At 32.3% G+C, this 60,693-nt stretch overlaps 2 protein-coding genes, 4 long non-coding RNA genes and 1 pseudogene across 7 annotated transcripts in view; all 7 read right to left on the bottom strand.

Annotated features, from left to right (window-relative positions):
- Positions 1 to 6,061: 6,061 nt before the first annotated feature.
- Positions 6,062 to 11,666, bottom strand: LOC101211458 (annotated as a pseudogene).
- Positions 7,507 to 9,542, bottom strand: LOC105435539. Its single transcript, XR_969593.2, has 2 exons — positions 8,305 to 9,542; positions 7,507 to 8,227 (listed from the first exon to the last, which is right to left on the bottom strand). It is a non-coding gene; the product is annotated as an uncharacterized LOC105435539 (long non-coding RNA).
- Positions 11,667 to 23,851: 12,185 nt separating the features above from the next.
- On the bottom strand, positions 23,852 to 27,203 carry LOC101210470 (probable protein ABIL5). 2 transcript variants are annotated; one of them, XM_011657156.2, is made up of 9 exons: positions 27,061 to 27,203; positions 26,523 to 26,728; positions 25,808 to 25,890; positions 25,149 to 25,296; positions 24,964 to 25,063; positions 24,832 to 24,868; positions 24,536 to 24,738; positions 24,282 to 24,352; positions 23,852 to 24,198 (listed from the first exon to the last, which is right to left on the bottom strand). In XM_011657156.2, the coding sequence occupies exons 2-9, from the start codon at positions 26,601 to 26,603 to the stop codon at positions 24,172 to 24,174; spliced, it is 750 nt and encodes a 249-aa protein (XP_011655458.1). In that variant the 5' UTR covers positions 26,604 to 26,728; positions 27,061 to 27,203; the 3' UTR covers positions 23,852 to 24,171. The 2 variants fall into 2 exon arrangements, with proteins under 2 accessions (XP_011655458.1, XP_004150382.1); XM_004150334.3 differs by having other exon boundaries at positions 23,871 to 24,179.
- On the bottom strand, positions 26,857 to 31,334 carry LOC101210714 (proteinaceous RNase P 1, chloroplastic/mitochondrial). The gene is made up of 7 exons (XM_004150335.3): positions 29,574 to 31,334; positions 29,403 to 29,492; positions 29,128 to 29,309; positions 28,858 to 28,978; positions 28,606 to 28,674; positions 28,293 to 28,428; positions 26,857 to 27,473 (listed from the first exon to the last, which is right to left on the bottom strand). The coding sequence occupies exons 1-7, from the start codon at positions 31,269 to 31,271 to the stop codon at positions 27,247 to 27,249; spliced, it is 2,523 nt and encodes an 840-aa protein (XP_004150383.2). The 5' UTR covers positions 31,272 to 31,334; the 3' UTR covers positions 26,857 to 27,246.
- A 5,950-nt stretch (positions 31,335 to 37,284) lies between these two features.
- Positions 37,285 to 40,031, bottom strand: LOC116402707. Its single transcript, XR_004215243.1, has 2 exons — positions 39,235 to 40,031; positions 37,285 to 38,641 (listed from the first exon to the last, which is right to left on the bottom strand). It is a non-coding gene; the product is annotated as an uncharacterized LOC116402707 (long non-coding RNA).
- An 8,870-nt stretch (positions 40,032 to 48,901) lies between these two features.
- On the bottom strand, positions 48,902 to 50,235 carry LOC105435536. The gene is made up of 3 exons (XR_969590.2): positions 49,816 to 50,235; positions 49,518 to 49,603; positions 48,902 to 49,367 (listed from the first exon to the last, which is right to left on the bottom strand). It is a non-coding gene; the product is annotated as an uncharacterized LOC105435536 (long non-coding RNA).
- Positions 50,236 to 59,317: 9,082 nt separating this feature from the next.
- Positions 59,318 to 60,693, bottom strand: part of LOC116402011 — a 1,982-nt gene continuing 606 nt past the window's right edge. Inside the window, exons 2-3 of the long non-coding RNA XR_004214371.1 lie at positions 60,200 to 60,533; positions 59,318 to 59,589 (exon numbers count right to left, since the gene is read on the bottom strand). This is a non-coding gene — a long non-coding RNA (uncharacterized LOC116402011). The remainder of the gene's footprint in view (positions 59,590 to 60,199; positions 60,534 to 60,693) is intronic.

The raw sequence follows: 60,693 nt of genomic DNA, 5'->3' as shown, positions 1-60,693 counted from the left end.
GGAGGAGTGGCGCGTGAAGAAGAAGTGAGATCACGTGGCACATGAATTTGAAATCTCGTGAGGAAAATGAATATATATATATATATATATATATATATATATATATATATATAAGAGAGAGAGAGAGTAAGAATGGGTCTAAGATTTGTCTTTTGGGTAAAGATTGTGAAACATTGGTGATGGTTCTCACGTTGTGTGTGCTAGTGGTTGCCCCACTTCCATGCGGTGACCTTCCCATCTCTTTCTATTATTTTCCCATTCCCTCACACTCAAATCTCCCCCATTCAATTCCTCCCCATCTCTCCCCTTCTTTTCATTTCTCATTTCTTACCATTCTCATCATCATTTTTATGGTCACAATTCATGTGACTTTCTTCTTTCGGTTACCTTCCCCCAATTTCATTTTTTTCTAATTATTTATTATATCAATCTTTTTCCAATTTTAAATCAAATAAAATTATTTGTCACATCATCAAATATAAAAATAACACACACACACACACACATATTTCCATATATCATTCCAAATATTAAAATGGAGATTACAGTAATAGTATAGTTGTAATAACGTTAACAATAGAATTTATGTATGATGAATATATGAGTACAATGATAGAGATGATTTTGAATGTAGCCTTAAATGGACACATTCATTTAATTTGTTTGAGAATGATGGGGTGAAATTGGAATTAGACAAAGTGGCGTGGTACATGTTTGGTAAATTGGTAACCCTTGGGGCCACACATCTTTGTTTCCATAATTTCACAATTAGTCCCCGACCTCCTTATTTTTCACTCAAACCCTCAATCTCTTTTCTATTTCTTTTCCAATATCAACCTTTATTTCTAACATTTTTCCTCCTTTACATTTCTCTCATTTATTTCAAATTTTGGACTCTTACTCATCAAATATAATTTGTACCCTCCCAAACAAAGATCTCTTCATCTAGATTTTTGTCAATTTTTTCTCTTTTTTTTTTTGTTGAGACTTTCAAATTTTTATAATATTTATCTGTAAAAAAATGGAAACCAAAAAGTTGAGTATTATTTCTCTATTTATTGGACCAAGTATAAGGTCTTCTTATATATAGAGAAAGGCAAACAACAAATAAGAAAAAAAATATTGACATAAATAAAAAATAATAATATTACAAGAGAAGGAAATTCAACATTCTCCCTCAACAACCTGGTTTGTAAATATCATCCTTACCAAATTCCAATTTGCCAAGACATTTATCCAACTGTCTTTTCGAAAAACCTTTAAATACAATATTTGTTGTTTTGTTTTGTCCGTACAAAGATACCATATGCATATTAAATAAATATTTCATTTTTTAGATTTATGCACGTAGATGGGTGAATGAATCTCGAAAAAAAAATTTGAAGTCCAAATATGAGCATTTTTTCTTTCAATTGAACATATCAAATTAATCAAACTATGAATTTAGTATATAAGTTTGATTTAAATTTGAATTAAGGATTGGAATATGACTGAACCTTAGTCAATTGATTTGAGGATAAAAATTTTAATTTATTTTTTAAAAAATATAAATTTTGGAACATAACCAAAATTTTAATTTGAAATAATGATAATGTTTCTACCATTTCTTAATTTGTCTCGAGGATGCACAAGAATTTGGAATGACCAATTTTAATTGGAGAGAAAAAAGAGGTCATCAATCTTGAGATAAAATTGGATTTATGGCTCTGATTTAAATTTAAGATAAAAAGGAGGTCATACATGCAACTTAATTTGACTTAAATTTTGAACTCAAAATTTAATTTTAAAATTGGAAATATATATATATTTTTAAAAATGTTGAAATATTTAAATATTTTAAATATCTTAAAAAATTAAATTTGAGATTTATCCCAAAAATAAAATAATTTAAAATAAGATAAGATAATTGGATTATCTTTTCTTTATTTATATATATAAAAAAAATCATTTCTATTCGTTCTAGAAATTGGGTTTGTTTTAAACAAAATGATTAAATTATCATTCCTAATCTTTTTAGGAATTGGATTTGTTGGTTTTATAAATAGACTCACATCATGATTATTTATTCCTTATCCAACAACAGAAAGGTATGAAAAACTTTTCTTCTCCCTTTCCCTCTTCCTCTTTTTTTGTTTTTTTATTTTTTTATTTTTTGTGTTTTTGTATTTTTTTGTATTTTTGTTTTTGTTTTTGTTTTTTGTATTTTTGTTTTTGTTTTTTTTTTTGTATTTTTGTTTTTGTTTTTTTACGGGAGCTAAAGGTAAAAACATTTTCATATTTCTTCTTCTTCTTTTTTTTTTTTTACAATCGTTTGCATGGATAATTTTGCCCTCAGTGATCCAACTTCTATTAGGGGACGATAAGACTTTTGTCGTCACATCCACCTCTGTAGTAGGAGCGATCGGGTTTCTTCGCCATCAACGATCCAACTTCTTCTAGTGGACGATCAAACTTTTGCCGTCAGATCCACCTCCCTAATAGAAGCAATCGGGCTTCTTTGTCGTCAACAATCCTACTTCTTTTAGGGGACGATCAGGCTTTTTCCATCAGATCCACCTCTTTAGTAGGAGCGATCAGACTTTTTTGCCATTAGCGATCCAACTTTTTTTAGGGGACGATTGGGCTTTTGCTGTCAGATCCACCTGCCTGGTAGGAGCAATCAATCTTCTTCGCCGTTAGTGATCCAACTTCTTCTAGGAACGATCGAGCTTTCTCGTTGTCAATGATCCAACTTCTTCTAGGGACGATCAGACTTTTGCCTTCAGATTCACCTCCCTAGTAGGAGCGATCGAGCTTCTTTGCCATCAGCGATCCAACTTCTTCTTGGGGATGATCGAACTTTGCCGTCAAATCCACCTCCCTAGTAGGATTGATCGGGCTTCTTCGCCGTTAGCGATCCAACTTCTTCTAGAGGACAATCGAGATTATGCGTAAGATCTACCTCCCTAGTAGGAGCGATCGGGCTTCTTCGTCGTCAGTGATCCAACTTCTTCTATGCTGATAGCATGACATGTAGTGACTTCTAATACTTCCTTTGGATGATTATCAAGGAAGCTTATTGGAGGAATTATGTCAAAGTTATCAACCGTAGAGGTCGAAAGTGATAGAACTAAGTCATGCACAGCGGAAAAAGAATCGAATTTCTACCCTAATTGCCACAATTAACATGTAACCATAAACTAATCAAATTAGGGTTTTAAGAAGTATTACCTTTGAAGCTTTCAAAAGGTTTGATGTCTTCTTACCAATTCTACCCGAGACCACCACTAGTACTCAACTGCTATCCTCTGGACAAAGAACCGGGTTGTGGGACCCAATTTTGGTGTAGAAAATAATGGAGATAAAATGAGATTGGAAGCTTTCTTTTTTCTTTTGTTGAGATTATGAAAATGATAAAAGAGGCAAAAGTCCTTCAACATTTGAAAACACCTCTATTTATAGCCTAATTGCATGCAAAAATGCATGCAATTCAATTGCCAAATCTCAACACCTAATATTCCACTAACAATTAGTGGAACTTAGTGGGCTAGGTGTCTATATCTCATATAGCCACATATCCCACTAAGAGTTAGTGGGATTATCCAACAAAATGTTGGATTTTCCCACTAACTTAGTCCAAGGGTAAAATGGTCATTAGATTTTTCTAGTCAAAAGTCAAACTTTGACTTTTCTAAGTCAAAAGTCAATATTTTGACTTTTTACCATTTTGTCCGTCTTGACTAATTCCAACCTCCCGAGCATGAATCCGCATTCATTTTTCCAAAATTCAAATCACATTTGAATATAAGGCCGGTCAAAGTTTGACTTTTCAAAGTCAAAAGTCAACATTTTGACTTTTTACTATTTTTGACCAATTCCGAGCTTCTTAGTATGAATCCGCATTCATACTTATAGTATGTAAAACATAAAGCTCTATTTCTAATTAGAAGACCGACGATTATATCACTGTATATGTCGGTTTTCCTTTCTTCTCCCTATTCGAACAATTCGACTTATTTCATCACACTGTTCTAAGTTTAATCCATATGAGCTAGCAGAGGAACCTAATGGACCTATAGATCATGGGCTCCAACGATTCAAGATTAACTAGCTAAACTCTTTTAAACCGAGTTAATCAACATTCGTTAACTAACGGGTCATTCCACTAAAGTCCCGTAGTTGCACTCCCCTCACTATAGATATATTTGTGTCCATTTGATAAAACCATAATCAATAAGTTAATCCTTCACAGGTTGCTCGTAACCTTGGCTGGGTCAAAATACCGTTTTACCCCCAAGATTACATCTTGCTCCTTAAGTCCCACTAATCCACTATTGAACAATTGGTTTAAGGTTCAACCTATAAACTTAATCCCTCTCGGGCCAATGAGAGGGTGGGGCCCCTTGTTCAAGACTTGGATTCGAGCAACCTATCTACTAACCCTAAAGCGGGTAGGAGTGAATTCCATCTTGTACCCTATGTTCCCAGCTATCCACCCGATCTTACCCCTGAAATGGGAGGCTTATTGGGCCAACGCTGATGAGCTGCCCTCACCTATGCAGATCTAAGGATAATCTCGTGTGAACAGGAGTTCATAGTTAACTCAGGATTAAGACTAAGTTACCTAGGTCATCAATAATTGAGATAGTCAGTTTTAAACAGTAAACGGTGTTATAACGTAAAAATGACTAATTCATGGTTCAGTCTTATGTAAACATTTTACATAGGATGCCCCCACTTTCATGTCTCTACATGAACGATTAGGATCACATCGTTTGTACTACAAAGTGGGCCGCATCCATAGTCTCTCAAAATAAGGCGCCCAACCTTTATTTCATATACTATAGACTATTTAGGCTATATACTCGAACTTGATCCACGTTTATGTTTACACATAAAGTTCAAGTTTATTCAAAAAATAGCCTTGGAACTTTGATTTATTGGATTTAAGATTATAATATTTAATTTCTCAATAACAACTTTATTGAATAGAATATGATTTACAAACTACGAGTTTTAGGACAAAAAATTCCAACAGAAAGAAGACCTCGTCTTTTCCTTTGATAGGCTTAGGCATCCACATCTTCTTGTTTCTTTTCTCCTTTTTATGAGAGATGCTTCATTTTCCATGCTTTTGACGGAAGTGCGAATTCGTTTGAATGAAATTTGGTTGTCTCCCTTTTTTATGAGTCACAACTATCCATCCTTCGCAATCATCTTCAACAGACTTTTCTTTGTATTGAGAGTCTATTGTCACGATCTTTAGTTTGAATCGAACAAGTATAGGTTCGAAAGTCCCAAACTGAATCAAGTTTTTCCTTTGATCATAAGGAAGCATTGATGGTGGAATACTTGAAGTACTCTCAATTGCAATATGATTCGTCTGAGCTACTTCATCGATATCCAGCTCGATCTTCTTTTCACGACCAACTTTAGAATAAGCTCCTTCAAAATGAAACATTTTCCAATAGGATGACTAATGACCTGATGATACTTGTAATAGTTAGGATCATCTACTTTTTCTACTTGTTCTAGTCGTTTGCATTCTAGCAGCTGAATAAGTTGTTTGTCTAGCAGTTGCTCTAACATGTTTGCAACATTAGAGTTGGAAAATGTAACTTTTTTCTATCTTTCTTTAAGAGTTGGACAATGCTTCTCTTCGTCATCATGTTTTCTTTCAATTTTTATCTCTTTTCTTTTGGAAAAAGATTTCAATGGAGACTTATGAACAAACATGGACTCATTAATGACACTATTTGTGATCTTTCTAATGTCGTTGATTTCATTCTTCCCCTTTTTTACTTCAGAGATTAAGGGCCCGCTTGGTAACGTTTCTGTTTCCTGTTTTCTGTTTCTTGTTTCCTGTTTCTTGTTCCATGTTTCTGCTTTTTCTAGATCAAGAAACAGGAACGTGTTTGATAATTGTTTCTTGAAAAAAAAACATAAATAAATGTGTTTGGTAACGGTTTTTTTTTTTTTAATTTCTTGTTTACTCATCTTCAAGTTTTATTTTTATTTTATTCACATGTAATTCAATTAAACATTAAATAAAAATATAAGTCATGCATTAAACATAAAAAAGAAAATTATAAAAAGTTTGTGTCATTTAATATAAAAGAAGTTCTAGTACACAAATAAAACGAATAACATGAACATAAAATTGCATCTATCCTTCAAATGTTGTCCAAATTTGATTGGCAATACCATCTCTCACTCTGGCAATTTCTCATAGATGATGTCGACTCACATCTAATTCAATTATATCGCTCTGCAAATTTTCTGACAAATTGTCTATATGTTCAACGATCATTGATTCATTGCTAAAGTCATTGAATAGATCATCATGACGATCATGCAATCTAATATAATTGTGAATTGTGCAACATGCTATCGGTATATATTTTTGTGTCTTGACCGGGTATGGAGACATTTGCTTAAGAATAGGAAATTGAGCCTTCAGCACACCAAAACAACGTTCAATGGTATTTCACAGTGACGAATGTCATAGTTAAACACTTCTTCTTTACCTCGAGGGCGATGTCTCTCATTTCTCTAAAATCTCGTAAATAATATCTTTGACCACGAAATGGTGCTAAAAATCTTGGCATATTTGAATATCTTGAATCGACAAGATAGTATTGCCCTGCATATAATAAAATAAATAAATAATCATCATAAAGTCATCCATTTCATTTAAAGTTTTAAAAAGACATAATTATTTACCTCTCTTAGGCATAGGAAATTTATTCTCAGGATTGTTTATACATTTAATAAGTATGCGAGAATCATTGATCGATCCTTCCAACCAGACATGACATACGTGAATAACATATCAAATGAACATACCCACATTATATTCCATGTTGTGTTAGTTTTTCTTCTACGAAATGGTATTTGCTCATTTTGGGGAATACTTGTCGGAACGTGAGTGCCATCAATAGCACCAATACAATCCTAAAGCACAATCATAGACACAAATATATTTTGAATTAGTATGAACTCCATGCAAGAGAGGATAATATTTCAAAAAAATTACACATTACCTTAAAGAAAGGGTAATATTTTGAATTTGATATAATCTCCATTGGTATAGTGTACATATTGGTTGGACTAATAATTTCTAGTCCAAGCTTGCAAACCTTTCTCAAAACCCGATTAAAAGCTAGAGAAATAGTATGACCTGGATGTTGAAATCTTTCTGCTGTTATACGATTGCTTTCATTATATGATATGATCAATAAGAATATAGTTACTTTCTCTTGAACAGTGAGATACCTAGATGCTTTCAAATTTATCTTGGATTTTAAATATTCACAAAACCTTACGAATGTAACTCCTTTCATCCTAAAACAATCAAAACATCTACTATCGTTTTCATTTAACAACTCGATCACATAATCATGTTCTCTTAGTGCAGAGGTTCTACATGGTTGTTTAGAAGAATGTATCTTGTGCAAGCTCATGTGTAATAAAGTAAAAATGATGCATATATCATCATCGTCGTCAGAATCAAAATCCTCAAAATGATTGACTTTAATCACATCCATTTCTATTCACAAGTATATCTCTAAATCAAAGACAAAAAACGTACAAATTCATTTCATCCCAAAAACAACGTAGCCATGTTAAAAAAAATAATTCATAATCATGAGAAAATTAAAAAAGTAAATAACACATAAGGTACAAACATACACAATCCATCCCTAAGGCTAAACATCCCTAAGGTCAGTCTAGAGACTATTTATGAAATCTCTCCTCCTTGAATCGGGCATTCGCAAAAATATTTTTCTCCAAGCAAAATCATCGTGCAAGAGTTTCAATATTTTAGAATAAGCCTCTCCATCAACATCTTCCATTGTATTTAAAACGTTCAAACATTTCATCAACTCATGAGATCATCTTTCCTAGTTGATGTGTGGCTCTCATCAACTTGACTAGATGTACAACCAATAGATTTTTTCTCAAGGATGTCATTTTTTCTTTTGGCGTTCTCTGCATATACATTTATGAATGTTGAAAAGAAACTGTCGAATTCGTCTTTCCTAGTTCTTCGAACTCTTTTTCTGCCTTTTCATTTATCATTCTCTTCAACATCATTTTCACTTTCATTTTCATTTTCAGAATCTAAAATAAGTCTTGTTGATGGACAAGCATTTACACCTGTTGCAGTAGTATCTCCAAAAATCCTCATAAGCTTTTCATAATGTGGGCAACCACTTTTTCTAAACTTTTTAGCTCTCTTATTCACCTAAGAAAACGAAAACTGTTTAGATCAAATATCCACCTATAGATGATTCATAATGAAAAAAAAATCAAGTATTATACCTTAAAAAGCTCGTTTCATTGCTCCTCTTCAAGATTGATGGAGCCTAATAATGGATCTCAACCATTTCCTGTCATATCACTCAATATCTTTTTGAAGTCTTTGCAAATTTGTCTCAGTTTATTGAACTTTTTTTCAATTGATCGTAAGAATAATTATATCCCATACTAGTATTCGGTTGGCTTCTTATATAATTCCAACTAGTCTTTGTAAATGTTGTAGTTGGTCGATTGCCTTTTGCAACCTCTTCATCCATTAAGTCTACAAACATAGTTTCACTCTTTTCTGACCATGGTCCCTCACTTCTTAATCCATCAACCTCAGCAACCTCATCGACACAATCACGTTGTGCAGATGATTTTTGTGTCATCTCGATGTAATAGTAAAACTTGATCAGATGTGTATGAATTAGTTTTGAAATCATTAAATAAAACTAATTTAAGAACCATACTCCAAGATCTAGGAACACAAGTCTTTCAAGAAAACAAAAAGGATACTTTAGCATATGAGATTTTGGATGAGAGCTATATATGATGGTGATTATATTAAAGCCTTAATTATACATATATGTTAAGAAAAATAAAGATCATATAATTAGTAATGAATATGGGTGGAAGAAAGCATTGGGTTTCCACAAGGGTCTATATTTCTGTTGGTTTTACTGAATCAACTTATAATATCCTCTGTTGATGTTTAGAAGTAAATTAAGATCGGCACAAAGGAACAAAGTATATCCAAGATCAAATCAAGGAGAATTTCAGGTTGAAGTTTCAATAGCCATGATTAAAGTATTTTGCAAAATGAGATGTACTTCTAATAACAATTTCTCGTATATGCATACAGTACACAATGCAACTTCACAAAGTGAACAACATCAATTCCTGCTTAATTTATAAATCACAAAAACGGAGCTCCCCCCCCCCCCCCCCCCCAATGCTTTCTTCCACCCATATCCCTTACTAATTATATGATATTCATTCTTCTTAGGATTTTTTTTAAAAATAATGTAAAATTTGAAACATATTTCAAAAATAGGGTAGTTGCAAAACTATTTTCAAAAATAGGTGTTTTGAGGTGAAGTCGTGGACGGGGTACACGACTTCCATGCAGTGGCCCCCACATACTCTATTTTTTCCTTATTTTTATATTTATACTACACTGGGCCCCACATTTTTTAATTTTCTCATTATTTATATACGTGGGTCCCACACACTTCATTTTTTCTCATTATTTATATATACATACTCACATATAATATAATATATATATTATACATTCAAATTCTAAAAATATCTTTCTTTATTAAATTAATTTATTTTTTTATTTTTTTCTTTATATATATTTAAATATCACAATCTTCAATCTTCAATTTTTCTTATTAAATTCATTTTTCTAATTTAATTTAATTCTTTCTTAATCAAAATTATACATATATTTTTTTTCCAATTTTCAATTTTTTGAAAAAAAATCTCATATATTAACAAAACATGTTATTAAAAATATATTAAACAAATTAAAAGAGTAATAATAATAATTGAGATAAGTTAAAATTACTAAAAAAAATAATAATAATAACACTTGAAGCCACACACATTGATAATTGAATAAAAAGAAATTCATGTTTATGGTAAAAGGAAAAAAACAAGAATTAGTTCGATTACAAATTAAATTTAAAAACTTAATGGATAATTTTGAATTGCAAATTTATTGTTATTATTATTTTTAGAGTACGTTTCAACTTCTTTCAATTACTATTATTATTTTTATTTGTTTAATGTATTTTTTAATAACATATTTGGTTAATATATGTGTTTTTTTTAAACAGAAAATTAGAAAAAGATATATATAATTTTGGTTAAGAAATAATTAAATTAAATTAGAAAAGATGAATTAATAAGAAAATTTGAAGATTGAGATATTAAATAAATAAATAAATATATATATATATAAATTATTATTATTATTACTCTTTTAATTTGTTTAATATATTTTTAATAACATGTTTTGTTAATATATGAGATTTTTTTTAAAAAAATTGAAAATTGGAAAAAAATATATGTATAATTTTGATTAAGAAAGAATTAAATTAAATTAGAAAAATGAATTTAATAAGAAAAATTGAAGATTGAAGATTGTGATATTTAAATATATATAAAGAAAAAAATAAAAAAATAAATTAATTTAATAAAGAAAGATATTTTTAGAATTTGAATGTATAATATATATATTATATTATATGTGAGTATGTATATATAAATAATGAGAAAAAATGAAGTGTGTGGGACCCACGTATATATGTATATTATATTAATCTAAAATAAATATAATATATATATTATATTAATCTAAAATAAACCCTAAACCCTTAAGCAATAGCAATTAGAAGATGCGAGAGAGTGAAATTTAGAGAAATAGAGGAATGGGAAAGCATGGAAAAATAGGTAAGGGAAAAAAATGGTGAAATTTGGAGAAAAGAAAGAAATGCAAGAGAGAGGTAGGAAAAGAGGCGATGATATAGAGATCAGAGATGATGAGGTGGCAGAAGCAGATCTGAAAGTGAAATTGAAATTCATCCCTCAATTGAAAAACAATACAAACAAGAGAACAAACGGAAAAACATCTAGAAAAGCTATGAAAGTGAAATTCATCCTCAGATAAAGGCAAGATTTACAAATCTAATTAAACCCCTCATAAAAAAATCAACATTGGAAAAAGAAAATGAAACGATACATGAGGAAAAAGCAAAAAAAAAAAAAAAGGAACGAGTCTCTTATCTTAGAGGAAGCTTTGAAAGCTCAACGAATACGAAAAATGGAGATTCGAAAGGTAAGAAAGTGAAAAACGAGAAGATCTACGAATTTTGTGGGACTTTGATTTTTGCAATATTAATTTATTTTAGATTAACAATAATATTATTAGTTTGTTGATTTGTTCCACACCCAATTAAAAGAAAGATAGAGAAGACTACAAACAGAAGATCAAAGATTTACCCATAAATTTTCACTATAATTTACCCAAAACTCTAAATTTAAGGGAGGAAGAGAATGGCAGCAAACAGATCAATAAAAAAAATAGAACAAACACATACCTTTAAGAAAAGTGAGGAGAGCTGAAGAAAGGAGTCGTCGGAGAGGAACGCTTTGGCCGAAGAAAAGCGAAGAGGACCAAAAAGCCGCTAGAGAGGCACACCCTTGTCGAAAAACGATGGACAAAAATGAAGAGAAAAGAAGAGGAATTAAAAGAAACTGAGGAGGAGAAACGTATGGGAAAAATCGTGAAGAAGAATGAAGTGAGGAAGAGAGAAGTCGAATAAATGAGAATGAAAATAGAAACATAAGAAAAAATTGGGAATGAAATGGGAGAAACTAGTTTTATTGGTTCCCACTAATTCTTAAGGAAAAAAGAAACGTTTCTAATAATTTTGGGAATGACAAACAAGAAACGTTACCAAACACATTCGTTTCTTACAAAACTAGAAACAGAAACGGGAAACAGAAAACAAGAACGTTACCAAACGGGCCCTAAGAAATCTTTAGTTCCCTTATTAGCAATGCCCAACTCTATGCCGTGGGCCCGAGTTGATAGTTCTTCAAATGTACGGGGTTTTATTCCTTGTAAAATATAGAGAAGTTCCCGTACATGCCTTGGGTGCACATCTCCACTGCAGACAGTTATGTGAACTTGTCTTTGCAATCCAAGGTTAGAGCTCTCCATCGATTTATGTAGTCAATGATTAGCTCTCCCTTTCACTGTCTTGTGTTTGTAAGCTTCATCATGCTTATAGTGTGTCTGGTGCTGTGCTGTAGAAGCGGTTAAGGAATTCCTTTTTCCCGTTGACAACTGTTAATGACTTCTGGCTCCAGATCATTATACCACTCAAAAGCATTTCCTTTCAAGCTTCGAATGAATTGCTTGACTAGTTGGTCTCCTCTTGATCCTATGTTCTCACATGTTTCAACAAAATGAGCAATGTTTTGCTTTGGATTGCCCTTTCCGTCGAATTGTTGGAACTTTGGAGGTTGATACCCAACAAGCTTTAGCATGTCATTGATCCTCTCAGTATATGACTTAGAGTACATAAAAGAAGTCTAAGAAGGGCCTCCATACTGAGTTTTGATAGAGTTTGTGATCATATCTTGTAATTATTGATTTGAGAGAGAAGCCACAGAAGTTGATTGTTGTTGTGGTTCATTTTCTTGCACCACGTTTTTCCCTTTGTCATCAGCTTTAACGACAAAAGTTTGACTCGATTCATCAGTTTTACGAGAGTATGCATCTGCTCTTTTAAAGCTGCGATTTTGTGGTCTCGTTCATCAACAAGCTTCATCAGGAGATTAATTTTTCTCTCCATCTCCACCACGACAGCCTTGACCGTTACATCAGCCATCATGACAAACATCACATCACATCAGGGTGTGCTTCTTTCTTTGACCTGCTAGATATAGAGGATTTTCCTTAATTACACTTCTAGTTTTAGAAGATTCCATAAAATTGTTTAAGGATGCTCTGCGCAAGGGCAAAAACCTTGATCTTACTCTTTGATGATCCTTTTAGAACGACTACGGGTGATAGGTCTCGTGTAGGTGTTGTTGCCAATAGAAGATTTAGATGCAACTTTCTTTGATGCCATTTGTTTGCTTGTAGATTTAGATGACGAGAGAGAGATGAGAGGTAGAGATTGTCCCATCGAGTGTGCCAATTTGTTCGCATGAGATTTCTGAAGAAATTTGCTTCGTGGGGTTGAACTTGAGTTGGTGTTGTATTTATGTTGATTTGATGCGATGTGGTTCGATCTCTAGAATTTGGTCCTCTGATTTTCACTCGATTAAATGCTTATGCTTGATTTGGAGGAAGCGGAGCACGTGATGTTCAAAAGAGCTTCAATGTCAGCTTCAATGTTCGAGGATGTTCGACTTTGGGAGTTAGGGAGTCTTCTAGCTTTTGGGAGAGTTCTCTTTAGACATTCTGGAGTCAAAAATTTTCAACCCTTACAAATGAGGAGAACTCCTCTATTTATAGAGTTCTCTAGTGGGCTTTATGTGCTTCAACCTGGTTGGTTCATGGACTAGACCCATGGGCTAAACCACATGGATTTGGGTCATATTTAGCATTTGAGCTCAATTAAGCTTATTTTTGGGCTCAATTGAACTTAACCTAAATAAATAGTATTTGAACCAAAATAATTAATTTGATTCAACGGTTGTGATGAAAAGATGTGCCATTATCAGAACTGACCAATTTATGTTTTCAATTTTAATTTGGGACACATATCAATTATTTTAATTAGTCCCAAATTTAATTATTTGTACTTTTCATCATTAATTTAGCAAATGATGTGGAAATTTGTAATAAGTCTAAAGATTTTCTATTCAACAACTATTTTGAAAAAAAGGGTCAGATTAAAGGGAGTTGTGATTTTTCAGATTGTGTTTTTTTGTTCAACAATGTTTAGTTGACAGTGGGCTTGAGTTTGAATATGATGAAATCGAAAAACCCCAAGAACGTGATTAGAAATCGAAAATCACAATATGACGCATGACGAAACAATGGAAGAAGGGTACCTCGAGAGCATTTATTCATCAAAAAATCCTAGACCCATAAAAAACATTCTAAACCCATCAAGATTGCATATCAAGAAAGAAAATTTCTTGATGTGCACCGTTTATCAAGAAAACCTAGATAACGTGAGGGACATTTCCAATCAACTAATATATTATTCTTGATATTTATTATCCATCGAGAAATAGTTTTCTTGATTTCCCGACGTTTGTAGAACATCAACAAAACTAAGAAAACTTTGCGCATCAAAGAAATCAAGAATCTTCATTTTTTAAAAAACACTTTTTCATATTTCTTCAACAAAATAAGGGGACTTTTCTTTTGGTACATAACCGTCAAGATAAATATTGTATCAAGAAAAATATTTTTCATGATGGTTCTTTGTCATGTTCATCAATAAATCAAAATTTACATGCATCAAGAAAAGCCAAATTTGTAGTAGTGAATGATTTAACTTTACCTTTTGAACTTGTTTTAGAACTAAATAATTGTTATTTTGTATCTGCTCTGAGCAGAAACATTATTTATATTTCATGTTTGAATTTGAATGGTTTTAGGTTTGTTATTGAGAATAATAAGCTTTCTATATTTGGAGGAGATATTTCTTATGACAATGGTTGTTTAATGAATGGTCTTTATATTTTGAATATTGAATTATCTCTTACAAGTTTGTATATAATATTAATACCAATAAATTTAAATTAAATTATTTGAATCTGACCTATTTCTTGCATTGTCATTTAGAGCATATAAATGAGAAACACATTTCTAGGCTACATAAGAATGAACTTTTGGACTCTCTTGATTTTGGATCATTTGAATTGTGTGAATCTTTTTTGGTAGGAAAAATGACAAAGGGTCCATTTCCTTGAAAGGGTGAAAGGGCAATTGAGTTGTTAAGTCCAATACATAGTGATGTATGTAGACCGATGTGCTCACCTGCTAGAGGAGGTTATTAATACTTTTTCACATTTATTGATGTTTTCAGTAGATATGGTTATGTTTACTCAATAAAATATAAATATGAAACTTTTGAATTATTCAAAACTTTCTAGAACGAAGTACAAAATCAACTTTGCAAGAATATTAAAACACTTTGATTCAATCGAGGAGGTGAGTATTTAAGTCAAGATTTCACTAGCTATTTTAGAGAATGTGGGATTATCTCACAATTAACTCCACCGAGTACGATGTAGTGGAACAGTGTATCTGAAAGGAGAGGAATTGAACTTTAATAGATATGGTTCGATCTATGATGAGTCAAGTGGGCCTTCAACTGTTCTTTTAGGGTTATGCATTAGAGATTGTAGCGTTCATACTGAACTGGACTCTGAAAAAATTGATTCAAAAGGCACCATACGAGCTATGGACTCGAAGATGTTCCAGATTGTCTTTCTGAAGATTTGAGGTTGTGAAGCTTATGTGAAATGGCAAATTTGTGATAAGCTAGCACCAAAATCTAACAAGTGTGTATTTGTGGGATATCCTAAGGAGACTAAAGGATATTACTTTTATCTCCCTTTTGAAAATAAGTGTTTGTTGCACCAAATGGCGCTTTCTTGAGAAGAGAAGTTATTTCAAAGAGAACTAGTGGGAGTCAAGTTCAACTTGCAGAAATTTAAGATTCACAAATAAACCCTGATCCGAGTGAGATTCTTGAAGAAGTTCAATCAATATCACAACCGAATGTCGTGAATGAACTGGAGCCAGAATCGATACCAGAATCGAAAAAACAAGAGATTCAAAGATCTACTAGATCTTGTCATGAACATCAGAGATTTAGATTTCTCGTGACAGCTAATAATGACATAATGATTAATCCACATCATAATAAGAGGCCATGGTGAGTTCAGATTTCGAAAGGTGGCTTAAAGCCATGAAGTTTGAAATATAATCCATGTATGATAATCAAGTATGATCCTTGATTGATGCGTCCAGGGTATAAAAACCAAATTCAGATGCAAATGGGTTTTCAAAAAGAAAACTGACATGGATGGAAATGTGCACACTTATAAAGCATGTTTGGTTGCGAAAGGTTTCTAACAAACTCATGGTGTGGACTATAAAGAGACTCTTACTCCAGTCGCAATGTTTAAGTCTATTATAATTCTTTTTTCCATTGTTGCATACTATAATTATGAAATATGACAAATCGATGTAAAAAAAACATCTCTTAACGAAAATCTCATGGATGATGTGTACATCTGAGGGTTTTGTGGATCCAAAGAATGCTAATAAAGTGTGCAAACTTTAAAGATCTATTTATGGATTGAAACAAGCTTCAAGGAGCTGGAATCTTCATTTTAATAAAACAGTCAAAGAGTTTAGGGTTTAAAAAATGAAGATGAGCTTTCTGTTTATAGGAAAATCAGTGGAAGCGCAATCATTTTCCTCGTGCGTTACGTCAATGATATATTACTCATTGAAAACGATATGTCTACCTTGTCACACCCTGCCCCAAACACCTTCTTGCTCATCCTAAGACTTGGCGTGATGTCAGTTGAAGTCGTTTGCCTTCCGAATAACCTCAACTAATACATGACATGAAAACGTGAAACAGTTAACCATTTTGAAAGAAGAGAATTTTTATTAAAGTGTGGTGAGTGGTTTTCTTCTTAAATGTTCTATGGTTTCGCTTTACTATTTTGAAAGATGATTTCAAATGAGAAAGTGTTTCAAAAAGATGCTTTGAAAGTGTTTCAAATGAGAGTGTTAAGTCTTGATTTGATTATTACGATTTTGATCCTATGAAACGGTTTTCAAACCATTAGTTGTTTTTTATAATGCTAACTTTTATGTGCATATAAAGAGTCAAGGTTGCCATGGGGTGTTCGTACCACATGGTGATAAGAAGTTGACTTATGCGTTGAAATGAGCGTATAAAGCTTAGCAGCCTGAGCAACAAAGAAGAATCTATATGTTCTTGGATGTTGTTGATACAGTAGTCAAACGCAAGGTAATGAGACTAAGCGTAAAGAACTTCGGATCCTTGGCGAAAGGAATGAATATTAACTAATATGTGTTTATGTGAAATTGTTATGTTATGAATATGTTAAGCACAAAGAAAGATTTATGCGAGATGAAATTATTTGATGTTATTTATGTGAAATGATGTTTATGAAAAGATATTGCCAAAAGAATTTCATAAAACCTCAATCTTTTAGACATTCTTTCAAAAATTCATCTTCCAAGATCAGGCGTTTAGGCCAAGTAGAGAAGGTTGAAGGAGTTGCGACGAGATGACTTCAAATGTTTTGGAAATAAAGCATTGGTTGCTTGGTTAACGTGTTGTAATTATGTATCAAACGTCTGTTATTAATAAACGTTTTGGTAGGTATTTATTATACTTGTCGTTTAGGTTGACAACTCTTGCGCTTTAAGTTTTGTTGATAGTATAAAAGGAGTTGAGAATAATATTTTGCGATAAGAAAATTTCAAAGTTGTAACAAACTCACATCCTATTCCTACTACTTCGATATTTTCGTTGGTAGTACGGTTTGGGGTGTGACACGAGATGACTTGAGACGTTAGCAAGCATAAGTTGGGCGACCGAGGCTACGTGAGGAAAGCTTGATTCCAAGAAGGCATGTGGCTATATAGGTTAATAGGCAAGAAAGATAGTACTCGTGAAAGGCTATAGAGGTTAGTTCGACGTCTTTACAAGGCCTAGGTGTTTTGGGCAAGCTACGGGCAAACTTATGACAATTGATTTAAGGTTAATCCAAGTGTCTTAAGAAAACTATAGAGTATTACTCAAATTAATTTGGGAATATTAAAATACCAGTACATTGGCAAAATTTTAAAATCTAAATTCTAAATAAATTCTAAGCATGCTTTTAAAGATAAGATACGAGAACTTAATTTCGATGACGTCTCAAAATCTACAACTTAATCTCGAAATTGGGACACCACCCGTCGGAGACCTTCGTATCCTCTAGAATGAGATTGGTTTGTAGGAACCAATTGGAATGGAAAATGTTTAGAGATATTTGAGATAAACTCTTTTTGGAGAGAGAAAAAAACCTTGTTTTTTTTTTCCAATGAATTTCGTTAAAAAAACTGTTTTCTTCTAGATATATATAACTCTCTTTCCTTATTGGAATAGGAAAAGAAGGAGGAGAGAATCATTAGATTATATTATCAAATCTACTAATTAATTAATCAATTAGTTAAGAATTAATTAAATCATATTTAATTAATATTCCATTCAAATCTTATTTGAATAAATATCTCTTCAATATTTTATAGATTTATATTAATATATTTAATTAATATTTCATTCAAATCTTATTTGAATGAATATGTTTGCAATATTATCTTATAAAATTAATTAAATAAAACTAAATTATTAATTAATTCTCCAATTAATTAATAGTTAAATTAAATATCTTATATTTAACTTAAATTAAATTTAAATAATAATCAAATATAAGTTTCTCTCGTAACCAATAATTTTAATATGAATCCAATTCACATTAAATTAGTATTTGAACTTATTCAAATATTTTATCTCTCATAAATAATTTTGAATCATATCCAAAATTAAATTTATATAATAAAGTTTCGTAAACTTTATATTATAATGTATCACTATACATTAAACTAATTCCCAAAGTAATTTTGAATATTTCAAATTACAACCAATATAAATAATTCTCATTACCCCTTTAGATATATCTATGTGTCCACGGATATACACCAATAGCAGTAAGTTAGTCATTCACGAGTGTTCGTAACACCAACTTGTCAATTTACCGTTTTACCCCTAGGTTACCTCTAATCCTTAAACACCAGTGCTCCTCCAATGAACAACTTGTTTATGGTCCTATCAATAAACAGAAATCTCCTTCGTGTCATAAAGAGGGTAGGGTCCTTTGTTCAAGACATGGAGACACCATTTAAGGGAACACTCATCCACTTACCTTAAAGTATGGAAGGAGTGAATTTCATCTTGTGTAATTATGTTCTCAGCTTCCCACTTGGTCTTGTCCTTAAAATGATAAGCTTATTGAGTCGGCAATCTGGCCACTCTCACCCTTATAAATAAAAGGACAATCTCTCGTGAACAGGAGCTCATAACACACTCAAGATTAAGACTAAGTTATCTAGGTCATCCTAGTGAAATAGAAACCTAACTAGTTAACGGAGTTACATCTAGTGGTTACTATTTTGCGGTCCAGTCTTATGCAAACTCATTGCATAGGATACCCTCACTCGCATGTCAATTACACGAACACATTGGATCATTGCGTTTGTATCAAATACAAAGTGAGTCATATTCATAGTGTTACTAGGATAAGGTACCCAGTCTTATCCCTATACTATAGACCCTTTAAGCTGATCTTGAACATTGATCATTGTATGTCTCTACATACTGTTCAAGACTCATTAAACAGCTTGGGATGTTAGTTTATTGAATTTGAGTTATTAAAACAAAACTAATAATATAATCAATAACAATTATTACAATAATAACACTTTATTAATAGCGACCAATGAATTATATTTACATTCTACGAGTTTTAGGACATAAATTCCAATAGCAATGGAAGGTCTTCACTAGGAAGATGTGATGCGGCGAACAATTAGGCGATTTGAGCTTACTTAAGTAAGAAGTAGTGACGTGGCCCTCGCGTTAGTAAGTCGGCGATTGATATGACCTTGCTGCCCAATCCAAATTCTAGATAAGAATGGGCAGAGACAATGGGTAATATGGGATTGGACTAATTCTCACCTCAATAGAGGTAATCATTCCAGCATTGGAAACTTCACCAAAAAGTCTATAAATAGATGGATTCATATTCTTTTGAGGCTGTTTTTACCTTGAGCTTACTTAATAAAAGTTAGAGAAAACCTCCAAGGTCTCTCGAAGATTCTAATCAAGCATGAACTCGACCAAAAGGTGCAAACAAGCTCGTGGGTAGCAACTCAGTATTGTGACTATGAGTGGTTATTCTTATAAAATGTTTTCCACAATAAAAAGAAATTCTAAAATGTGTTTGAATCCTTACAATATTTCTATTAAAACTATGAAAGACATGATTTCTCAAGCTTTTCAAATCGTAAAATATGTATGAACTAGAGATGAATTGGACTTTCATATGAACTAGAATGAAACGATAAGATGATGTATAGTTAAGAAATGCACAAGATTTGATGTAAACTTGTAGTGATGAATTGGGATGATCTTTTGTATCCTATACGATGAGAGTGTCCTATTCATGCTGTGTGATCTTGAATAAGATTTCTTATCCTTGTTTTGTGATATGGGATAAGATGATTTGTTCTTGCTATATGTTCTAGAATAGAATGTCTTATTCATGTCTGCGATCTTGAATATAATATCTCATACTTGTTGTGTGATCTGGTATGAGATACCCTTTGCTCGCTATGTGATTTGACACAAAAAGACGCATAATGCATAATGGAATTGATGGAATTTGCTAAATGCATTGAGATTACTCTGCATAGCTGCAAATTAGCAAAAAAAAAGTGTGGTAAACGCTTGAGCTGAAGAAATGGTACAAAGATGTAAATTCTGAAACAATCTTTATTAACTCATCTATGTTGTCTGTCAAAGTTTTTTAAGAATCTATCATGTATGTAAAGGATTTCTCTCTTAGGTACATTTTATTAGAAAGGTCTTTAGTAGAATACATGCTTTCTAATTTCTTCTAGACTTTATATGTTGTATCTTCTTCTATTACTTGTCTTATAACACTGTCACTTAAATTTAGGATTAGTGTACCATAGACATTTAACTCCATATCTTCTCTTTGTGATGTTGTGAGTGTTGCTAGAAGTTCTTAAGGATCTAAAAGAGCTTTATGTGTCTTTTGCTAACCAAGCAAAGCCTTGATTTTTGCCTTCCAAAGAGAAAAATCTCACTTTCCATCAAACATCTCAATTTCTACTCTTGCATTGACATTCTCATATTAGTTTCTGTTGTTTAATCCTCCAAGATTCAATTTCTTTAAAAAAATCAAGATTTGCTCTAAAACTAATTTTTTAGGCTTTTTAATCGGGTGCTTGCAAAAATAGCAAAAAAAAAATTATGATAATAGGGCCCATGTCACTACATTTTCTAAATTGCAAAAATAGCAAATTTAAAAGCTGATAACCCTCTGATAGCTCTCTTATAGTTATTCAAGTCATTTGATATCACTAATTACTTGTCATATTTGCCATATTTTTCATATTTGCAATATGCAAAAGAGAGGTGTCATTGGCTGTGTTTTCTAAATGTTTTTGTCATCTGATGCAATTTTCCCTTTTAATTGTAGGCATAAGTTAAATGGAGGACATCTGTAAGAAAAGCTAGGTGGAGAAGAAGCCATGTTTTTTGTTGGTGCCAATAAATATGGCACAAGATCAATTCTCTTATTCCTTTTTTACCTACACTTCACAAAAGAAATCATAAAAACGAAAAGAAAGGAAAAATAGAAATTCCTTTTCTTTCTCTCTTTGATTTATTCCTTTGTTCTACAAACGTGACATTTGTTGATGGTGATTTTATTTTATGAGTAGGAACAACATGCATGAATCGAAGATGAAGGAGAAAAAGGTGAACACAAGATATATGTGGTTTGGCCAAATGATGCCAACAATCATGGTAAGGATCACTTTCTTGAAGAAATTTTTAGATGAGTACAACTTTTTTTTTTCTGCATTAAAGAGTACGAATATTCTGTTATTTTGTTATACATCTTTATATTCACGTGTTTACATGAAAAAAAAATGAATAATAGAAAATAATTTTTTATATTGGAATTCATAAATTGTTACAAAATTCCTTTAGTGAGTTTTTTCTTTCTCTAAAATTTTCCCTAATTCACTCAAAAATATATACCATTTAGGTTTATAATAACTAAAAAAGCAAGGATCTTTTGCAAAAAAATAGCAAAAAAATCTATGATAATAGAGCATATGTCACAAGATTTTTTTAAAAGTGATGATCCCCTGCTAGCCTGATGAATACCGTTTGATAGCCCTCTAATAGCTCTTTGATAGTTCTATGATTATCGTCTGATAGTCATCTGATATCACTCATTTTGTCATATTTGCAATATGCAAAAAATTGGTGCCATGAGCTGTTTTTTTCTAAATGTTTTTGTCATTTGATGCAATTTTCCAAAAAATAATATTAAAAATAAATGATAAATTAAAGAAAATTATTGTAAATGAAAAATGCTGAAAATATTTACAAAATATAGCTATCAATGTCTATTAGCACCTAACATATAATAAACTTTTGCTTTATTTTGTTATATTTGAAAATTTCCTTAAATAGAAATACAAACAAAATTGTAAAAAAAAATGTTAGGGAGTAATGTTAATCCATAAAGAAAATTAGGAAAATTGTAGTGGGTAGCCATTTAAGAATATGTTATAACAAATATAGCACTTTGTTTTAAAATTTTGTAAATAATAAAAAAATTCTCATTTTTTAAAAGACTATGTATCTTAAATTTGTTATTGAATCAAATTCATCCTTCAATAACTTATTTATTTTTTCCTTTTTAATGTCCTCGTCATCCTTTCTTTCCTTTTTCACTTTTTAAGGTCCTAATCATTATCTCTTAGAAAAAAAAAATTGTTTCTTCAATAACGTACACATTTCTTCTCCCATTTTTAAGACCTTAATCATCATTTCTTATACGAAAAACACGATTTGTGCTTCCTATCTTAATCTTGATTTTAGGATATCAATGACACATTACTTTCAATATGAAATATAACTGTTGATCACATTAATTTAACTTCTTTTGTAATTTTGCTCTACTTTATTCGATGTGTATTTTGAGTTAAATCTGATTTTAGATGACTTTGTTTTATTTATTTTTACATTGGTTTTGTTTTTATTTTACTTTATATTAGTTTTGTATATCAATGTTGGGATATACTTAAATTATATGTATTAGTTGGTTGATATATTTACTATGTGACTTTTTTTTTATTTTTTCAAATTTTATGCAGTTTATTGATTAAATAAGTATATGAACAATAAAACTCAATATATCATTACAAAGTACATCAACAATATAAAATTAAATTATGTAGCATATTAGTAAATTGAATCATTATGAGGTATATCAATCAAGTTTACAAGTGTATATATAATAGTGTATCGTGTGTATAAGTAGGACTTCAAGAATATCAATTGTATTTAATCAATCGTGTGTATCAGAAGTATACTAAGTGTATTTGCAGTACATACGGTGTATCAAACATATCAAGTATATCAAACGTATCAAATTTGTTGAGTGTACGAATAAAGCATAACAAGTTTATTAGCATGACATCAAGTGTATTAAACTTAATTACGAAACATTTAAGTGTATCAAGACCGAAAGGGTATCAAGTGTAACAAGGAGTAGTAAGTGTATAAAGGTATTTCAGGTGTATCAAAGAATATCATAGTTCATCAATTGTATCAAGATCCAAAGGTTATCAGGTATATCAAAGAAGGATCGTATCAAAGGATATTAAGTATATATCATGTATATCAATTGTGTATTAGAACAATGACATTTGTGACATTTTACATCTCGTATATGTGAACTGAGTTTTGTTTTTACCATTTTTGTCATTTTTGCAAACAATAAATGAACATGCTATTGACTTAACTATTATAACTTATTTTATTAAATAATTCAGAAAAAATATTTAGCCAATAACAAAAATATTATATTTGAGGAATATATAATGTTTTTAGTACATAAATTTATTAAATTAATCTAAAGCAATTTTATAAAATAATTATATAGAATGGTACTTCATAAAAAAAATATTCAATATTTTGAATATACATGTGCGGTACAAATATTATCAAGTAAAAAATTGAATAACGAAATTAAGAAACTTATAAATGGTAGTGTTATAAGTTCAATTTTAAAAATCGCATGAATAAAAAATAGTTATAAGGTAAAAGTGTAACTTAGTGTTCAAACTTGCTTGATCTCACGCTAATACTTTAGTCAACACACGTTAAGATCAAATTAAAACTATATTAAAAAAAATGCATTGACGCTAATTATTACGATGTATTAACCACCAATTCACTCAAAATCTTAAGCTAGTAGACGAAAGCAAATTTAATTATAAATCACTAACACTCTCACACGATACCATATTAAACCACCAATTCACTCAAAAGCTTCAACCAATGAACGAACATAAATTTAAATATATATCACTCACATAATGCATTCTCAAATCTTATGTTTTGTTAAGCTATTTATTTAGTTAGCTTTAGAATAGAAAATATATCACTTCCAAGTTTTGATTTTTTATGGCTTCCACGCTTCTGATCAGAAACCTGCAAATGCAAATGCAAACTTAAACAATAAACACAGCATTCAGAGGGAAATTTCCAAAACCTTTGAAACAGATTCATGAAAGATAACCATAGGATATGTACCTGAAAATAAAATGTAGAACTTGGACCTTTTGATCGTAATAAGAACCCATGATCACCAGCTGCTAATATTGCTAAAATAAAGCAAAGAAGAAGGATATCATTGAAAAATCACATTCTTTTAGTCCAGAAAGTTCTTGACTGTTAAGTTTTTAGTAAAAATCTCATCTTGAAAACACCAAAGATATGAAACTTGATCGAGTGAATGAATTATCATACTCATTTATAGCCAGGTTGTAATTGAACTTAATCTTTACCTTTTTGAAGTGTTCCTAATGTTTTTTCCTTGTCATCTTTCTTTGAAGTGAATCTAGAACTCAAGTTTTTGGAAGGAGATAGATTGTACGAGTAGAATTTGTACAACAGAACTGGCATTGGCTTCTTTGTAAAAATGTCTGGCTTGCAGTTACTAACAGTGTTTGCAAACCGAAGGTCTTTCGTGTCCCTCCACTGGTTGATACTGTAATCATGCCATCAGACACAAATATTATTGTATGTATATACATGAGGATAATCGAGAGGAAGAAAAGAGCTAACGAAAATGAAGGTCCACCTCGAACTTCGAGTTAATTGCTCCATATTTTTGCCAACTGGTACGGCAGAATCATGGAAAGAAATTATTGACATGTTATTGTTAAATGAGATGAAAAACGAGATGAGTGTATGAGAAAGAGTAATTGCTCACCGGGAGAGACATAGCGGGGATGATACCTGGGCAGGATTTCACTCCAACGTAGTCGGGATAGTTCAAGCTTTTGAGCATATTGTTTACAGGAGAGAAGTCTCTGCCAAAAACCGAAGGTTTTTAATGAAACATGCCATAGGATACATCTGAATGAATGTTGTAGTTATGAATCAGTGGGTACATACTTGGTTTAAGCAGTTTAACCGAAGCTCGACCTCATTGAAGGCATTAGTTTGAGAAATACATCTCTCTAAATTGGAAGTGACGTTTCCAAGATGATCAACCACAGTTACCATGGCCCTGCATACGTACTCTTTGGTGTTTTCCACCACTCTGCAGTTGAAAACTGGTATCATTTTGGCTCGTGGCATGTCAAAGGAGGGTTTATCGAGCAGTAAAATTCTTTTGAATGTTTAAAGGTACTTTTACATAAAATACTTACGTTAGACTACAATTTAAAGAATAACTCAGATATTTTATACTTTTATCCGGTATTTTAGTACTTTGAATGCTTCATTTACAATTTCTCAAAATAGACACTTTCTTTCAGCATAAACCTTCTCTCACTAACTTTTCTTTGCCTACACTTTCTCCTATAACATCTATCTTAACACGTACTTTCTTTTGCCATGCCTATCTTTGTGCAGTCTCTTCCCTTTCCTACCCACTTTCTTTTGCTAATCTTCCACAGTGCATACACTTTCTCTTACTAATAAGTAATATCTTTCAATGTACAGTAGCTGTTCTTATTTCACTAATTTTTCAATTCTATAACATTTGTAAACTAAAGTTTCATCATGGTAAATTTGCCTCAATGCAGAATAAAAAATAGAACAAAACTCACTCATTCTTCTCTTTAGTTTTCAAGAACGTTGTTTCACAGTAGTCTGCCGCTTGATGAAGCTGGGAACGCAACCCCTTTAGTTCCTGAAACCCAAATGATTAAAAAGGAAAAATTCATGCACAATGTTTGAGTTACCATTATGAAAAGAATATATAAATATTTCTCTTACCAATTACCTAACAATGGTGTGATGCCAATCAAATAGTTACATATATCAATTTATATTGTAGAGCCGCTCTGATAACTATTCTAATTAATATGATGCATAAACAGCTTTTAAGTTCTGCATATTTGAAAATATCATCTCCACTACATAGTTGAGAATACTTCAGTTGGGTTTTGCATCATATAACCATTCCTTCCATTTTCTTGTGCAGAGTGTTTGATTTATGCCAATGAGAGAGACCCCAGAAAATCTGCAGAGAGTTTGAATCTGTTCCAGAAAAAGAAACCCAGATAGTTCATTCATTTTATAGCCATTCCTTTCTTCTTTTCTGCAGAAAGTTTGAATTTGTTCCCCAAAGAAAAAACCCAGAAAAGTGCAACCATATTATACCACTCCTAGTTTATTTCTTCTTTTTTTCTGTCGGCAGAGATTTTGAATTAGATCAAAAATGGAAAAGCCTGGAGGAGCGCACAACATATTTACTTAGACAAATGCAATTTTGTTTTCCAGAAAAGAGATGAGATTAAAGAGGGAATAAGCAATGTATACCAGGAGGCCATTCTGGAAGCGAGTAGCTTCCTCTGCCTCCGCTTCTGCATTCAAACCACCAGAAGAAATAGAGCTCAACATTCTCCTCACCACGCCTAAACGGATAGAAAAGATCAAATGGTTGCAAAAGTTCTCCGGTCTTTCGTAAACAAGAGGAAGTGAAAGTGCCTTTTGACACTAATCGGAGAAAGAGAATGACTGTAGGCCTGTGATTCATATATACAAATCAAGCTTGGAATGGTGATATAAAAAGCAACAGATAAAGTTCGAAAACGATTGAAGGGAGAGAATCTGACAATTCTGTGAAAAAAATCATAATCAAAGAAATAGATAATGACAGAAATAGCTTCATCCCGTGACTTCTATTTGTATTTTATTGTTGATTGACACCGACCTTTTCTTTTTCCTTTTTGAAGATTGTAAATAACCGTTCAAAACTTATTTACACGAATATCAATGAAAGGTACAATTTTTACCATTTCAAGAAGCTACTCTATGAATTGGTTTCGTTGCTGAATGCCAAAATTTTGGAACTTACATTCTCGTGACCACTTATCTGATGATCAACTCTTTTTCCCTTTCTTTTCACTACTCAAATGATAGGTTAGGTGAAGAATATCTGAGTACAGTTACAGTTACAGCAATGAGATCGCAAATGGAAAAGGAAAATTTGGTATGTTGGCCAACCGTGGAAGATCTCTCCTTTTTTTTCTTTTTTTCTTTTTCATATTTGAAAGTCTATGGTGCAGCCACCAAGCTTCTCTGCGGCCTCCATTTCTTTTAGTAAGTTGCATTTGTCCGAGAACACAGCTGCGGAAAGTATTTGTTTGAGACTTTTGTAATTATCCTGTGAAGAATTTTTCGTGAGGACTTGGGTTGAGGGTTGTTTCTTGATATCAACGTCAGCTCGAGTTCCCAAATTTCCTTTGTTGAGAAGAAGAGATTGCGGTTCTGTTCAATGATGCTCGGCAGATCAGATTACACAGAAAAATAGCTGAGTTTTGAAACAAAGGTATATACATAATTCAGAAATAATGGTCTGTCACAAACCAAGAAGTGTCACTATAAAGTTAGTCCATATCATAGGCCTAATGGGTGAATATTTTGGAACATGAATGTTATTTTTTTAAAGGTATTGTATACGACTAGGGGATTTGAATCTAGAACCTCTTGTCTTCAGGTACAAACAGAGGTGAGTTAAGCTGTGCTCCAATTGTCAATATTACATCCAATTTAAATACATTACACACCAAACACAAGAAGTGTCACTAATCATGTATATGTCTAGATTAGTTGAGCTATGCTTGAATAATTCCAATTAATCACGTGTGACTACTGCTTTGATTCCACAGTACTTGATCAGGAAACTTGTAAGTTAATTCAATATTTAAGTACAGGCCTATTATGATTTAAAACCATGACTTGAAGACAACACAAAGTAACAAATTCAGCCTCAAAAGAGGATTGCGTGGGATAGTAACCAGTTAATGACATATTTGGGTGATTTTGAGATGGTTAAAATAATCTCTCATTTGTAAAACCACTCAAAAAACGTTTTTAATAATCTGAAATCAATTTTAATAGTTAAAAATGTGATTAACAATGTAAAATTAAACATTTAAGTTGATTTTGAGTGCTTAAATGTGTGTTTCATAGTGATTTTAAACACGCTAAAACAGATTTTAAGCATTTCAAAAATCACTCTCAAATATGTCGAAAATGTATTAATTCCGGTGAGAGGAACTACTGGGTGATTGAATTATTAAGTACCTTTAACTTTGCGTGGAGGCTCTTGCCTCGCCATTTGAGATTGTAAATTCCCTCTTGTAATACACAACCATTTTCTATCTTCTTCATAACTATGCTCTGATGCAAGGGGCACATGCCAATGCCCATTCTCCGATTCCTGTTAACAAATTATGCCATGAACCGTATTATTAAATAATTAATTCTTGAGCTTGTGACAAAAGATATGCAATATGAGAACAAGCCATCACATTTCTTCTGTTCCCACTTCCTAGTTACAAAGAACATTTTTGTATGTTTGCAATTATGATTATGACTTATTGTAATAAGTTTGGACCTGAATTACAACGGAACATGGTGGAGGCATGTGAAATACTGGACCAGTGGCAGAGAAACTAAAGTGCACCTGTCAATAAGAAACCACGAACACATCTGTATTAGTGATCATTTAAAACAATTTGTGCCAATGATTTAGATAACACAAGACAATTCTGGATCACATTTACAGAATGGAAAGCATTAGACAGGAAAAATAAAGTTTGAAAAGCCTATTTACTACGAGAGTTCTCTTTGGAGACGCTTTACTCACTTGATGCCTTTCTTTCCATCTAGGGAAGAAATCATTTCCAAGTAGTTGGAACGTGTGATCTCTCATTTCATCATTCGTCACAATTAAGCACTTGAATTTGATTGCTGCATACAACCAGTACCTGAAAAATAAGTTAGATAAAAAATGCTTCACAGACACATCAATGAAAGAAAAATTTTCTCACGTTATCCATCAAACTTTAATGTTAATGTATCGTGTATTGTTGTAGTTTTTACAGGTAGATGTCATAGTTGAGGAATTATTTCTCACCAATCATCATTTGATCCTGTAGGCGTTGCATATAGAGCATCGGCATTTTTCCACTTCTCAATCAATGTTTTATTTACTGGTTCTTCCATCTTACGTCCAGTGATTCGCCTGTTATGCAATATAATCAGTGGCCACTTCTTTGAAGGAAGCTTCTGTCGTATCCCGTTGGCAATTAAATTGACCTAAAGCAGTGACTAGTAATAAGACTCCACAAGAACAAAAAGAAAAGGAAAAACTGTTCAAATGATTAGTATCATTGTGCGCTAATAACTTACTTTAGATGGTGCGAATTTTCTTTGGCTAAATAGGCCTACATTAGCAGCATCAATCACTGCTTCAAATGGTCCATAGTATTCAAGCCATTTCTGCAGGAAAAAAAAATTGCTTCAATATAACTTTTAGAACGTCCAGATTATGAATAACAATACACAAAGAACTACTCATACTTGAAATTTCTGAAAACTTGAATTCTTCTCTCTTTGCGTGACTATAGCTGCTACAGATTCAGCAAAATTCTCAGTTTCAATAGGATCAAGATCAATTGTTGCCAATTTTTCCCCACAGGATTTACACAAGCCATCCTTTCCAACATTTGTAGATGATACACTCCATTTTCCCCTTCCCAACCATCCCAATCCATGCCAACCTCCACCACCATTTCCTATTGCTTTCTTTATTATTTTTCTATCCAATTTTACTTTTCCCACTCTTGCAGCATCTTTGCTCTTGAACCAGGTAATAATAAGATCGGCTGTGGAGGGCAAGACTTGTCTTACACTTGTTCTTAGTTTGTGCAATAAATAATAAACCTTCTCAGCATTAGAAGCGTTAATACTTACTCTTAAGAGTGCTGCCAACTCAGGCTCTTCTGGATAGACACCATGCTCCAACATATGCTTCTCAACTGAAAATGCTTTCTCTAATTTCCCGTTTTTGCAGAAAGTAGAAAGGGCAGGGCCATAAGAGCGCAATCTAGGATTAAGTCCTAATGGCTTCATCTGCTTCACCATATCAAATGCCTTATCACCATCACCCATCGACATTGCCATTCTGGCCACAGATGTCAAGGTTGCTTCATTCATTGGGATATTTTCTGCGCACATCTTCTCATATATCTCGAATCCCGTCTCAAGAGCATATTTTTTAAAATCTTCGTCTACTAAAATATTAGAATGGCTTTTCTCATCCAAAATCCAAGCTTTCGGCACCATAGATCCATTGGTATGAAATATGTTCTCCTTATTGTCCATCATGCCATCCGAGTTACTTCTATCATTTTCAGTACTCAATTCTGTTCTTCCATAATTTCCACCCTTCGAAACATAGCTAGTCTTGGTGGAATGTTGTTCATCCAGTATAATGGGATTTTCATAAGAACCCACCTTAGACAAAGTTAAGGAAATCGAAGTTTGATTACCATAACCACTCTTAGCGGGTTGAATAACACCTAAAGCTGCTGAGGAACAAAGATACAGAATGACAGCATAATGATATTGCTCCAGGTTAATTCCTTCCTTTTGAGCCCATTCATACAATTTAATTGCCCCGATGAAATCCCCTGTCTTCGAGCACATATCCAAGTTTGCTCTAAATGGGGTTTCGTTATTCCCTTTTAACAATTTCCCCTTCTCCTCTACAACCTGATTTCCCTTCCTCTTTTCCTTAATCTTCCCACCATCCCTTGAAACCTTCAATGAAGCACTATCAGTACTAGTCTTAAGGAAAGAAATCCCGTCACCCATTTTCATTCCATTAACAGAGCGAGAGCTATCCCTAGCGTTTTTACCCTTCTCAAACCTCTTCCTAGTTCTCTCATCCACCTCTAAATTAACAAGGTCCTCCACAGAATTCTTAACAAGAGTTTCATTCCCATGCCCTAAATGAGGAGTCCCATTTTTGTTTAGCTTCTGGGTCATCGAAAAAGAAGGTTTACTCGAAGGTTTACGGTTTTTGGTAGCAGAAAATTCTCGTACAACTCCATCTCCTACTCTAAGTAAAGGAATTGTGTGTTGAGGAGAAGAGAAAGTGGGAAAAGGCAATAAACAAGGGGATTGGAAGATAGTAATAGTTGATGAGAACTTACAGAGAGTAGTAGAGGAGAAAAAATGATTTTGCTGTGCAGAAATTAAGGAAGAAGAAGCCATTTGTGGGGGCTTGAAGCACCATGAAGATTAACGTCATGATTTTGATATGGTTCCATATTTAAAAGAAGTCGATAAGTTGGGGGTGTCATCAATAACTTCCCCGCGCATTTAGAGACACTGGTCTCCGTGGCACATAATAATCTAGATTAGAAGTAATTAAATAACATCTAATGGAACATCATGATTTCATATGAATTTTGACCAATCTAATTTCATTTTTGTTTGCTATGGTAATGCAAACCGAAGATCATCTCAAAATATCTATCTGGTCAAGTTTCAATTTTGTTTTCTTAGTTTGTTTTCCATATATTTCACTTTTTTTTTTTTTAATTTGAATTTTGGGTGGATTTGATTCTTAAGTTCCAACGTTTAAACTTTTAACATCCATTTTTATTAAATATTTATATTTAACCATTAATTATTCTATTCATCAATTTAAAACAATTATGAAATAAATATATATACTTTTATAAATATAAATTAGTAAATATTTCGTCAAAATGTAAATTATAAATATTAAGCATTTAAAATTAATAAAACACATAGCAACTAAAGATTTTTCTAAAAAAACAAAATGCCCTCAACAAAGCAAAATCACATTACATTATCCAAATTAGACTCACGCTAGCGTCTTTGGGAAAAGGAGACAACCAACGGAGAGAAAATGCACCATAAGAAGAGAGAGAAAAAGAAAAAGACATCCAATCAATATTTTTCACCACACACTTAGAGTCACGCTCCACCCAAAATGGGGTATACTTGACCTCCATGCCAATTTGAAGAATGGAAGAAAATGATACTTGGCAAAGTCCACCGCACACACATTATTATTTACAAAAATGACAAAAACGAAGTTCAGTCCATACATCAAGAGGTAAAATGTCATCGTTACTAATATACGTTTGATACACATTATACACGTCTGATACATCTATTATCTTTTGATACACTTTATACTTCTTGATACACCCGATGCATTTAATTGATACACTTAATGCACCTGATACTTTTTTATACACTCGATACCTTTTGATACACACAAGAAACATTACTAACATATGTTTGATGCCAAATACATTTAGTATAATCACTTATACAATTGATTGATTAAATGCACTTAATATGCTTGAAGTCCTACTTATACACTTGATATATTATTGGTATACACTTATAAACTTGGTTCATATACTTGATAATGATTCACTTTATTGATATGCTTTAACAATATATTGTTGATATACTTGATAATGATACATTGAGTTGTATCATTTATATACTTAATAATATTTTATTGAACTGCATGAAATTTGAAAAAATAAAAAATCACATAGTAAGTATATTAACCAACTAATATATCACAACACTAATTTACAAAACTGAGACAAAGTAAAACTAAAACAAAATTAATGTAAAAAAATAAAATAAAATAATTTAGAATCAGATTCAACTCAAAATACACATCGAAAAAAGTAAAAAAAAAAAAAAATCACAAACGAAGTTAAATTACTCCGATCAATAACCATTATATTTCATACTGCAATTTTTGTACTATTTATATTCTAAAAATAAAATTAAGACAGAAATAATAAATATTTTTTTTAGTATAAGAATAAACAAATAATTAAAGCCTTAAAAAGTGGGAGAATAAATAAATAATGAGTCGAGCATTAAAAAGATTAAGATTAAGACATAAGTTGTTGAAGGGTAATTTAAGAATAATAACAAATTTAAGATAGAGAAGTAATATTTTTTGTCATATTTGCAAAATTCTAAAACAATGTATTATAATTGCTATATCATATTCTCAAAATGTTATCATATCCAAATTTCCTAAAAGGAATTGGAATGGGAATAAGGATGAGAATAGGTATGACTTACCATGCCTTTGTTTGGTACAAAATTTTGTAGTTTAGACATGGAAATAAGCTATTCTCACCATTATTTTATGTCCATTAAATATACTCGTTCACAGTGATGGGTTTTCTTCTTCACTCTCTTTTGTCCTTTAAGACATTTTTTTATTTTTTATTTTATATATTATTAAAATTAAAGGTTTTTTTCTAAAAAAAACTAGAATAACGTGTGATAATGTTATTATAAGTTTCTTACTATATATAACAATTCCGAACCAAATCAATCATTTGGGTTTTAGAAAGAAAATTTGTTTTATTCTCTTAATCTAAACACAACAGAATTATGAAAGATTTCAAGTATTTCAAATAAATATGTTTTAAATTACCAAATATATTTATCATAAAATGTATTATTGTTCAACAACAATTTTTTCATTCACTCAAGGAAATTGAAAATTTATTCTTATTTTTTCTTTTTTTGACAATATGTGGGATGTGGGGATTGAACCTCTTACTTCAAGATTATCATACTGATAAAAATTAGACATGCACAACAGAAAAATGGATCAAAATTCTACCCTAATTACACTTAATTAACAAATAAACCCTCAACAAAAAAAATAAATTGAAATTAGAGTTTTGAGAATACCTACATTCAAAGCTTCAATTTTTTTTTCGAACAACCACTATGGTTGGCCTACTATCCTCTGAACTGATAATCGGGTCATGGGACCCATTAGAAGAAAAAATCACGAGAGAGAAATGGAAATGGAGAAAATTTTGGGCTTTCTATTTCTTTTTTTTTTTCTTAAATAAGTTGAGATAAAAGTGATTAAATTTGGGATAGTTGCAAATTTAGCAATTAAAACACAATTTTAAAAAATTTGCAAATATAGCAAAATTTGTCAAATTCTATCAATGATATAAGTGTATCACTGATAGACCATGTTGTAAATATTGGTCTATCACTGATATATCATATAAAGTCTATCAGCGATACAAGTCTATCAGTAATAGTTTTACTATATTTGCAATTTTTTTAAAATGTTGCTATATCCTTAATTCTTATTGCTAAAATAGTCATCAATTGCAATTTTCTATTAAATTTCTTGAGAGAGCCCAAGTAGTCCAACCCATCAAATGAGTTGAAATGACCTATTTATAAGAAAAATTCATGCTCTAAAGCCCAACAACTCAAAGTTCACTTTCTCTAGTGGACTTTTTGTCTTCATCAAAAGACAACACCTAGCCTATTAGAGTTAGTGGGATTATCCAACAAAATGTTGGATTTTTTCATTAACTTTATTCAAAGGGTAAAATGGTCATTTGGTCAAAAGTCAAAATTCAGAATTTGACTTTTTCAAACCTAAAGTCATCATTTTGGCTTTTTATCATTTGTTCATCTTTACTAATTTTGCCCTCTCGAGCATGAATTTGCATTCAATTTTTCAAAATCTAAATCATATTTGAATATATTGTGGGTCAAAGTTTGACTTTTCAAAGTCAAAAGTCAACATTTTGACTTTTTACAACTTTAACTATTTCCATTATTTTCGAGCTTCTGAGTATGAATCTGTATTCATATCTTTAGTATGTAAATCTCATTTAAACATAAAGCTCTATCTCTAATTTGATAACCGATGACTACATCACATATACTTGTCGATTTCTCTCTTCTCACCTAAATCGAACAATTTGACTCATTCTATCATACTGTTTAAGTTTATTCTATATGAGCTAGTAGGGGAACCTAATGGACCTATAGATCATGGGCTCTAGTGATCTGAGATTAACTGACTAAACTCTTTTAGACTGAGCTAATCAACATTCTTTAACTCACGGGTCATTCCACTAAAGACCCGTAGTTGCACTCCTTTCACTATAGGTATATTTGTGTCCATTTGAGATAACCATGATCAGTAAGTTAATCCTTCACAGGTTGATCATAACCTTGACTGAGTCAAAATACCGTTTTACACCAAAAACAACATCTTGCTCCTTAAGTCCCACTGATCCACTATTAAACAATTAGTTTAAGGTTCAACCTACAAATCGACTCCCTCTCGGGCCAATGAGAGGGTGGGGTCCCCTTGTTCAAGACTTGGATTCAGTCCTTAAGAGAATAACCTATCTACTAACTCTAAAGTGGGTAGTGAATTCCGTCTTGCACCCTATTTCCCCAGCTATCTACCCGATCTTACCCTTGAAATGGGAGCCTTATTGGACCAACGTAATGTTGATGAGCTACCCTTACCTATGCAGATCTAAGGATAATGTCATATGAACAAGAGTTCATAGTTAACTCAGGATTAAGATTAAGTTACCTAGGTCATCAATAATCGAGATAGTCAGTTTTAAACAGTAAACGGTGTTATAACGTAAAAAAGACTAATTCATGGTTCAGTCTTATGTAAACACTTTACATAGGATGCCCCCACTTTTATGTCTCTACATGAACGATTCAGGATCACCTCGTTTGTACTACAAAGTGGGCCGCATCCATAGTTTCTCTAAATAAGGCGTCAAACCTTTATTCATATACTATAGACTATTTAGGCTATATACTCGAACTTGATCAACGTTTATGTTTACACATAAAGTTCAAGTTTATTCGAAAATAGTCTTGGAACTTGATTTATTGGATTTAAGATTATCATATTTAATTTCTCAATAACAACTTTATTGAACAGAATATGATTACAAACTACGAGTTTTAGGACAACAAATTCCAACAATCTTGGCCTCCTGTAAGAACTCAAAAGAAGCAATAGAAAAACATGAGTTGAGCTCAACAGTTAGGAAACAAGTTCTTTTGTATATAAGATCAAAAATATTTTGTTTTGAAAATAAAATAGATTTAACCTCACTAACTCTCTCACAATTGCTTTGCTTTTCAACTTTTCTTTCATTTTTCTCTCTAGGCCATAAACTATCCTCACGCTTTTCATTCTCACACTTTTTCTTGAAATATTCATTTTCAATCAAACTACGTGTCTTTTTTCTTTTTCTTTTTTTTGCCTCTTTTTTCTCTAACTCACCCACATCAACATGAACTTCAGGATTAAATGTTACAATAAACTCATATAATTCTTTACCACAACAATATGCCTAATTTCTGTAGGTACACTAACCTTTTTCAAATTTTGGTCGCATAAATTCAACTATTGAGTTAATGTACATAAGTACTCAACTGATTGATTTAATTCAACCAATCTTTTTCGAAAAGATTTTGTATTGTTGACTTTCGAAACTTCTTCCTTAGGCATGTAAATGGATTGTTGTATGTTAACCAACTCACAACGTAAAGTCTTCCCAAAATTGAGCATCATAGTTGTAGGCAAAACAACGATTTTTTTCTTGATCGAACATTCTTTCTAACTAAAAAGGATCTCACACACTCAACTCACTATTTGTTCACTCGGGAACACTCATGTTTGCACACAAAAGGTAGACTGTTTTGAAAGGTAGCTAATTTATGGTATTGGATAGGCCTATGCGATACTTGAAATAGTGGATAATTCAATATAAGTAAGACTGAAGGCAACCACAAAAAGAACAAAAAAAAAAAAAAATTGAAAGGTTCAAACATTGGAAAAACACAATTTTCAGATTAAACAAAACATGGAAATTGATTTGCAAATAGAAAGATTTTAAGAAATGAATTTGATAAACTGCCTCTTGGAAATTGAAGTTAAGAGACTGATCTAAAAGTTTGTTGAAAGGGCACAAAGTGAAAATCGATAATTTGCAAGGAGAAAGAAAATAAAAGATAAGAAGGAAGTTTGAAAGTCACATATTTGAGAGTTTTAAAAAATTAATGATAGGAAGGTGAAAAGATATTCAAATGATCATCCAATAGACTTATGGAATGGAAGAAACATAGAAAGAGTTAATGTAATAACTCAATTATGAAATTTTTTATTACAAATAAAGATTAATCACAATTGGTTTTTTTATAGTTGCAAGAACAATTTTTTTTCTCAACTTCTTTATTCTTTTTTTTCTTTTTTCTTTTACTTTTCTTCATAAATTTCTTTTGAAAATATAAAAAGTAATAAGATTGAAGTAAGATAAAGATATGAAGAACGATTAATGAAAAGACAAGAACCGATAAAATGAAGCTAAGAACTAGAACTAAAAGTTTGCAAGAAAGAAAGATAGAATCAATTCTAGAGTTGGCCATAAAGATGAAACCTATGCTCTGATGCCAAATGATAAGAAAATTCTAATCCTCAATTGTCACACCCCCTCCCAAGTTACCTGCTAGCTTAGCCCAGAAAACAAAGTGAAGCCGATTAACATTGCTTTGCTTTAACGATACTTGTTGACCCTAGTAACTCTTGAACTTGATAAACATACTATGTGAGCACAACACAATGAAACCTAGATAATCCATAAACATACATGAAATGCAGTCCTGAAATAACCCATTTAGCCCTTAAACTTAATGAAGACAACATAACTAAAAGGATATCCAACAAAAGTTTACACAATAACAACACCAAAAGAAATTATCTAAATCTTACAAACGCCTATATATACACATAACAAAACAGACTCAATGTACAACTCCACCCACGTACTGGCTAACAAATTGGGAGCTTTCAGCAAACTAAGATAGTCTATCAGGCACCAGGAGCTTGATCTTTACTTGAAAAATGGAAAAGAAACATTTTGGAAGAGTAAGCTATAAAGCTCAGTGAATGACTAAGTTTAAACTGTAAATTTGGAATCCAGAGCACATGAGAAAACCTTACACATTCAAATTTGTTTACTCAAAACTTTAAATACAAACATGTACTAATAACAGCTTTCTCAAAAAACTTTAAATACAAACATGTACTAATAACAGCATTCTCAAATATTCAACAAGTTTGCCATTGAAAAATAGAAAGGTATATCAAGCATATTAATTATTTTAACTATCGTGACAAAATGTACGTTGTGTAGGGCACGTCCAGTACAACTAACGTTTACTAGCTCTACGATGTAGTGAGACCCGTTCAACACTCATGACAGCATCGTTGTTATGGAATACACTTAAAGTTAACAACAAAATCTAACATGTGTGCACACAGCACGATATGGCCTCGAGCTTAACATCTCAGTCAAGTTAACAAAAATCTCAAAAATTCATATGAAAATATTAAAACATGTATGTTATCTTTATCTTTTGTAAAACTCAAGCTTACTCAGATTGTTTGTAGAAAACTAAACATCTAAAAAAAAATTAATATTTGCTTAAAACGATACTATTTTAACTACTTTTCAGAAAGTAGATAATAATGTGCCTATATATAGATTTCATCATAAAAACCTCGTGTACCTGAAACTATTCATAGAAATAATGTATTATTTACAAAATTAGATTCAAACATAGAAACACAATCATAAATAATAGTTTAGAAATTTGTTTTGAAATTTGTTTGTCACTTAGTAAATTAGTTTTGAAATTTGTTTCACTTAGTACCTTAGGTTAGTTCCCTAGTGTGTAGATTCGACCGATTTCATCTTGGCCTATCAAACAAACCAAAATTAAGCGTCAAACCTTTATTTAGTCTTGTATCTTATACTAAACTTAAGATGACAACACAAAAGATAACATCCATCAATTTTAAACTTAGGTATAAATGAACATTTTCCAAATTGAACGCCACTACTCCAAATAATCATAACTTTCTCAATACTTCACCAAAATGATTAAAATCTTCGCTTTGAACTCCTCTACAACTTAATTTGAAGAAATAAAACGAAATTCCTAATAGATTACTACATAAATCACCCGTAACAGAGGTAGTCCAAAATCGGGTCTTCTGCTAACCTTTGTCTTGTTTCTGAAACTAAGCTGAATTCCAATCATTTTTGGCTCACGAGTTCTCCATGAATGTTGTATAAAATTTAATAAAAATTTCAACCATACCTAATAGAGCTTCTAACATGCGTTGTACAATTTGAAAAACCCAAAAAACCAGAGGCTTTACAATTTCCCACACCCAACGGAGACCTAAATGCCTTTTCGAAAAACACTAATCTAACATCAGAATTTTCTTAAGCTTCCTTCGCAAAACTTGTTGGAAATTGAATAATCTTTCAAACAAAACAAACCTCACATTTTAATTCTTCTTGATCAGCTCAAACCAACACAAAAATCAAAAGATGTCTGTGTGAATTCAAACTGTCATGAAAAATGACTTGAGCTTGCAATTTTCTATCTTCTTGACTCTCCAAAGTGCAGAATATTTGCTTCCAATCTTCTCAAATCCTCCCTCGACTCAGCTCTCAAGTTGTTGAACCAAAAAAAAAATGATGAGAAATGGGAGAAGAAATTTTGGCGGTGGAGTTTAGGGTTAAAAATGAAAACAACTTAATAACCCCTTTCACCTTCTCTTTTTTTTAAAAAAAAAACCTATTTTAAATTAACTTTCTTCTCTTCCTTTCTTTTTCTTTTCTTTTTCTTTTCTTTTTCTTTCTGAATGCTAAATATATAAATATTAATAAACAAAATTCCATCTTCTTTTTATTTCTCTTTTACCTCTTTTTTATGAAAAAATCCAAAATACCTAACACAACTTGAACTAAAAGCATTGTCATTTTTCCTCGCCAACTTAAATTCTATCTCTTATATTATATGGCAATAGCAAAGAATCCAAGGAAAATCTCACGTTTACATTAATCCAAAGATCAAAGCTATTAATGTAGTAAGAAACTTTGAAATAAGAAACTAACACCTCGTTATACTAATTTAGATCAATTAAAAGAAAGTTAGGATTAGATTACCTCTTAGATCAAAGATCTAGAAGCAAGATTTTGACATCTTGTTCTAAATTAAGTCACTCCACAATCAAACTTGATCAATGTTAGATTGAATGGCTTGAATGCATTCTATCACAATAATTGTAAATTAAGGGAAAACTCTCAAAATGAGATTTCAAATAGCATTCATCAAAAGTCTTGTTTTTATAAATGGAAGGATAAAGGCATTACATAGCCTTGTAGAGATTCTATCCTAATTAATGAAAATACCAAAAAGTAAAAGAAAACATTAATCAAGCTTTCTATCTTCCAACCACCATCTTTAATACTAATAGTTACCCTAACTTGTCAAATTAAAACATATGAAAATACAATAAAAATGTGGTATTAAGTAAATTATGAGGTCATCAAATTGTTGGTTTCATGAAAGCTTAATGTCTACCTGATAGTCCGCTTCAACTACGAAAATATTGACATTCAATCCTTCAAATGGTTCTTCATCTCTTGTCTCAGTATGTGGCACATAAAATTGAGGATGAACCACTCCTATCCATTCTTGTACATTAAAAATTAATGATTGGTGAATCTTTGATGTTTTCGATCTTGTTATTAATTTGTATGGAACATCGTGATTCTTATCAAACATGCTCCCAAAAGAGAAAAGCCAATATGAAAATTGATCTTTGAAAACCTATCCATATTTGGAGTTCGAGGTGTTATGAATTCTATAATACGACCCTTGGAAGGAAACGTCGCTCTAGGGAAGACAAGCCAAGCACATTATAGGAATCTCACGGTAGGACCTAATGGAAGAGACCGTGAAATATGTTGTAACATATTCCTCACCCACTTACTATGAATTAGTTCTCCTATTCACCTTGATATTGATCCATGCAAACACTTTCTGAAGGGAGTTCGCTCCTATGCACGACCCAAAGCCCTGCACCTCACGATGTGAACTCTTAGAGACACTAGAGCTAAAAGTATACTACTTATCTCTTGTTGAAGTGATTTGTAATGGTTTTAAGGGTTTTTTAATACTTTCGGATTTTATTTAGGCTAACTTAAAAAAACCTAAGTCTAAGTGAAACATCCGAGCATAACCTTTATATTGAATTTAAACATATGATGTGTAGGTGATAAACCAGTTTTATTACCTCTCATCTCTCACGCATGCTCATAAAACTAGGTTAACTAGGTTCAAGAAGTGACTACAATGTCCAGGTAGTAGGTGTTTGGTGAACCGTCAACTTAAGAACCTCCAACCTTAGTCATCTTATCTGACTTGTTGACAAGATCGAATCAGGTGAGCCTCTTGTAACAAGTTCTACATGATATCGACCTATTTCTATGAAAAGTTAGGAAGATACTGTTTAACCTAAGTGAGCATGCAACTTATATATGTTACATATTTTAAACGTCCAATTGATTTTACAACCCTTATAAAACTTTAGACAAACCTATAACATTCAACTAACAACCATCATATAACCATTAAATATAAAAATTAATTAATATGTATTTATTTAACTTTTAATTAAGGAAAATTTTTAAAAATAGCAATTTTTACAAAATATCTACAATCTATAGCAATTTTTATCACTGATAATCATTGATATGTTATAGTGATAGAAAACTATCGTTTATAGAATCCAAACTTTTGCTATAACCGTAAATATTTTGATATTTTTTAAAATGTTCATTTAATTAAATCATATTAAGTTAAATAAAATAAATTATTTATTTAAATCATATTTAATAAAATATAATTTAATTAACTAAACAAATAATTAATTAAGATGCATATTATACATTATAACAGTTATAACATACTTTCAGTATGCATGAACATGTTTTTTTATTTATTTTTGTAAAGGTATTGTAATAAATGCAAATGTGGGGATTTGAACCAAGAATCCTCTTGCCCACAGGTACATACAGATGCCAATTGTGTTAAACTCGTATTGGCAATGCATGAACATGCTAACCTATGGTGGGAATTCAAATCTATATGACATACAATTTGCATATACAAATTTTAAAAAAACAATTAAAACATACATCTCATGCATAATTTAATTATAAACACCCTAAAAAGGATTGGTTTTGGCTCCTAAATGAAGCTAACAACTAAATTATTACAATAATAATTTGATGCAGTATAAAAGTATTCCCGAAGCGCTCGAACCAAATGAAAAACCATAAAAAACATTCTGAACTGACCCAAAAACAGTTGAACCCATCCAAAAACCCAACTCATTGGTCTCGAACTAGTCCAATCTGTCAAATAGGCCTCTGGTGCGGGTCAGATGGACAAGTGGCGCTCGCAAACCGGGTAGGACCAACGGGTGAGGTGCGGGTGCGTAGGTCACTGAAATCTGGAAATGGGATGGACGCGTGTTGTGGGCTAGGACAAACGTTAAGACGGGTTGGGCAATAAATGTGGGCCGAACGCAGAAACAGGCTAGACGTTGCTGGATCGCAATCAGATCTGAATCGGGTTTGAGGCCTAATTTTGAGTCTGTCCTCCAACTTCACCAATTTCTTTGAATTTTTCTCTCCTAGTTGAAGAAATTACAATCTTATTTCAACTCTAGACTATAAAAATTACAGACCCTCAATAATAATATTTAAACCACAAAACTTGGGTCAGTTACAATAATTAAAAGAAAACTAAGCTTATTTTAATTGCCAAAACCATTAATCCATTTTAGTTTCCAATAACAATTTATCTAATAAATTGACATCCACAATGTACAATTGGTTAAAATTAAAGCATACTCTGATACCACATGACAGAAATTAGACATGCACGGCAAAAACTGGATAGAAGTTCTATCTTAATTGCACTTAATTAACAAGTAAACCATAAACCGGAAATAAATTGAAACTAGGGTTTTGAGAATACTTACATTCGAAGCTCCGATTTTTTTTAACAACCACTATGGTTGACCTACTATCCTTCGAACTCATAACTGAGTTGTGGAATCCGTTAGAAGAAAGAATCGAGAGAGAGAGAAATGGAAGTAGAGGAAAATGGTAGTGAAGATAAAAGGGAATTAAATTTCTTGAGAGAGCGCAAGTAGTTCAACCCATCCAATGAGTTGAAAGGGCATATTGATAAGAAAAAGGGATAGTTGCAAATTTAGCAATTAAATTCAAATTAATTAAGTGTATAACACAATTTTAAAAAATTTACAAATATAGCAAAATTTGTCAAATTCTATCAATGATATAAGTCTATCACTGATAGACCATGTTGCAAATATTGGTCTATCACTGATATATCATATGAAGTCTATCAGAGATACAAGTCTATCAGTGATAGTTTTGCTATATTTGCAATTTTTTAAAAATGTTGCTATATCCTTAATTATTATTGCTAAAATAGTCATCTATTGCAATTTCCCTAAGAAAAATCCATGCAAATTTGATTGTCCATGCAACACTAAAGCCCAACAACACAAAGTCCACCTTCTGTAATGGACTTTTTGTACCTTCTCTAATGGACTTTTTGTCTTCATCAAGACAACACACAACCCATTAGAGTTAGTTGGAGTATTCAACAAAATATTGGATTTTTCCACTAACTTTAGTCAAAGGGTAAAATGGTCATTTGGTCAAAAGTCAAAGTTTGACTTTTTCAAAACTAAAATCAACATTTTGACTTTTTACAACTTTGACTATTTCCATTATTTTCGAGCTTCCGAGTATGAAACTGTATTCATATCTTTAGTACGTAAATCCCATTTAAACATAAAATTCTATCTCTAATCTGATAATCGATGACTACAACACAATACTTGTTGGTTTCTCTCTCCTCACCTAAATCGAATAATTCGACTCATTTCATCATATTGTTATAGATTTATTCCATATAAGCTAGCATGGGAACCTAATGAACCAATAGATCATGTGCTCCAACGATTTGAGATTAATTTGGTAAACTGTTTTAGATTGAGCTAATCAACATTCGTTAACTAACAGGTCATTCCACTAAAGACCTATAGTTGCACTCCCCTCACTATAGATACATTTGTGTCTATTTGATATAACCATGATCAGTAAGTTAATCCTTCACAGGTTGATCGTAACCTTAGCTAGGTGAAATTACCATTTTACCCCTAATACTATATCTTGCTTCTTAAGTTCCATCCATTTTATCCGTGATACTATATCTTGCTTCTTAAGTTCCATTGATCCGCTATTGAACAATTGATTTATGGTCCAACCTACAATCTGAATCTCTCTCGGACCAATGAGAGGGTGAGGCTCCTTGTTCAGAACTTGGATTCAGTCCTTAAGAGAACAACATATCTACTAACTCTAAAGCGGGTAGGAGTGAATTTCGTCTTGCACCCTATGTCCCCAGCTATCCACCCGATCTTACCCCTGAAATGAGAAGCTTATTGGGCCAAGGCTGATGAGTTGCTTTCACCTATGTAGATCTAAGGATAATCTCATGTGAATAGGACTTCATAGTTGGCTCGAGATTAAGATTGAGTTATCTAGATCATTAATAATTGAGATAGTTAGTTTTAAACAGGAAACGACATTATAACGTAAAAATGACTATTTCATGGTTCAGTCTTATGTAAACACTTTACATATGATGCCCAATGTGATAAGACAATTTTAATCCTCAATCCAAAGATCCAAGTTATTAACGTAGCAAGCACCTTTGAAATAAGAAACTAACACCTTCTTATGCTAATTTAGACCAACCAAGAGAAAGTTAAGATTAGATTATCTCTTAGATCAAAGATCTAGAAACAAGATTTGGAAATCTTGTTCTAAATTAAGTCACTCCACAATCAAACTTGATCGAGGTTAGATTGAATGACTCACATGCATTCTATCACAAGAATTCCAAATTAAAGAAAAACACTCAAAATGAGATTTCAAATTGCATTCATCAAAAGTCTTTTTTGGATAAAGGCATTATATAGCCTTGTAGAGTTTCTATCCTAATTAATGAAAATATCAAAAAGTCTAAATAAAAAATTAACCATGGTTTCTATCTTCCAACAACTAATTTTCATCCACCATCTTTAATACTAACCAATTAATGGTAGTTACACTAACTTGTCAAATTAAAACAAATGGAAATATAATAAAAATGTGATATTAACTAAATCATAAGGTCTTCAAAGTGTTGCATTCAAGAAAGCTGAATGTGTATCCCTTTAATTGCTTCAACCGAGAGAAAATTGATATTCAATACCCCAAATGATCCTTTGTTTGTTGTATTAACATGTGGCATATGTAATTGAGGATGAACAGACCCTAACCATTATTGTACATGAAGAATGAATGATTGGTTAATCTTTGTTGCCTTTGATCTTGTAATTGGTCCGTGTGGAACATAATGATTCTTATCATCATGTGTCTAAATGAACGATTCAGGATCACCTCGTTTGTACTAACTACAAAGTGGATTGCATCCATGGTTTCTCTACATAAGGCGCTCAACCTTTATTCATATTATGTATACTATTTAGGCTATATACTCGAACTTGATTCAAGTTTATGTCTCTACATAAAGTTCAAGTTTACTAAAAAATAGTCTCAGGACTTAGTTATTGGATTTAAGATTATAGTATTCAAAGTCACTAATAATTTATCAATAATGACTTTATAGAATATGATTACAAACTACGAGTTTTAGGACATAAATTTCAACATATGTCCACTTGTATTAAAACTCCTAGTGGGATATAGTAACGTTGAATTTAACTATGAGAGATAAAATAAAGTGCATATGAGTAGAATAATCATATGAATATAATAAAACTAGGGCACATGCCATATAAGTCTCCCACTTGTCATAGTTTACAAACACCGTACAGCTAAACTCTATAGGTGACCATCAAACAATTTAGCCATGAGGACTTTTGTAAAAGAATTAGCAATGTTTTTGTCATACCTCAATCCGCAAGACAACCAAAACGCAGGAAGTAAGGCAGATAGGATGCGATTTAGCTTAAACTTTGCTATTGGTCTTATCGTTAATCTTATTTTCAACTCATTTTAAATTACTAAGTGATAAAGATAGCGTAACACAACAGAAGTCATAACTTAACTTTATTAATAATAGATGTTTGATACATAAATACAACACGTTGACCAAATAAATGATGCTTAACTATTTCAAAAACACCCAGAGTCATATTGCCACAAATCCTTCAACCTTCTTCTGATTCTGGAAGATGAGATTTTTAAAACGTAAGTCTAAAAGGCTAGTGAGGTTTTATGAAATATTTTTGCAACACCTTTTCATTATCAATTCGCAAAAATAATATTAAGTCATTTAAATCAACCAACAAATCATTTTATTTCACATAAACCTTTATTTATGCTTAACAAATCATTTTGCAACCATTTCATTTCCCCAAGGATTTCGAATCACTCTCTACGCTAGGTCATGTAACTTTGCGTTTAGACTACTGAATCATCAGCATTTGAGAGTATCTTGATTTACCCTTGTTGCTCAGGCCACAAAACATTATATGCTCTTTTCAACACATAAGCCAGCTTCATCACCACATAGTCCCGTACACTCATGGTGACCTTTAACTTTTTATGTGCACATAAAAGTTAGCTTATTCGCAAGAAGTAACTAATGGTTTGCAAACTATATCATAAACATTAATATCAAATCATACTCTAAACATCATAATACTTTTTCATATAAATCTCTTTTAGAAATCAATTTGAATCAAAATCATTAACTTAAATCAGTAGAGGTTTATAAGAAAACATTTGACATAGAATATTAAGAAAAATACTCACAAAACTTTGAAAGAAAAGCACTCACTATACTTCACCAGAGATCATTCTCTTCGTTCTCTTTTTGCAGAGCCTTCTCATGGAACAAACGATCGCACTTAACTCTTGGTTTTTCCTCTTCTGGCCAAAGCAAAACAACAACATTTCAACTCTTTTTTTTTTTTTAAAAAAAAATTGTGCTTACTTAATAATCACGTCCTCTTATTTATAGAGTTATTAAACTAACTTAGTCATGCATAAACTCTTCTCAGCTCACCACTCTTCTCAGCTCACCAACTCCTGCTTAAAACTTTACACATGTAAATTTAATATTTAACCCAACCATGCTTAACTCCTTAATCTTATACGTTAGCCCCTGTCAAATACGCTTTGACATTTTCTTCGCCAAACCTTACTTCTCGCCTAACTTCATACCGTGAATAAATTCAACCACTTAACATTTCTTGCTAATAACCTTATCATGTGGTTATATTTTTACTACAAGAAACCTTCCTCGCGAACTAACCAACTTTTACTCATATAGAACTCTTATCGTGAACTTAAACTTCAAAGCTTCCTAGCAAACTTATTCTCTGATAAACACTTGGTTCTTCTCACGAAGACTACCCAAAACGTCTAGTCTAACACTTAGTCAAAACTTTCACTTATTAACTTATGTGAACTCTTTCTCTTGAGTATGTTTAGACTTATAAGTCCTACCGCAAATCCTTCTTTTCTCAAAATTTCTTCACGAATTAACTTCTAAATCGCAAATTATACTGATCCATAAAAGATTTTATCTTTTACTCCTTTCCGCGAATTTATTTAAACACCAACTTTCTAATATTTAGCCGAAATTTACTTCTTAATGTGAAGTCTCATTTCAAAACTACTTTATTTTATAACGCAAAATTGGTAGATGCATATTTGGAACAACTTTGAGATCTGTCAAGAATGTTCTTAGACATGCTACGTCCTTTGCCGCTTCACGAGCTACTACATATTCAGCTTCCATTGTGGAATCAGCTATACAAGTTTGTTTTATGCTTCTCAAAACTAATGCTCCTCCATTTAGGGTGAATATTGATTTTAATGTAGACTTTCTATCTTCTTTATTAGTTTGGAAATCAGAATCAATGTATCTAGTAAGGATCATATTCTTTGTACCATACACGAGCATGTAGTCTTTTGTTCTTCTAAGATATTTTAGAATATCTTAATTGTTGTCCAGCAATCATATCTGGAATTGAATTGATACTTATTAACCATCCCAACTGAGTAGCAAATGTTAGGTCTACTATGTAACATTGCGTACATCAAACTCCCAATAGTGGAAGCATGGGTAATATTTTTCATATCCTTAACTCATTGAGGTGTCTTGGAACAGTGTTCCTTTGACAGATGAATTTCGTACCTGTATGACAACAAACCCTTGTTAGAATCTACATTTAACACATAGACAACATTTTGTCTATATAAGATGCTTGTGACATGGTAGTGTTTTGTTCTTACGGTTTCGAACAATTTAGATCCCGATAACATATTATGCATCTCCCAAATCTTTCATTTGAAATTGCATAGCTAGCCATTTTTTTATATTAGTAGGATAACCTACGTCGTTTCCAATAGAATATCATCTACATACAAAACTAAGAATGCTACAATGGAATTGACGACCTTTTTGTAAACATTTTGTTCAAACCCATAATATTTGATTGCAATATCACCACTTACCTTCGCGACACATATTGACCCTAAACCTACTTCTAAATTAAACTAGATAACACAATGGATACATAAAGAACATTCACCACTAAACAACACAACAAAACTGTAGTGTATTCACACTTACATAATATAAAACATCACGAGTCTGACATGGACATATATACAAATAACTAACATCAAAGTTAAACTTAACAAACTCAAACAACCCTATGATCAAAATTCCAAGCTTATATACAACCCAAAAGAGTAACTCAAAATAATTCATACTGAAAGGGGACTCAAAACTATGCCATTAGTAGATAAAAAAAATGGAGCCAGGTATCTGTTCCACGATTTCTACCTAGAAAGTTAGAAAACATTTCGAAGCATGAGCTAAATAGCCTCGTGAATAACTAATAAAATAATTTAAACATGCTTAAATAACCACCATAAAAATTCATAAGAATTATAGTACCTTTTTCTTTTCTTAATTTTAAATATCTAGACCATCATCAATTTGGTTTGGCACTTAGGTCAAGTAGTGAAGTATTTAAAGCAAGCATAACAGTATAATGGTCAGTTCTAGCACTTGTATTCACGCGATGTCTAATCAAAATCAAGCATAATTATCGTTAAGGGGAAACACAAATCAATTAAAAAGAAAAAAAATAATACAGATCAATTAAGAAGTTAGAGGAAATAATAATCATACTCCAACAAACTTAAGGCACGAATAAACTTAAATCTAATTAGTATTGGAAAGAGATTGATGTAGATATAAGCAAATGCCTATATCAGGTGGCATTAGAAACTTCCAAGAAACTTCCTGACGGATGGAAGCAATGAACACCAGTTTTTGAAATTTTCGTAAGTAAATTGTTCATCGTTCTCTAAGAAAGTGGCTGCACGAACAAATATTTGTATGACATCCTTATGTGAATCCAATCCAGGTTCATTATTTGTTGAGGGGAATACATAATTGAAAATTGCTATTAGAACCGATTCCAGATCAGACCTGGCATTGCCATGAAAGCTAAGAAGGCAGATATAATCGCATCCAATCAAATTTTGAATCAGAAATCTATATTTTTGGGATTTGGTGGGTGGGAGAACCGATAGCCTTCTTTATAGAAAGTTAATATTTAAAAGAAGAAGAAGATATTACCTTCCAAGGACACCATCATCTGACACACCCAGTAATTCATAAATGAACTCTTCAATTTCTTCATTTGTTCCTTTCTCATAAGTGCCCTAAAACGAAAATGATGACAAAATAACAACAATCATAAACTAGGGTCATTAGAAGGGTTACAAAAATAAATCATAATGATTGACCAAAAACCAGGTGCTTAAGGCATTCACCAACAGTACCATAAAAGGTTTCTACTTCCTCATGTCCTACATGATCCTTTCTAGGCCTTTCAAACATTTGAATTTAGTTTTAAACAAAGCAAACACCAAACCTCAAGCGCAAGTTTGAGTTGTTCAACGATAATATATTAGCATCGCCTCTCATCAATTGTAGATCGAAGCTTGGGCGAGATTCGAGATTTGCACAGTGGTGGGAGAACGAACGTTCATCGAAGCTTGGGCATGGTAGAAGATTCGGGCACAGATGAATCGGAGCTTGGACGTGGTGGATGGGCTATTAGACGCTTGGGCGTTGTGGCGTGGAGGATGGCCGTCTACAGCTTTCAGGGAAGATGGTGAAAAAGGTATCGAAGCTTGAATGTGGTGGGAGATCCGCACGAAGAAGATCAAGAAATAACGGAAAGTTTACGAAAAAAATAAGAAACCAATGGGAGAAAGTATGAGGAAAAATTTGAGAGAAACAATTAGGGTTTCTTAGAATTTGGGAAAATGGGGAATTTTGAAGAAACAAACACGAAAAAGTTATATTTTAAAAATGGATGAAAAATGGGAAATTTGAGACAAAAGAGGAAAAAATTTTGTTATTTGAAAATTGAGAAAAAAAAAATATTACTTGACATTTAAAAAATATCAAGTAATTAAAATTAATCTTTTACGTTTTTAATCTGTCAAAGTATTTAAAATAAAAAATTAAAAAAAATACATTGTTTTACTTTTGGTTATTCTTGACGTTTTTTTTATTAAAACTGTCAAGAATATCATAACTACGAGCGTCAACTAAAGCCAGTTTTCTAGTAGCGTCACATTTTTCTTTTCTATGAAACACTTGGTTCTTCTCACAAAGACCACCCAAAACCTAGTCTAACACTTTGTCAAAACTCTTAACTTAACTTACTCGAAGACTCTCTTCTTATCGCACAACTTCTTTCGCGAACTACCCACTTAATCGCAAAAACATATACTTAACCATAAAAAATTTTATTGCTTAATCATTTTCGCGAATTTATTTAAGCAATAACTTCTTAACACTTTAGCCGAATTTTACTTCGTTACTCAAATTAGAAATGAATCTCACAATTTTTCCCTTATTAAGAAACTTCTTCCTCGAAATTTAAACAACAAGACAATAACTTAAGATATATTTTTGTGTCCACGGATATAGACCAATACCAGTAAGTTAGTCCTTCATCATAAGCTCCTAATATTCTAACTGCTTACAACCAATATAAATAAATCTCATTACCCTTTACGAGCTAGGAAGGGGACTTAATGAACCTACATATTAGAAGCTACAATGATATGAGATTAATTGGCTAAACTCATTAACCACTTTAATCAATATTCGTTAACTATGTGTACACTCCACTGAAAACACAGAGTTGAACTCTTCTCACTGTGGATATATTTATGTGTCCATGGATACTGACCAATACCAATAAGTTAGTCCTTCACGAGTGTTCGTAAGACCAGCTGGGTCAAATTATTGTTTTACCCCTATGTTACTTTCAGTCCTTAAATACCAGTGCTCCTCTAATGAACAATTTGTTTGTGGTTCAACCAATAAACAAAAATCCCTCTCAAGTCATTGAGAGGGTAGGATCATTTGTTCAAGTCTTAGAGACACCATTTAAGGGAACACTCATCTACTTACCCTAAAGTCGAAAATGAGTGAATTTTATCTTGCGTGATTATGTTCCCAGCTCCCAACTCGATCTTGTCCCCAAAATGATAAGTATATTGAGTTGGAAATCTAGCCACTCGCACCCATACAAATAAAAGAACAATCTCTCCCAAACAAGATTTCATACTACACTCACGATTAAGACTAAGTTTCGCGATGAAGAAGTCTGCGAGGAAGGCTTGAAGTTTAAATTCGCAATAAGTGTTCTTAGCGAGTAAAAGTTGGTTAGTTCGCATGGAAGGTTTCTTGTAAAAATATAACTGCGCGATAAGGTTATTCGCAAAAAGTGTTATGGTTAAAGTTATTTGCGGTATAGGGTTATGCGAGAAGTAAGGTCTGTTGGAATTTTTTGTCCTAAAACTCGTAGTTTGTAAATCATATTCTGTTCAATAAAGTTGTTATTGAGAAATTAAATATTATAATCTTAAATCCAATAAATCAAGTTCCAAGGCTATTTTTTGAATAAACTTGAACTTTATGTGTAAACATAAACATGGATCAAGTTCGAGTATATAGCCTAAATAGTCTATAGTATATGAAATAAAGGTTGGGCGCCTTATTTAGAGAAACTATGGATGCGGCCCACTTTGTAGTACAAACGAGGTGATCCTAATCGTTCATGTAGAGACATGAAAGTGGGGGCATCCTATGTAAAATGTTTACATAAGACTGAACCATGAATTAGTCATTTTTACGTTATAACACCGTTTACTGTTTAAAACTGACTATTTCAATTATTGATGACCTAGGTAACTTAGTCTTAATCCTGAGTTAACTATGAACTCCTGTTCACACGAGATTATCCTTAGATCTGCATAGGTGAGGGCAGCTCATCAGCGTTGGCCCAATAAGCCTCCCATTTCAGGGGTAAGATCGGGTGGATAGCTGGGAACATAGGGTACAAGATGGAATTCACTCCTACCCGCTTTAGGGTTAGTAGATAGGTTGCTCTCTTAAGCACTGAATCCAAGTCTTGAACAAGGGGCCCCACCCTCTCATTGGCCCGAGAGGGATTAAGTTTATAGGTTGAACCTTAAACCAATTGTTCAATAGTGGATTAGTGGGACTTAATGAGCAAGATGTAATCTTGGGGGTAAAACGGTATTTTGACCCAGCCAAGGTTACGAGCAACCTGTGAAGGATTAACTTACTGATTATGGTTTTATCAAATGGACACAAATATATCTATAGTGAGGGGAGTGCAACTACGGGACTTTAGTGGAATGACCCGTTAGTTAACGAATGTTGATTAACTCGGTTTAAAAGAGTTTAGCTAGTTAATCTTGAATCGTTGGAGCCGATGATCTATAGGTCCATTAGGTTCCTCTGCTAGCTCATATGGATTGAACTTAAAACAGTGTGATGAAATAAGTCGAATTGTTCGAATTGGGAGAAGAAAGGAAAACCGACATATACAGTGATATAATCGTCGGTCTTCTAATTAGAAATAGAGCTTTATGTTCTACATACTATAAGTATGAATGCGGATTCATACTAAGAAGCTCGGAATTGGTCAAAAATAGTAAAAAGTCAAAATGTTGACTTTTGACTTTGAAAAGTCAAACTTTGACCGGCCTTATATTCAAATGTGATTTGAATTTTGGAAAAATGAATGCGGATTCATGCTCGGGAGGTTGAAATTAGTCAAGACGGACAAAATGGTAAAAAGTCAAAATATTGACTTTTGACTTAGAAAAGTCAAAGTTTGACTTTTGACTAGAAAAATCTAATGACCATTTTACCCTTGGACTAAGTTAGTGGGAAAATCCAACATTTTGTTGGATAATCCCACTAACTCTTAGTGGGATATGTGGCTATATGAGATATAGACACCTAGCCCACTAAGTTCCACTAATTGTTAGTGGAACATTAGGTGTTGAGATTTGACAAATGAATTGCATGCATTTTTGCATGTAATTAGGCTATAAATAGAGATGTTTTCAAATGTTGAAGGACTTTTGCCTCTTTTATCATTTTCATAATCTCAACAAAAGAAAAAAGAAAGCTTCCAATCTCATTTTATCTCCATTACTTTCTACACCAAAATTGGGTCCCACAACCCGGTTCTTTGTCTAGAGGATAGCAGTTGAGTACTAGTGGTGGTCTCGGGTAGAATTGGTAAGAAGACATCAAACCTTTTGTAAGCTACAAAGGTAATACTTCTTAAAACCCTAATTTGATTAGTTTATGGTTACATGTTAATTGTGGCAATTAGGGTAGAAATTCGATTCTTTTTCCGCTGTGCATGACTTAGTTCTATCAAGGTCTAGCTAAGAAAATGTCAAATCTGATTCGATAGGGGCTAACGTGTAAGATTGAGAAAATGTCTCTTCCCTCTCCGCGAAAAGAGACGAAAGAGGAAAATTTTTGTTAAAGTATGGCAAGTGGTTTTTTCTTAAATGTTTTGTGGTTCCGCTTTACTATTTTGAAAGATGATTTTAAATGAGAAAGTGTTTCAAGAAGAAGCTGTGAAAGTGTTTCAAATGAGAGTATTAAAGCTTGATTTGATGATTACGATTTCCATGCTATGAAATGATTTTCAAACCATTAGTTGATTTTGTGAGATTATGCTAACTTTTATGTGCACATATAGAGTCAAGGCGGCCATGGGGTGTACGGATCACATGGTGATAAGAAGCTGGATTATGTGTTGAAAGGAGTGTATAAAGCTTAGTGGTCTGAGCAACAATGACGAATTTGTATGTTCTCAGATGTTGTTGATACAGTAGTCAAATGCGAGGTTATGAGACCAAGCATAGAGAACGATTTGGGATTCTTGGCAAAATGAATGAATGTTAACTAATGTGTGTTTATATGAAATTGTTATGTTATGAATATGTTAAGCATAAAGAAAGTTTTATGCGAGATGAAATTATTTGATGTTACTTATGTGAAATAATGTTTATGTAATCAAGGTATTGCGAAAAAGATTTCATAAAACCACAGTCTTTCAGACATTCTTTCAAAAATTCATCTTCCAGGGTCAGGTGTTTAGGCCAAGTAGAGAAGAAGGTTGAAGGCTTTGCGGCAAGATGACTCTAGACGTTTTGGAAATAAAGCATTAGTTGTTTGGTCAAAGTGTTATATTTATGTATCAAACACCCGTTATTAATAAAAGGAGTTGAAAACAATACTTTATGATAATAAAATTTCAAAGTTGTAACAAACTCACATTCTATTCCTACTACTTCGGTATTTTTGTTGATAGTACAGTTTGGTGTGTGACATAACTAGTTAATAGAGTTACATATAGTGGTTCAGTCTTATACAAACTCATTGCATAGGATACCCTCACTCAATTGTCACTTACACAAACACGTTGGTTCATTGCGTTTGTATCAAATAAAAAATAAGTTGTATCCATAGTGTTACCAGGATAGGGTACTTAGCCTTATCCCTGTACTATAGACCCTTTAAGTTGATCTTGAACATTGATCCATGTATGTCTCCACATACTCACTACTACAAAAACAGGCTCTCTTGACGTTTTTAAACTATCAAGAGACGGCTCTCTTGATGGTTTTAAAAACGTCGTTGAAGCCAGCGTCAAGAAAGGCAAAGTTCTTGACGGTTGTTTAAACGTCAAGAATAGTGAACGTTGACGTTTTATAAATGTCAAATACACATATTTTCATGACATTTTAAAACCGTCAAGACAGGTCTTGTTTATGACATTTTAAAGCCGTCAAGAATGAACTGGTTTAATGTTCTTTTGTGACTGAAACATCGCTATTGCTCTGTTTTGACAAGATAAGATTGAACAAATTTTTAAATATTGTACATGCATATAAGAATCAACACTAAATGATATACTAGATTAACTTACGTGTCAATGACATATCTTATAGTTGACTTTGATGTTGTCCTTAGTGAGTCGAAGTAGAATATTGTATCATCATACGCATTTATGGCCAGTAGTGTCCAATGACCCCTAATTATACAAAATATTGGTACTACTTTTTTGCAATGCAACTAATAAAACAACTTGACTTACCCAGGATTAAAAGGAGCAAGAACTATTTCGTTATTCTTTGAGACCATCAATCTACTACATAAGTTTCGAACTCGAGATTCTTGTGAGTGTCCGACAGAGGTGAAGGACGGATCTACAAAGACGTACTATACATTTTCCTTCAAACCAAGAATAGATGAATACAAGTAACTACAAAATATTATAAACTCGTAAACGAGATACATAAATTTAGATCTAAAGAATTAAAATTGACTTACGTCATATAGGCCACCAATGTAAATGTTTTGACCTCATTCATGTTACAAAGGTCAATGATGTCCTCTCGGAGCACAGAAGTCTTTTGACTAATACCAAAAATGCCAACAGGTAGTGGAATAGTGATACTAGAATCTTTCTCCATTATCTTCTCAGCGTATCTGAGAATCACACACAACCTCTCTTTCCTTAGGCATTTTTATTAAGGTTCTCTCCTAATTCAAGAAAAACATTCACTTTCAATACGATATGAATATTAAAAATTTGAGTTTATAGAGGATTACATACCTTAAAGATGTCCAACTCTACTTTGTCATCATTTACATTGATCTCCTCCACCTCCCTCCCTTCGATTTTATCCATCAACTTACTCTTCCCTTTGATTATTTTCATCGAGTCACTCTCTTCTAAGATATTTGGCTTCGAATAGCTACCAAGTCTAGATAATGGTCTAGACAGTTTAAGTGGATACGTGCTTCTAATTCGCTTACGCGCCTTCGAAGTTCTTTATTCTCAAGTATAATCTCATCCTCACATTTAGATGTCTTTTTTACAGAATGAAAGTAAGTGGTAGGAGTAACATACCCATCGACCCCACGAACACGACCATGATGCTATTTTGTACCCAATGCTTGAGTTAAGACATCGTTAGAAGAGTGTCATTTTTTAGACGATGAAGACGTATTCATTGAAATCTCATCCTATAACAAAACCAATCTAAGTTATAGAAATGCTTATGTATGGTTAGTTCAAATGTGTAATCTACAAAAAGTCTTACAATTTTATGGACAACTTGTCGAACATCGTCGTTGTCATACTCCCCTTTTTTTATTAACTCGAGCCTTCTTCCACGTGATGGCTCGATCCAAATCCGTTTGATTTGAACCTTCCTTTTTCTACATTCCAATTCCATAATAAGATTAGAACAACCTTTGATAAAGTTTGATAAACTTAATAAATTAATTCTTACCATTTCCTCGATAAGATTGGCATAACCCTTCCTCGAAATCCTATGGTTATACTTGTTCTTAAATCGTCTATCTTGTTGCAGAAGTCTTTTTTCCTATTTTCCAAAAATATTGTTAGTGAGAAAGTAACACACAATCTGGACCTTACAAATATATTTGTTAGTGAGAAAGTAACATAACTGAAAAGTTTCACACAATCTATACCTTACAAATTCTGCCCAATGATGTTGATCAATAAATGAATACTTTTCTGGTGGAACTTGTAGGAGTTGTGGTTCATCCTTAAACTGACGAAACGAAATGCCTACAGTTTGGATAATATTTTTCCTAGATCTTGGATCAATGACGAATGTGGCCTAATATTTAAAAGTGATTAATAAAGTGTACATCAGGAACATTATCAATATAAGCACATCGAAATTATATATATACCTCAACCGTACTGAATATTTTATCTTTCAGCTCTACAAGCACACTTTTCCAAGATGAATATGTGATCGGGACATGATAATGTGCCGCAGATCCTATGAAAGACTTCAACTTTGCTTCATTCTCACCAATGGGCACTCCGTCTTCATTGTATATCACCACATTCTTCTCTCCCAAACTTCTAATGCGAGTTACATCGAACATAATAGTTGGTCCTCGTGGTTACATATCTGCTATGGGGTTTCATTTTCAGTACCAAGATGTTCATCATCCTCAATTCCAAATGTTGGTTTCAACTTATCGACACCAGCTTCTTCATCAGTAAAGTTGTCCATGTGATGTATGAATCAAATACTGTCAATCGTTCAAGACTCATCAAACAACTTATAATGTTAGTTTATTGAATTTGGGTTATTAAGACAAAACTAATAATATAATTAATAAGGCTTATTGAAATAATATAACAACATTTTATTAATTAATAACACTTTATTAATAAATAACGGTCAATGAATTATATTTACAATCTACGAGTTTTAGGACATAAATTCTAACAAACTCTCACTTGAACTAAAAGTCTAGTCTCTATGGGATGTCATAATAAAGTAATCCTCTAACATTGAAAATGGTAAAATGTACAAGTATATTACATAAAAAGTTATATACAAATACAATAAACTAGTGCATCCTCATACTCATTACACATCCCCCATTTGTCCTAGATTACCTAATTGTACATACGTCGAAGACCTAAACTTTCTAGTTGACCCTCAAACACTTTAGTCGTGATAGTCTTCGTAAATGGATTAGCACTATGCCCCACTTTTGTGGCAAAATAAAATGATGGACATGTTCATGTTTGAAACAATTTCCAAATCATGCATAAACTTCTTGAGCCATACAACTTCTTTTGTCGCTTCAAAAGTAGTGACGTATTTAGCCTCTAAAGTAGAGTATGCAATGCATCTTTGCTTGATGCTATGTCATACCGCAGGTCCCTCATTTAGGGTGACCACCGATCCCGATGTGGATTTTCTAAAATCCTTATTGGTTTGAAAATCAGAGTTAGTGTATCCTGTAAGAATCAAATCCTTAGCTCCATACACAAGCATTTAGTCTTTTGTTCTCATAAGATACTTGAGAATAATTTTAATTGGTGTCCAGCAGTCTAACCCTAGGTTGGACTGATATCTACTAACTATTACCATTGCATAACAAATTTATGGTCTATTGCAGAGCATAACATACATTAAGCTGCCCATAGCTGAGGCATAAAGAATATGTCTTATATCCTCAACTTCTTTAGGCGTCTTAGGACATTGTTCCTTAGATAAGTGAACCTAGTGCCTGAAAGGTAATATACCATTCTTAGAATTCTACATCGAATATCGAACCAACATTTTGGTATGATAACCTGAGTTTCAATAAAACCCAAGTAACGATTAGGATAAGACTGACCTGATGTGTTGGTTTCATCGACTCTTGTTGAGGGACCAACTTCATCAACAACCCTTGTTGATTCATCAGTAGCTTCACTTAATACTCACTTGCAACCTTCTGTTTTCTTGTGGATCGAAGAATAGACCACCTCTCGTTTCTTTACACTAGTACAAAAGTGGGCTACGACGACAGTTATTTACTGTCGCGAACAGATTTCGCGACAGTTATTTTCAGTCATAGAAGCGGGAGTCATGGAAAGGCCTTCGACGACAATTTTTGAAAACTGTCGCAATAGGTTGTTTTATGACATGAAATAAATGTCGTTAATCAACATTCAACGACATTCAATAACTGTCATAATTTATTTTATGACATTCAATAACTATCATCATTTCTTTATTAACGACAGTTAAATAATTGTCACGAATTCTATTATCGTGACATGTATTAATTGTCATGAATATGTTTTTCGCGACAGTTTTTTTTTTGTAAAAATGTCATTGTTTAGTTATTGACGACATTTTTTTCCAGTCAACGATTGTGCAATCGTGACAGTTTTTCGATAACATTAAATGTCATTGTTTTGCCATTGACGACATTTTTTTTCAGTCAAATATAATGCAATCGTGACAGTTTTTTTTTTAAAAAAAGTTGTCACTGTTTATCTTATGACAACATGTTATTCCTGTCACATATAGAGCAATCGTGACAATTTATTTTGTTAAATAACCGTCATCGTTCTCCAATTTACAACAACTATTAACTATCACATTTCTCAATTTCCTATAGTTTTATTCTGTTCTCCATGCAGCTCCACCATTACACGAACCATTAGAATGACAATAATGTAGCTGAGAATGACAAATTTGAAATTATACAAGTTTCACACCAATGTACAAGAAAATAGCCAACACTTTAATATATATACACTATAATACGATTTATAATATTTGTACATCTTAATACAAGTTTCAGTAATCCACATGTACGAAATACTAGCCCTTAATCAAAAAATATCTTAAATAGCATTCGAATATATTTGACTGGACCAACCGAGAATGTTCGTTTCTGGAAATGATATTTGAAACAAAACTCATGAACTTGTCGACTCCAGTTGAACCTACAAAGAATCCATAACACATACGTACAATCAATGAATAACTAAATCAACGTCTCAACAAAATATAGAACACAAACAAGAACTTCAACACTTGATTCCATGAAATGAAAAGAGAAGACCATGAGGACTATATTAAACAAACACAGCAAACAAAAACATACTGCTACTCTTTCTCTCTAGAATACACATACCAAAAACATACCCAGCTCACTCTCCAATTCTCTATTCATTTTACTACCCCACTCATGGTGGTCCCTCTTCAAATCTGATAATGAAAATGAAGTTCCTAAGAAGAGGAGAAAGAGATCAAGGAGAAAAGAACGTCCAACCAAATGGCCACTGCAAATTGAACAACTTCTTGGGTTGTTCCTAGTCCTTAGAACAAAACAGCCTACGACAATACATGTACGACAATTTGTAATCCTTAAAGTTAAACAGTTTGTATTATGCAATCATCACCAATAAAGATGAACTATGAATAATCATGTACCAATTCTCTCAAATTATTAAAACGAATAGGAAGATTACAGCAACTACTCAGGTTCAGGAACAAAAAAAGTGCTACAGCGATTGAAGGGTTCATGTGCAAGCCATACATGTATTGACATACCATTCATTGTTGGTTTGCGACAATGTAGGTCTATAGCGTCTTACTTGAATGAAGTGCCCAGCATTATCCCATGTGTATGACAAAGCTGTCCATATTTTGGAAGATCGCAGTTCTGAATTACAAAAACCAATTAGACAGCACATTCCAAAAACATACATCTCTAATCCCCAATCCATATATTAAACATTCAAAGGTAGTGAACCAAGGACACAAGCAAATAATCACCTTCTGTAGTTATTTGATTGCAAGAAGATTCATAACCTAATGCAGTATGGCACCAAATACCATAATTCCATGAGCCAGTCACATATATATCGAACTCTTCCTAAGAAACCTATAAGGAGTAATAACAAAAAAAATCTCCAATCAAATGGTGGGAATGGAGAAACTAAGGTGAGTGAGAACTACAATGGGGAAGTCCAAAAAATGAAAGGGTACTCATAATCTTTCATTCACAAAATCTCATTAAAAACTAGATTATTATACCCAAACAT

Source organism: Cucumis sativus, chromosome 1 (genome assembly GCF_000004075.3).
Source record: "Cucumis sativus cultivar 9930 chromosome 1, Cucumber_9930_V3, whole genome shotgun sequence".
Taxonomy (NCBI): Eukaryota; Viridiplantae; Streptophyta; class Magnoliopsida; order Cucurbitales; family Cucurbitaceae; genus Cucumis; species Cucumis sativus.
The sequence above is the reverse complement of the archived record's forward strand: the minus strand, read 5'-3'. Positions and strand labels throughout refer to the sequence as shown.

Bases quoted from the DNA above. Each gene is read 5' to 3' on its own strand.
- LOC101210470 (XM_004150334.3), bottom strand. From the start codon at position 26,603: ATGTTGAGCTCTATTTCTTCTGGTGGTTTGAATGCAGAAGCGGAGGCA. The intron at 24,869-24,963 runs GTGAGCAATTAC...CTGCCGTACCAG, and splicing joins TCCCCGCTATGTCTCTCCCG to TTGGCAAAAATATGGAGCAA. The intron at 24,180-24,281 runs GTACATATCCTA...TTGCATTTGCAG, and splicing joins GTTCTACATTTTATTTTCAG to GTTTCTGATCAGAAGCGTGG.
- LOC101210714 (XM_004150335.3), bottom strand. From the start codon at position 31,271: ATGGCTTCTTCTTCCTTAATTTCTGCACAGCAAAATCATTTTTTCTCC. The intron at 29,493-29,573 runs GTATGAGTAGTT...TTTTTCCTGCAG, and splicing joins CAAGTTTTCAGAAATTTCAA to AAATGGCTTGAATACTATGG. The intron at 27,474-28,292 runs GTACTTAATAAT...ATCATTGAACAG, and splicing joins GCCTCCACGCAAAGTTAAAG to AACCGCAATCTCTTCTTCTC.